This window comes from Passer domesticus, chromosome 7 (assembly GCF_036417665.1).
Source record: "Passer domesticus isolate bPasDom1 chromosome 7, bPasDom1.hap1, whole genome shotgun sequence".
NCBI lineage: Eukaryota > Metazoa > Chordata > Aves > Passeriformes > Passeridae > Passer > Passer domesticus.
The window spans coordinates 5472233-5541254 of NC_087480.1; the positions used below are offsets into that span (position 1 = coordinate 5472233).

The 69022-nt window shown below is 56.4% G+C and overlaps 1 protein-coding gene across 1 annotated transcript; it reads left to right on the forward strand.

Annotated features, from left to right (window-relative positions):
• The first annotated feature begins 4517 nt into the window (after positions 1 to 4517).
• EFNB1 (ephrin B1) lies at positions 4518 to 52825 on the forward strand. The gene is made up of 5 exons (XM_064426573.1): positions 4518 to 4742; positions 32727 to 33004; positions 46291 to 46383; positions 47327 to 47455; positions 48414 to 52825. Exons 1-5 carry the CDS (start codon positions 4627 to 4629, stop codon positions 48800 to 48802), a joined length of 1005 nt encoding a protein of 334 aa, XP_064282643.1. The 5' UTR covers positions 4518 to 4626; the 3' UTR covers positions 48803 to 52825.
• The last annotated feature ends 16197 nt before the right edge of the window (positions 52826 to 69022 follow it).

Here is a 69022-nt window from a genome sequence, read left to right on the forward strand (position 1 = left end):
GAGAGACTCTGCCAGCAGGGAGGGAGGTGGGAGAGCCGGGATTTTGGGAATGATGCCGGGTGTCACCCGTCCAGTCCTTCTGGAATAGAGCAGGTAGGGGAAAATCACCCAGATTGTACCCAAAAATGCTTTATTGGTGTTTCAAAGTGAAGAGAGAGGAGAGGGAAGCCAAGAGTCCAGAATCCACACGGTGCGGGAAGGGCACAGCAGGAATTGAGGGAAGGGGGCATGGATTGGGGACAAGGCAGCTCCTGGGCCCCCAAAAGGTGAGGAATTTGGGAATTCAACAATTCCTTTCTTGCCCCTCACCATTTGCAGCTGAGGACTCCGGGGAGCACCAGGTCTGTGGGTGGCTCTCGGATCCCTGATGGAATGGGAGCCTGGAGCAGCACCCCAGGATGGAGCTGTGGGAGCTGAGTCCCCCAAAACTCGTGACATCCACGTGGGAATGTCCATGCCAGCCCCAGGAAAGGGGAAGGGAGGTGGAAATCCCGGTAACTCCATGTGGAATCACAAGGATCATCCACCATGCCTGGGGTTTTGGGTTTGTGGTGCCCTGGACCTGCTCAGGCCGCCCAGGATATGGATCCCTTCCTTTTCCCACCTGGAGCCCAGATCCCGGTGTCATCGGTGCACATGGGGCAGGGAACCATTTCCCATTTAATTTATTGGGTTTTTTATTCCTGAACCATCCAAGGAATTGCCCTGGTTGGTCACCATGGATTCCTTCCTGTGGCTGGGTGGGAAAACCAGGTGCTGCAGTTCCCTGGGCAGGTGTTTCCTGCTGGGACAACACCAGGAGGGCTGGGCAGGAGCTTTGCCATGCTCCCAGCCCTCCGAGGTGTCCCACTGCCCCGGGTGAGCCCCGCTCCCGTTCCACGGGGCCTCTCCCACCTTGTGAGTGTCTGTGCTGCCACAATCCGGGATTTTCCAGGTGTGGCCGGGCCCTGGAGCTCTCCGTACAGAGGTGACCTTTGGAAGCTCGTGCCTGGCTCTGCTGTGCCTGCCTCACCTGCTCCTTGCCCTCATCCCAAGGATCCGCATCCCCCACGGCACAAAACTGGGGCGATCCCAAAGTGTTCCCAAGGGGATCCTGCAGGATCCTGTGCCCTCCTGGCTGGGGCTGGGGGCGCTGGGCACAGGGGAGCTGTGGGGGCAGCCTCCTCCTCCTCCTTTCCAAAGGATTCCCGGGCTCCCGAGCCCCACCGAGCCGGAGCCGGGAGAGCGGCATCGCCATGGCAACGGGGATGGGGGAGGCGGCGGGGATGGAGGGGCAGGAGAGCGGGAACGGGCACGGAACGGGCAGGGAATGGGCAGGGAACGGGCAGGGAATGGGCAGGGAGAGAGGGAATGGGCAGGGAGAGAGGGAACGGGCAGGGAACGGGCACGGAACGGGCAGGGAATGGGCAGGGAGAGAGGGAATGGGCAGGGAATGGGCATGGAATGGGCAGGGAATGGGAATGGGCAGGGAGAGAGGGAATGGGCAGGGAATGGGCAGGAGAGCGGGAACGGGCACGGAACGGGCACGGAACGGGCAGGGAATGGGCAGGGAATGGGCAGGGAATGGGCAGGGAACGGGAATGGGCAGGGAATGGGCAGGGAATGGGCAGGGAGAGAGGGAATGGGCAGGGAATGGGCAGGGAACGGGCAGGGAACGGGCAGGGAACGGGCAGGGAATGGGCAGGGAGAGAGGGAATGGGCAGGGAATGGGCAGGGAACGGGCAGGGAATGGGCAGGGAACGGGCAGGGAATGGGCAGGGAGAGAGGGAATGGGCAGGGAATGGGCAGGGAACGGGCAGGAGAGCGGGAACGGGCACGGAACGGGCAGGGAATGGGCAGGGAATGGGCAGAGAATGGGAATGGGCAGGGAATGGGCAGGGAATGGGAATGGGCAGGGAGAGAGGGAATGGGCAGGGAACGGGCAGGGAACGGGCAGGGAATGGGCAGAGGGAGAGGGAATGGGCAGGGAATGGGAATGGGCAGGGAACGGGCATGGAATGGGCAGGGAATGGGAATGGGCAGGGAGAGAGGGAATGGGCAGGGAATGGGCAGAGAACAGGCAGGGAAAGAGGGAATAAGCAGGGAGAGAGGGAATGGGGAGGGAACGGGAATGGGCAGGGAATGGGCATGGAATGGGCAGGGAGAGACGGAACGGGCAAGGAATGGGAACGGGCAGGGAACAGGAAGGGAACGGTCAGGGAATGGGCACGGAACGGGCAGAAGAGTGGGAATAGGCAGGGAATGGGCAGGAGAGCGGGAATGGGCAGGGAGAGAATGGACCGGGAATGGGCAGGGAGACCCAGGAGCAGGCAGGGAATGAGCCCAGACTGGGCAGGAACGGGCAGAGCCAGCACAGGAATCCAAGGCCCCTCTCCCAGGACACAACCAGGCTCTCAAATATATAAAAATTCACATTTTTGGATGTTTTCCTCCCTGTGCCTCAGGAGTTTCCCTCTCCTTTGGATCGGGATGGCTCCAAGAGCCCAAATCCTGCTGCTCCCTGTGCCCAGGGAGCCCCACGCCCCACCCCCAAACTGGGGTTTTCATGGAAAATTTGGAAAAATCACACTTAAAACCTCCAATTAGAATAAATTGTATTAATGTGGAGCCAAGCTGACCCTGATTGTATAATTTTTTTATAAATTTCTCAATAGAAACGGAACTGACTCCACCATTTTTTTGAATTTTCGAGCTTTAATTTGAATTATTTTAATAAAAACTGAAGGGGCTCGGGGGGGGTTTGGTTTATTTTTGTACTCCAGAGTGACTTTTTTGTTTGTTTTTCAATTTTCTCAACATAAATGAAAGCGACACCAAAATTTGTTGGTTTATTTTTGTAACAGAAAGGAACTGACTTGAGGGTTTTTATAAAAAATTCCTTAATAAAAAGTGAACAGACTCAGGAGGGGGTTTTATTTTATTTTGTTTTTGTTTTATTAATAGAAATTAAACCAACTCCAAAGGGATTTATTATTGTTGTTGTAATAGAGAGTGAAGTGACTCCAAAGATTTTCTTAATAGGAGGTAAATTAATTCTGGATTTTGGCTCCTCCCTCCTCATGGGCCAAATAAAAAAAAATCAAAAATTACAAAAACTCCAAAAAGTTTAGAACATATTAAAAATTGCAACAGAAATTAAAATAAACACTTTAAATAAAATTGAAAAAAAAAACAAACCTCAAAACCCCTCAAAAATAAAATAAATTTTTTAAAAGTTAAAAAAAATTAAGAAAGAAAAGCTCCAAACAATTCTGAAAATGAAAAACAATTTAAAAAAGCTTAAAAAAAGTTCAGAAGACTTAAAAAATCAAGAAAACTTGGGAAGAAAATGATGATCTAAAAAAACCCCAAAAACCCATCCCAAATCTCCCAAAACTAAAAAAACCCCTAAAGCACCAAAGAAAAAAAAATGAAAAATCAAGAAGGTTTAAGAGATTTTAAAAAATGCAAAAACCTTGGGGAAAAAAACTTTCAAAGAATTAAAAAGAAAATAAAAATGGCAAAAACTTCAAAATACTAAAAAAAAAAAAATCAGAAAACTGAAAAACTGCATAAAAAAAGTTTAAAGTATCAAAAATTGGGGAAAAAATTAAAAGTAAAAAAGCAACCTCCAAATCTTTAAAAAAAACTAGTAAAAAGAAAAATACTTTTAAATGCTCAAAAAAAGTCCAGAAGTATAAAAAAATCTTTAAACGAAGTCAAAAAGTTTAGAAATTACTTTTAAAAACCTCAAAAAAAGTAAAAATAATTGAGAATTTTTTAAAGACCAGAAAAAAAGTTTAAAAAACTGAAAAACCATCAAAAAGTCCCCAAAAAAGTAAATTTTTTAAAAAACCCTCGAAAAAAGCCCTAAAATAGTTAAAGATTTTTGAAAAAAGCCAAAACATTTTTAAATCTTTCAGTGGCCCTCCAAAACATCAAAGAAGTGGAAAATATTCTTTAAAAAATGGGAAAAAATGAACAAAACCTTTGAAAAACGCTGGAAAAAATAAAATAAAATAAATATATAAAAACTTAATTAATTTTTTTTTAAATTAAGGAATTAAATGCCCTCCCATCCTCTGGAAATGAAGGCCCAGCGCGGTCGCTGCCGAGCCCCCAGCCCCGCTAATTCCCAATATTTTTGGGAATATTTCGGTTCGGGCGGCGGCCGCTAGGGGGCGCTATAGGACCGCGGCTGAAGGGAGGGCGAGGCCAAGCGCGGCGCGCGGCGGGGGGGCCGACGGCTCGACGGCGGTGGGGACGGGCCGGTGCTTCGCCCATACCGGCGCTCTGCCAGCTCGTCCCCAACGCTGTCGCCTCTTCGCCCTCCCCTCGGTCACCCGCTGACAACGGCCGGCAAGTTGGGGGGGGCATTAAAAAAGCAAAAATCCACCGCGCTCCCCTTAAGAACCCACAATGGGCGTGCCCTCCCGCAAGGCCCCCCCCGCTCCGCTCAGCCATTGGCCGCTCGTCCGGGCTGCCCGCGCCGCTGCCTGCGCGGAGGGGTAGAGCGGCTGCCGCGGCGGGCGGCGCCTCAGTCGGTGCGGGGCGGGCGGAGGCGGCGGGTGGGGAGCGGAGCGGGAGGAGGCGGCGGCGGAGCGTGATGGGCGCCTGACGCCCGGCCCGTCCCGCCGCCGAGGGACGATGGCGCGGCCCCGCGGCGGGCGGTGGCTGCTGGGTGTCCTGCTGGCCCTGTGCCGCCTCGCCGCGCCGCTCGCCAAGAGCCTGGAGCCGGTGTCGTGGAGCTCCGCGAACCCCAAGTACGTGCGGCGAGAGAAGGGGGGGGGGTCGGGAGGGACGCGCCTCGCACCCCCCGCGGGGAAAAAGGCACCGAAACCGCGGTCTGAATGCGGGTTTGATGGAAACAGCGAGGTTTTTAAGGTAAAATCGCGCCTGGAGGCTGCGGGCGGCGGACGGAGCGACCCCCGGCTGATGGACGGACCCGCGGCGCCGCGCTGCTTTTCGTACCAAAAAAACCCAAAAAACCTTCTTCCCTTTTTTCCCCCCCGATTTTAACTATGCTTTCACTTCTCGCAGCTTTTCTTCTCTTGGAATCCGTTTTTATTTTTGAAAACCACGTTTTGTTTCTTGATTTTTAATTTTTTTTTTCACGCCTCTTTTTTTTTTTTTTTTTCTCCCCCGGATCGCTGCTCGCCTCCAGCGCTTGGATTTATTACCTTATTTTTATTTTTATTTTTTTCCCTGGGTTTTGCCATCCGAAATCAGCCGCGGAGGAAGGCGAGGGGATTCGTTCCGCCCCCACCTCGGGCTGGGTCCGAACAAAGCGGGCGGTGGGGCTGCTCCGCCTGTAGAGCCACCTAAATTCTATAAATTTATACATTTTTGTCTAAATCCGTGGATGTGGACGCGGCTGCCGTGCAGGAACAGTGTGAAGGGCGAGGAGGAGGAGGAGTGGGGGGTGTTTGGTCGCCCCTACGCCGGGGCTGGTGGTCAGGATGGGTCGGCGGCCCTTGCTCAGCTTTATCTTGTAGATCATAGAATGTTTATTTATCTTACTCCTTTCTCCCTTCGAAAAATTCCTGCTTTTAGCCTGCTGCCTTTTTTTTTTTCCTCCCCGCCACACTTCTCAAGGTAAAAAATAACCCAAAAATAATCCAAAGAGTTTTTGAGGGTTGGAAAGAATCGAAGCAATTTGGACAACATTCCTGCCTGGACATGTATTCCAACCAAATGTTTATTTCCTTGGTTTCTTGGTGGGGAAAAAGGAACTTTGCAGGCACACTTTGCGTGTCCCCAGCTCTGGAAGCGCCGGGACGGCGGCTCCGTCACTTCGTTCTTCCTTTCCTTTCTTTGGGAGTTGTGGCTGGGAGCAGAGAGAGCCTTTTCCCTCAGGAATTGCCCCGCTGGATTCGTGAGCTTGGTGAGGGGCAGGCAAATTGTTTCCAGAAAATAGAGATTTCATTTGGGAAAAGGCGGCTGGAGGTGGAGGCGGCTCCGGCTCGGTGGTGGAGGATGCCATGTCACCCTTCTTGCCTTCCTTTTCTTGGGTTTTCCTGAGGACTGGGAGGAGGCCGTGGCCACTGGCTGGCACAGGGGTGACACTCCAGGACTTCCCTCTGAACCCTGGCGTGGTGGCCTTGGAGATGTCCCTCCCTGGTGAGGTGCCCACGGAGAGCTTGAGGGGTTCTTTGGTTTTCCCGAACTGGGAGCTTGGTGGTTTTCTGCTCCCAGTTTTTGGGGCTCAGCAGTTTCTGCCTTTGGTTCAGAGCTCAGAGGTTGTCTGGATTTGATTTTCCACCAGTTTGGATCTTGGTGTTTGCCCACTCTCCGTTCCCCCTGAATTCGGGGATTGAGGTTGTCCACCTTTGGTTTCCCCCGGATCAGAGATCCGAGTTTGTCTGCTTCCAGTTCTCTCCCAGTTTGGAGCTCATTGGTTGCCCACTCTCTGTTCTCCCCAAATTCAGATCTTAGTGTTTGTCTGCCCTCGGTTCTCCCCCGGTTTGGAGCTCGGTGCTTTGCCACCCTCAGTTCTACCCCGCTTTGGAGCTCGGTGCTTGCCCACTCTCCAGGAATTTGGAGTTCGGGGCTTGTCTGCTCTCGGATATCCGCAGATTTGGAGCTCAGAGGTTGTGTGCCCTGACCCAGCTTTCTGGGAATGTGCCATCCCATGTGGGGCTGCTCCTGTGGCTGCTTCCCCATCCCTGTATCCCCACAGGGACAGGAGAGAGCGAGAAGCGCCCCAAACGTTGGCGTTTCCACCCAGAAATGGCTCTGCTGGGACATGCACGGGCAAAACCCATGGAAGTGTTCTGCCTCAGTGGGGACTTTCAGGGCTGGGCTGTGATCCCACTCAGATCCTTCCAGTCCGTGCCCCAGCAGAGCAACCCCGGCTCCTCGTGTCCGGGATCCGTCTTTGGGATCCGTCGCTTTCTTTCCCAGCTCCGAGCTCTGCTGGCTGCGTGGCATCGGGCAGAGCCTCCCCATGGCTGCTCCCAGCAAACCCAGTTGAGGAAACCAGTCAGGGGATTGGTGTGCTGGGCAAAGTCCAGCTCCAGCTGGAGGAAAAAGGAAAACTCATGCTCTTGGTTGGATTTGGGTTATCTTCCAGATAGATCCATAAAAACTCCTTGCCACTGTACTTGGGCTTCCAAGCTCCTTCCTGGGGCAATGCCGGGGCTGTGCCAGCCCCCATCCCATTCTGCTGAGCTTTAACTCTTGTTTTTAGAGTAAAGAGAGCTAAAGCCTTTAAAAATAACACAGCTAAGTGGAATTTTCCAACGAATCCGAGGAGCAAGCGTGGCGCTCCGGGCCCGGCCAGCCTCAGCGCGATTGCTGTAAATAAGGAAAATATTTTCCTGCCCTTTCTGGGCAGCTGGGAGCTGTGGTCTCCAGCTCCACAAGCAAGTCTGGGGCTCCTGGTGTTATCAGAGGGATGCTGATAACACATCCGATAGATGGAACGATTTCCTAATCGAGTTAAGTAAGGCTTAAGCTGTGAGCTGGGTTGGGAAGCCCAGGTCGGCTCCTGGGTGTGTGTCCCAAAGCCAGCGGTGAAATCATCACCCACTTCCCACTGTGAGGATGCTGGGTCTTGAAAGGGAAAAAAAATAGGCCTAGGAACAGCTTTGTTGGAAAAAGTGATAATTGTCTCAAACCTGTGCTTGGGATGAGCTCACCCTCTGAGTGAGCTTTCCTTGGGATGCCTGCAGAGCCCTTTGGAAGGGGGCTTGGAGAGGCAATGTGGCTTTAATTTATTCCATCGTGTCCAAGGGGGGCTTTGGGGAAAGTGCTTCTGGGATTTACTCGTCCCCTTTGCTGCGCAGCCGGGGGGCAGCGGGAGCGTGCTCTCCTTGGGCAGCCGGGAATTGCCAGAGGAATTCTGGCTAAATCCTTTCTCAACTCCCTCGGCTGTAATTTGGGAGAAATATTGACCCTGGTGGGCTCCTGTACCGACCGTTAAAGGGAAACATTCCTAATAAAATATGGTTTGGAAAATTCATTTCAGGCTGGAATTCGCCTCCCCAGAAAGTATTTTAATAAGGAGGTGGGGGAAATGGGACACATCATCCACGCGGCTCCGGAGAACGCCTCCTTTCGCCTCTGCTTTCCCTCTTCCCCTTCCAGAAAGTTTTGCTCAGCTCCAAACTTGTTAAAAACCAAATAAATGCATTTATTTAAGAAAAAAAAAAAAAGGTGAGGGAAAAAGGAAAAAAAAAACCCAGACAAAAGTCTAATCCTTTGTGGTATTTTTATTCTGCCTTTAATGACATGATGGTGTCCCATGGAATTCTGTCAGCGCTGGGGTTGAAGCCTGGCAGATCTTTGCCTCTTTTAATGCCGTTTTACGAGGGACAAAGTGCTTGCGGGAAGGCTGTTTCCGAGGGGAAGGGCTGGCCTGGAGCTCTGGAGCAGGGGGCTCGCACTTGTCGGAGCAGATGGAATGGAATTACGGGAGCCGTGGGCGCGGGAGGCGCTTCGCGATGTCAGGATTTAGGCAATAGGGAAAACTCGCTGCTTATTTTTAATTAAAAGTCATTTCTGACTTGTGGACACTCCCCCTTCCTGAGGCTGAGAGGTGGAGAATGGGCTTAAATTAAAAAGATGGGAAGTTTAGGTTCGATATTGGGAAGAAATTCTTGGCTGGGAGGGTGGGGAGGCCCCGGCACAGGTTGCCCAGAGCAGCTGTGGCTGCCCCATCCCTGAATGTGTCCGAGGCCAGCTTGGACAGGGCTTGGAGCAACCTGGGCTGGTGGAAGGTGTCCCTGCCCATGGCAGGGCGTGGGGCTGGATGGGCTTTAAGGTCCCCTCCCAGCCCAAACCATTCCAGGATTTATGATTCTGTGCTCCCATCAAGAACCCCATGGCCCCCCCATGTGCACCTTGGCCTTTCCATCCCACATTTCACCCGAGGTGTTCTCCCTCTGCCTGTGCCAGGGGGAAAGGAGCACCCAGGGCTCCTTGTGGGTCGTTTGGGAATGACTTCATTAACTTAAATTAAAAAAAAAGGGAAGGCAGGGCTGCGGCTCTTGCAGTAGCAGGGTAAATACCGCTGGATTCCATAAAATGGATTTAACTGCTTCCTTTAAAAGAAAAAAAGAGCCGTGATGGGGTGGCTGATTGATTGTAAAAGGAGCCGGCGCTTTCTCCGGAGCAAAACAGCTGCTGCAGCTCCTTGGATCCGCCTGGCAGTGGGGCTGGACGGGGCTTCCATGCCAGTTCTGACCGGGAAGGGCTGGCAGGAGGCTGGCAGGGGCTGCTTTCCTCCACTGCACCTGAGCTCCTCTGTCGCTTTGGGGTCTGAGGTGTCCCTTGAATCCTTATCCCAAAGAGGCTGGATGTGCCAGGGCAGGACGTGCCTGTGCCCTTAGTGGTGTGGCCAGGTGGGCTGGGGGTCCCTCTGAGCATCTTCACGAGGTATTTAGGGGTTCCCCCAAACAGCTTCACTGGGGGCTCAGGGGTCCCCCCAAGCCCTGTCCATGTTTTTAGGGATCATGGGTGTCGCAAACAGCCGGAACGCACGAGTAGTCCCTTGCATGACGTCCTTCAGGGGCTTTTTGGATTGTCCCCTATAAAGCAGAGGCTTAGCAGTGAGGATGATCCCTTGTTTCCCTGTAGGATTTGTATGTCCCAGCTTCCCCCCAGCTTTCCCATGGCTTTGTGCTCGCTGCCCCTGTGGCAAGGCACCCTGTCCTTGGCACAGCAGTGGCCGTGCTGCTGAAGCCTGTCTGCCCAAGGAGCGCTGGACTCCAGTGGGAAAACATCTTGGAGCGATCAGTAGCACATGCTACTTGGAGTCTGGCAGCTGGAATAGGGTGGGGAGAAACAAAGCTGATTCCGTTCTGTCTCTAATTAATGATTGCTGGATCAGGGAGCAGGAGCAGGACTCACTCGGTGCTATCGCGGCGTCACATCTGGGCAGGAATGCGCGGCCGGGCTGTGGGGCTTTTGTTGTGCAGGGCTGACAGAGAGCCCAGCTCCATGCTGCTGTTTCCCAATGCTTTTCCCCTTCCCATCCCTTACTCTGGGTCGGGTGGTGTGGCAGAGAATCCTGCTCTGGAGAGCAGGAGGGATGGTGGTGCTGGTCCTGCTTGTGGAGAGGGTTGGTGCAGTCCCGGCATCCTTCGGGAGGGGTTTTCTTGCCCCTTGTGGGTTGGATCACCAGCTCGTGGCTGTGCCAGAGCTTTGGGGTCCCATCTGTGGTTGAACCCTGCTGGTCTGCTCAGGGCTGTGCTGGATCCTCTGGATTGCATCTGCAGTTGGAGCATCAGATCATGGCTGTGCTGGAGCCTTGGGATCCTGTCTGTGGTTGGAGCAGTGGTGCTGGGCTCATGGAGTCTCAGGATCCCATCCCTGCTTGGAGCCCCAATGCTCTGCTCACAGCTGAACTTTGGAGTCCTGGCACTCCTGGCTCCCCCAGCCTGTCCAGGCTTGGTCCCAGAGGAGTTGGACAAGCCAGGGCTAAACGTTCTGCTCGGTGAGGCTGGATTTGTGTACAGTGGGGTTTTCCTGGCCCCTGCCCTTCCGCGGAGCAGGTTCTGCTGGAGCTGGAGTGGGGCTGCGGGCGGTACCTGGAGCGCGGCTCGGGGGCCTCCAGTCCCTCCTCGCTGGGGGATGAGGGGACAGGTTTGGGGGGTTCCTCGTGGTGTTACAGTGAGCAGTGGCTTCTCTGTGAGCTCTCCCTGCCGGAGCCCCCGGGCGGGATCCGAGCCGGCTCAGGTGCCGGCGTGGCAGTGCTGCCCCGGCCGAGCTGAGCTGAGCCGAGCAGCTGCACTTCAAAAATGCCAGCTATTTATAACCCTGCTCGCCTGCTCGGGAATAACCTTTTCCTACCCGCAGCCGGCCCTTCCCAGGTGGGCTGCTTGCCCTTTCTGAGGCCACGGGACAGGGCTTTTCTAGGGGGGCTTTGTGAGGGCAGAGCCAGGGGTTTGGTTGGTGTCCAGCCGTGGGCTCCCCGTGCTGTTTTTCAAAGGCTCTGTCCCTCTGTGGTGCTGTGCCTGCACAGAGATCCACGTGTGTCATGTCTGCTGGGGCTGGGCTGTGGTGAGAAGCCTGGAGTCACCTGGTTTAACATGGATTGGCCCTTGCTGGTGCCAGGGTGGGATACTTGGGAGACACTGCACAAGCTGTCCCAGCTCCTTCTGTCCCAGCACCTTCAGGCTGGAGTTTGGGAAGTTCAAAGCCCTGGAGTGGGTGCCCTCCCTAGTTGGGGGTCCTGGCTGGTTTTGATGGCACCCAGGGTTGCGTCACTGCTGGTGATGGGACAGGGACATCCCGCTTCCCAGCAATCCCTTTGCTTGCCCCTGGCATCCTACCAGGATGAGCCCAGCCCTGTGTACCAGCTGCCCTGCCTGGCTTTTGCCATCCCACCTCTTCCAAGTAGACACTTTGAGAAAAGCAAAGTGCCTTTTCATGGCTGATGAGCTATAAACCCCCCGACAGCATTCCCATTGATCCCAGACTGTGTCCGTGTTTTCCTTCTCATTAGGCTGGGCAGCGTCTGCGGTTGCTCGCGCAGGGCTGAGGCTCGGCGCCGTCTCCTCTTTGCCACCGATTTTTCCCTTTTAATGGATTTCTGAAACGTGGGAGCACGGCCTGGTGTGCGGGTTGGCAGGCAGGGCTGGCAGCCTCGGGATGTGGAGGGATGCAGGGATGTGCTGGTGCTGGGCTCCGCGCTCTTTGTCTGGGCTTGCTGTAGTATCGCAGCCAAACGCGAGAGGGAGGGACGCAGCCCCCTACTCCCGCTGGCATTTCGGGGGGCAGATCCTCGGTGGGGATTGGAAGGGAATGGGCACAAAGGCACCCCCGGGAAGGCAGGGTGGCCGGGGTTCCTGTGCGGGGGGTCGGGCGGCAGAGCTGCCGTGTGCCCTGCCTGCGGCCGGCCGGGAGCATATGGAAAGGATCTGGGTGTAATATCCCGGGCTGCTCCGCGGCTTTGCTGAAGAGGCCACTTCAGCAGGGGACGCGGCGTGGTTAGTCCTCCCAGCTGACACATCCCAGGCCTTCCTCCGACTTGAAAGAGCTTGAGTTCGCCTTTGAATCTGAGGATTTATAGCCCTTTTAGGCCTCTCCAATAAAAGCACTGCTCCCTCCTCAGACAGAGCCCACCGTCTCCCTCCTCCGGGCTCATTATCCCGGGGATTTGTGTTGCTTGCTCTCGCTCTGTTGTTCGCTGCTGCCGCTTTCTTCAGATGTGTGGCCGAGAACTTCAGAGCAGAAAAGCCGAGCTGGAGTGGCCGCGGGGCCCGGCCTCGCTCCAGGTTGGAGCAAGTATGGATCCACATCCAGTGGTGTTCCCAGAGAGAACCCTTATCTGCTGATGATGCCCTGCAGTTGGGGAGCAGCAGTTCCTCTTTGTTCCATGTGTTCTTCAAGGATTGTGAGCAAACCACATGAGCTCCCATTTCATGGAGAGCTTCAAGCGAGTGTCTGTTCCATGTGTCCATCCCATTTTCCTCATCCCGGCACATGTAGATATTGGAGCACCCTCAGCCCCACAGATTTCTGCTTTCTAGAGGCCCCTCAAGCCTCAAACTGTTTAAAGGGAGGCTTAGGAAAGAGGCCAGAGAAACGACATAATAATTATTGTATTACAAATTGTTTCCTTTAATGGGCCCTGTCGGATCGCTCAGTCTGCTAAACACATTGTGCCCTCCCCCAGCCCCTTCTCACTGCTCCAGCCTCCCCTCGAAACCCTGGCCTGCCAGAAAATTCCTCCTGGTGAGGAGCTGGGATGGTGGGATGAGGGATGGGGCTGATGCTTCCACCTGCTCCCTTGGTTCTCCACTTGTGAGGGGAGATGGGGTGGCTCCCCTTCTGGGTGGGGATCCCCTCCCTGCAGGTCCCCATGCTCTGCAGTTTTGTACTGCCCTCATTGTTGCATATTCCAAGGGCTTTTGTCTGGTGGCACCCTCAGCTGGCTCTCAGGGCTCGTGGACCTTGACTCAAAAACCTCTTGCTGTGCAAGGGCTCCCTCCCTCCTGTTCTTTCCTGGCGTTCCGGTGCGTGCTGGCGGAGGCTCCCAGGCAGCTTTTTGGCAGCTCCCAGCCCCGAGGGCTGTGGGGTGTAAGCAGAGGAGCCACCAGCGGCTCCGTGAATTTTTTCGTTGCCCCCCAAAGAATGAACGTGTTGGAATTGGGCAGCAGGTTACGTTTCTTCAAGGCCAGGCAGCAAATATGTTTTAAATTTGGCAGCAGACAGCGGGGAACGGGTGGGAGAAATTTTCCAGGTATTGCATTACACTTTCCCCTGAAAGGGCTCTGCTTTGGGGCTGGGGATTAAAGGGAGGAGAGGAGGGGGACCCCCTCCCTTTCACGTACTCACAGCCCCGCTCTGAGGGTGCTGGGGCTGGGATGCCCTCCCTGGGTGCTGCCTGTCCTGGGTGATGCCCGCCCCGGGTGATGCCCATCCCGGCTGAGTCAGGCCCTGCTCAGGGCAGAGCTGTGCTGCGGGGGATGATCAGGATTAATTTTTGGGCTTCCTCCCTCTGGGTGCGATGGGAAATTTCCAGCGTGCTCTGGGCACCGCCCCGGCCTGCTGGGCTCTGCCTGGCCCCCCTCCTCTCCCCTCCTCTCCTCTCCTCTCCTGTCCTCCTGTGATGTCTTTAATAAACGCTTTATGCAAGAGCAGACCTGGGATCCACTCCCAGCACGGACCTGGGGCTCGGCCAATTAGTCAATTATTTCAAAAGAAGAAATTAAAAAAAAAAAAAAAAAAGATGAAATGTTATTTTTGTAAGGGAAAGTCTGGCCCATGGCTCAGCCAGCAGCCCCTCTCCTGTGGGAAGAGCTGGGCTGGGGGAAGATGGGGAAGCTCTGCACAGCCCCTCCCTCAGTGACCACAGCCTGCAGTTGCTGAATTCCCTGTGTCCCTCTCGTGGTCCCCCCATGTCACCAGGACAGGGAGCTGCCCCTCACACCAAGCAAGGGAGGGGGTCTTGGCAGCTGCCTGTGCCCGCTGCTCCAGGCTGTCCCTCCCAGGCTGTCCCTTGTCCATGGGCAGTCGGGTGGGTGGTCCATGAGTGTCCATCCCTGCTGGAGCTGGCACTGGTGCATCCCATTGTTCCCAGCTTCCTTCGCAGCATGTGAGGAGGAGGAAGAGGAGGAGATGCTTCCCCAGGAGGGGGGAAAGGCTGTCCCAGTGCCATTGGGGATGCACAGCCCCCTTCCCTCTCACTGGGCCAAGGAGGCCTGGCTGGATTGGGGTTTCAGGAAGGCGCTTGGAGGTGTGAAGGGATGGAGGCAGCTGGAATTTCCCCTTCAGCTGTGTTTGGGTTTAAGATTTGTATTATTCTTCTTTCATGGAAATTTTGTGAGGCCGAGATCTGGCTGTGCATCCCAGGCAGTTTGTGCCCCCTTTTTCCTGCAACACCCTTTCCCTGTGCCCCCCTTCCCCTGCCCCCCCATTAGTTGTGCCTAGGCTCAACTAATTGCTGAAATAATTGAGGCAGCAACATCCTGGCAAAGCAGTGGAAGGAGGGGAGAGGGGAGAGGAAAGTCCCTTGTGCTTCCTGGAATCCCAGCCTTCTCCCACTGCTCTGTCTTTTGGAGCTTCATGCCTGCTGCTCGTTTAATGGCAGTAAAGAGCTTTTACCTATTTTCCTTCTTTTTATTTCACTTCCCTGAGCTACAGGAAGACTTGCTGGGAGTAGGGGATGGAGGAAAGCCTGCTTGTATTGCCTTGGCTTGGCATTCCCTACCTGCAGTGAGTGGTTGTGAGATGCAGGGATTGGTGGGGGGTGTCCTACAGGAGTCCATTCCCAGGAGCAGCTCCTGATCCTGGTGAGGTTTAATGCTCAATTCTGCTTTTGATCTCTGCTCTGACTTGGTGAGTGCTGGGTGCTGTTCCCTAATTACCCCCTTCATGTGGGGCTGTGCTGGGTGTTTGTGCTCACCCAGTCTCTCCAGAAGAAAAACCCACCCTGCGAGGGTGTGTGCGGGGCGGGGGAGCCACGTGCTTTCCCAGACCACGGAGGAATCCTCTGGGCTCTCCATATAGCCCTGGGTGCTCCCACCCACGGCAGGCAGTTTCATGCTCCCTGCCTGCTTTCATAACATCCAAGAGAGGCATGAAAGTCTTCGTGAGCCACCTCCCTCTGCTGCGTGTGGAGTTTGTGGGCTCGGGGAGGTGGGTGGGGGTACCCCTGTTTGAGCTGCTGGGGATTTTCTGGATGTGCCAGCCAGCTGAAAAAGTCCCGGTGCCCATCGGCCAGCCTTTCTTGTCTGGGTTTTTCTTTTGGGATGCAAGCTACGTGTTGTCCCTGAGCATGGTGTGGGATGAGGACAATGCCAGGGAGAATGCAGGGACTACCTAGCCTGGGGAGGAGGGGGTGTTCAGGGTGGTGGAAAAGGGTTGTGGGATTCTCCTGGCTCCTACTCTCCTAGGCAAGGCCTGTTCCTCCTTGTTTTTCCTCTTTGAGGATGGAGGCATGTGGGTTGAGGATGGAAACACATGGTTTGAGGCTGGAGGCGTGTTCGCTTAGGATGGAGCACATGGTTTGAGGATGGAATTGCACGGGGTGCGTTGGAGGCATGGGGACCATCCCACAGAGCTCCCAGAAGATCATCCATGCCTGTAAAACAGTTGGAGGTTTTTGGGGCGTCAAACTCAGAAGTATAATGTTGAAAGTGCTGCAGAATCATACCAGGGCACCGGCAAAGGAGGCAAATTGTTGTATTCCTTATCTGAGTGGCCTTCTTCCTGAAGGTGCCTACAGGTGCCTGTCTCTGCTGTGCCCAGTTCTCTTGTGACCTGGCAGGAGGGATCTTGCCCACCCTGCTCTCCGTCGGGAAAGTCTCTGCTGCCTCATTGGGATGAGGGATAAAATCCCTTTCCTGGTTTATGACAGAGAGATTGCTGATACTGGGAATGGTTCATTACAAAAGGAGTGGGTGACAGATACAAGAGTGCTGGGATAATTGCTTCCAGATGCTGCCTTCTCTTGTCTCCGGGGCTGTGTGTGTTCCAGCGTCCTGCCAGCTCCAGTGAGTGAAACCAGGGAGTCATCCCAAAAAACAGGGCTGGCTGGAGCAGTGTCAGACAGCTCGGAATGCAACAGCTCCTGATGTCACCCGAGCTTCTGGTGGCCAGTGTGATCCTGTGTGGCTGTGGAAGCAGGTTGGCTCGCAGGGGCTCTCCCAGTTCTGCCAGCCCCTGAGCTGGGGCTTCAGGAGCAGTGCCGAGTGCTGAGGGACCGGGATGTGTGCTGGAATTGGCAGCGCCGGCTGCATTGTGCACGGCAGGCGGCTCTCCCGGATCCTGCCTCCCCTTGTGCCATAAACACGGCGTTTTTGGCATCTGGGCTTTCTTGCAGAGAGCCTGGTTGCTGCAGCAGCATTAATGATTATTTATTGGCTCTTAATGCCAAATAATGTCAACATCTGGCTGACGCAGCACGCGCATCCCTCATTCCATGAGGCATCTCCGAGCGCTCGGCGTTGGGTTGGCGTTGGATTGGCGTTGGGCTTGTGCGCTTTAGGAATTAGAAGGTAGCAAATGGTGGGGTTGTTTGGATGCTCCCCTGAAGGGACAGATTCTTGAAGGGCTTCGCTGCTGACCTTCTCCTTAATTACTGCTCTGCGGCGCCGGCAAGACCAGCTCAAAGGGAGCAATGAAGCGTCGGCAGCGGCGCTCGGCCCAGGGCCCCGCGAGGGGAATGCTGCTCCCTCCCTCCTGCCTCTCTCCATGAGATTCCCTGTGCCTGGCAGCTCAGAGCTCCACTCAGAACACCTGTGTTAAGGTTACCATTCTAACCTTTGTATACACCAGCAGTTGATGCAGGATTTTTCCCAAGATAAATCCAGATGATTATAAAGGTACCAGGGAGGCAAAGGGAGGAAAATGGCATTGCCGCATGTTCTCACTGATGGACACAGGCTTTACCTCCCTGCTGCTTTCCTTGCTTTCAGCCCCAGTCAGAGCTTGGAGGGAAGGAGAAAGGAAAATGTGAATGGAGGAAAATTTACTTCTCCTCTGATTCCTGTGTGGCTTCTGAAGGTGAGAGTTGAGTCACTTTGCCTGGAACCAGCTCAGCAATTCCACCTCGTCCCCAGAGAGTGTCTGAAGTCACGCAGGGAGAAATAATGCTGGGGGTTAAAAATAGATGCTGACAATAGGACAGGAGGACTGGAAAAGCTCCGTGTCAGGCAAGGTGGACAAAGCCTGGTGAACAGCATTGGGACTGTGCACTGCTAGTGCTGGGCTTTACTGGGTTAAACTGCACTTAAACCTCATTTGCACTTGGAACCTGGAGCAGATTTCAGTCTCGGGCTTGCGTGTCCATCCGGCAGGCTGGGGAAAAAGCACTTCTGCTTTTAAGGGGCTTGGAAAAGTGAGGGAAGGATGTGGCACTGCTGGGGCCAGGGTTGGGGGAGGAAACAGCTCGGTAAATGCAGATTGCTGGAGGAGGACAGGTGGGACAGGGCTGGGGCAGAGCAGAGTCTGGCACTGGCACCTATGGACGTGTTCCAGCTCCCCTGGCATTTTAAACACTCATCTGCAGAGTGAAGCATTTATGCTCGATCCACTTTGTTGCCATTTGGGCTGTGCAGTCATGACCAAGCCCAGAGTGCTGTGTCAGGGTTTCCCAGTGCCACCAGTGTCCTCGGTGCTGGGAGCAGGGTGTGCAGTGCTGCTTGGCCAGGGACAGTGGAGCAGGGTGGTGGCTCCTGCAGCCCTTGCTCGGGGCTTTTGCTGAAGCTCACTGACACCGTTTGTGGCCACCGGAGCCTGAGCAGAGTCCCGGGTGACAGCGGAGGCAGCGAGTCCCCGTTCCCTCGGAGGGGACACGGCCAGTGCTGTCCCCCGGGGCGGCCGCCAAGCAGCAGGCGGGAGGAGATGGGGTCACAGCTCCCGCTGGAGCGGGACCAGGAGCGATTCCGGCTTCTCTCTTAGTTTCCAGCTCTTTTCTTTCTCTCCTGTTCCTTCCCCGCTGGCAGCGCGCTCGGCCCGCTCCTGGTGCTGCGAGGACAATGGGGCTGCGAGGTGGGGCGGGAGGGGGACGGAGATGAAAGGGGAAAAGTAAAATCGAAGCATGTCTGGAAAGGCATTTTGATGTAAATGGGACTTTTTGATAGACTTTGAGAGACACCGGCAGAAAGGGCACCGGCCCCCTTCGGCGCGCTGAGCTCCGGGCTCAGCTCTTTCATTTCCTCAGGAAAAGGGCATTTTTTCACCTCCTGCTGAGTGCAGCCACGGTTCCTCCTGGTGCTCTCCGTCCCCATCGCTGCCGTGTCCTGGTGTGGAGCCCCGTGTGCTGTCTTAACTGAGCTCCAACAACCGGAGCTCCTGTTCAGATGGTGAAAGCAGTGGCTGGAGCTCAGGAAAGGGAGATGGCTGCTTGCAGCCCATGGGTGGCTGGGAGGGCCTGGCTCCATCCCACCTTCCTCCCCCCGGGCAGCTCCCTGAAACCTTCCCCCTGCTTGGGGAGGGCGCGTGTTTGATCCTCTCCCGTGCTTTTGATCCCAGCCTTTGTCCTTGGCACCGTCTTGCAGCTCTCGCGTGTTGGTGGAGATGTGGCCTCAGTGTGAGTCATCCTCCTTCCTTTCTACTGCTGTTTTATTTTTCCCTTTTCCTTCTCCTAAGAGAGCACTTAGTAAAAGGAAGCAGCGCATTCATCCAGGAAACGGGAGCACAACAAACGCTTGCCGTTTATCCTTTCAAAGGCGTCTCCCTTGAGCTGTTGCTGCTGCTGAGACAGGCTGAGGAGAGAGGCAGCTGCTGGTGGGGGGCCTGGAGATGCTCCCCTGTGCATCATCCCCGGGGTCCCTGGTCCTGCCTGGCCACGGGGAGCCCTTGAGGGGGTCACCCCCCTGTGCTGGCAGTGGGGAGCCCTCGGGGGGGTCACCTTCCTATGTGCTGCCAGCTCCTGACCCTGCCAAGGTGGGAGGAGGAGAAACGAGGACAGAGCTGCTCCCTGGAGAGAAGTCTGACAGGTCGGGGGGCTGGGAGGGGGGCCAGGAAGGTCGGTGGGAGCCAGCATCCGTGTTCCCATGCTGGCTGGGGAGCCCAGGAGGAGCCCTGTCACTTCTCATCTCCGCGTTGTCGCCTGAGCCCAGGGCTGGGCTCGTGTCCTCCCCGCACCTCCCTGCTGCTGCCTTCACTTGTCTCACACACCGAGCTGTCAGCAGCCCAAAATTTACTGCTGGCATAAACCCATCAAAAAGCCAAACTGTTGGTCGGTAAAAATGGCAAAGCAATTGCAGGGGAACTTGTTTCTTCCTCTGACAACTTCTGAGTCAGTCCTTTAATCTCTAATCTAGGTTTATGGTCATTTTATTGAAATGCTGGGCTCTGTGGAAAACTGACATGTATGACCATCATAAACCAGGAGTTATGGGAGCCCAGAATTGCCTTGATGGTCTAAGTGTCTGCAGGAAGCATTTTTAAAATCCGTAATTGGGATTTATTGGCCATTGTGGCTCAAACTGTCAGGAGAAAATAAAATAATCAGCCTGGGATTTTTTTCCTCTTCGTCTTTTGACTCTTTCCACATATTCTTAAATCCTTTGGTGCTTTGCTTCCGTGCTTACTTCCCTTGTAATGGGGGGATGTGGGTGAGAGGAAGGAGCCCAGCCCTGTGGGTGCTGCGGCTCCCATCCTGGCCATGCAGGCTCCCCATGCCCTCCTGCCTCCGTGTCCTGCACCTTGGGATGGCTGAGATCTCATCAGTGTCCCACGGCTGGGACCTCATCAGTGTCCCACGGCTGGGATCTCATCAGTGTCCCGTGGACTGTGGTGGTCATGGACACGTGGGGGATGTGCATGTGGGGACGTGGAGCGACAGGTGAGCTTGGAGGAGGCCTCTTGGCTGGTTCCTCATCTTGTGGGTCAGTGAGGTGTTGCTGCAGATGGACGTAGCAGAAAGTGTGTGGTGGGCTGGCGCAGGGAGAACAGACACTCCTGTGCCCTGCCAGAACCTGTGTCAATCAAAGCATCCATTGCCGTGGAATTAAATCATGCCAGCACCAGAGCTTGAGGCCGGGGCACATTTTGTACCAGCAGCCCATCTGAGGCAGTGCCATCAGCGGGGCTGGGCCATGCTGGAACAGGCCCAGCCCCACTTGGTGTTCAGCAAACCTTGGGAAGGACCTTGGTGTTCTTTCTTTTTTGGATATGTTGAACTGACTCACCTGTCAGGGTTTTTTCCCCAGTCTGTGAGTGACTCCTGTGCTTTGCCTTATGCCTGTCCATGTCCAATGGGGCAGGGACTCATCCAGGCTATGGACTCATCTCAGTGCTGCCATTCCCTGGTGCTGCTGCAGGAGGCACCCTCCAAGACTCCTGCCCCTTCCCCGTTATCTGCCATTCCCAATTTTCTCTCCATTAACTTGCGACCGCAAGCAACATCCAGCAGTGCCGGGTCCAGAGTTACCCTGGAATAATCTGCTGGGCTTGATAAATATCTCTGCTTCTGTTTTGTTTAACAAATATCTCCTTTAATGGCACAGCTTTTTGTTAAGCTTCCTCGCATTATCATCCCGCTTAATCATGCAGGGTGACTTCTAAAAGTACTTTTTTAAAAAATGCCACTTTTTATCCAGGTTTTAAAATTGAAACTCATTTTTTATCCAGAGGCAGGATATAAATGAGTCTACTAAAATTAGATTAATCCTAATAAGAATGTCAGTTATCATTTCTGAATACATTAATTTTTTTTTTTAAAATTTTACATGCCTCTTTAGCTATAATTGCTGGTGTAATTTCTTACACAGACATGGTGTGTCCTCATGGTTGACAGAAATACTTAATGCAATGTCGACACTGCACTAAGTTCCAAATTAGTGCGTCGCAGACACTGCCAACGGTTTGAACTTTCTCCTTAATAAGTTAAAAAAAGAGAAAGGCAAAGAGAAAAACACCTTACATGCAAAGAAAGACTTAAATGGATTGAGGGAGTGGAGCACCGTGTTGGGCTTTTCTGGGAGAGGGAAGCAGGAAAGGGATGGAGGAACTGGAGGTCAGGAAGGAGATTTGGGGTCCACCGAGGGGTTGTGGGTTGAATCCTGCCAGGGGCTGGCAGCTGCAGGGTGGGATGGAAGAGCTGAGGGTCAGGGAGGAGATTTGGAGTCTGGTGAGGGATTTGTGTGCGTGAGTCCTGCCAGGGGCTGCAGGGCAGGACGGGGAGGACCCACAACAGCACTGGTGCCCCTCACTTGGTGTTTTCACAAACCAGGATGAAGGACCCCCTCTTCTAGGGGGCACCCCAAAATCATTGCTCCAAGGTGGAGGTTGGTCTCTGCTCTCACAGCTCCAGTAGGTTTGAGGATTGCTCTTTGTTGGGGACTGGGGGCCGGCTCTGCCTCAGCAGGACAGACAGACACCAGCCTTGGAATGAGCTCTGGTTGTGTGGATTGGTGGCATCAGCCTCTGAGGCTCCCAGCGTGGTGGCATGGCTGGGACGTGGCCCCAGCCCGGTGGCACACACTGAGTGGGGTGAGGAGCACTGCTGGGAACGCTGCAGCTCGCGGGAGCTCGGGACAAGGCTCTGGGGATCGCATCTGGCAGCAAAGCAGGGGGGCAGGATGTGGCTGGGGGAGACTTTGGTCTCTCCTGTGGCTCTCGCCAGTTTTCTTCCATGAGTGTGGGTGGCAAGGCGGAGAATTTCGTCTGGAGGGAGGATTGGGAACACTCCCCATCCGCAGGCAATTGGAAACTGCTGGCGCTGGAGCGGGACAGGCTGGGTGCTCTGCCCTCCTCCTTCTCCTCCCCAGGCCCAAGGGCTGGGTTATTTTTAGGTTTAAACATGAGCTTTGCTTAGTGCCTTGTGAAAGCTCCCTCTGGGAGTGGGAGCCGTGTGTCCCGGCAGTCTGGTGACATCCTTGGAGATGGAAAGGAGCACCAGTCCCGAGATCTCCGGCTGGGTTCTGGTTCCTCTCCTCTCCCATTCCCAGCTGGAAGTTGTACGTTGGATTGAAGTTCAGCTGTACATGTAAATCTGGCCTAAAAATAAAAGCAAGTACAACCCAGATCTCTTTGTACTGGAGGAGGGATTAAAACCTGACACTCCTGTGCTGTGCTGGCCTCTCTCCTGGCCCCTCCCTCAGCTGCTGCTCTTCCCAGCAGCCTTCAGCTGGGTAAACTGGGAGCAGTGGAATGGCTGCTGAGGAGGAGCACAAGTGTCCCAACTCCTTCCAGTGGTGAAACCTTTAGGAGGGTCTTTTTGGTGTAGATGTGGAGAAAATTTGGGCTTTTGTTCCACTTGCAGTAAAGAGGGGTGTGGGCAGCACTGGGAGCAGGTTCTGGGGAGAAAGGGGCAATTTCTGCCCTGCTGAGTGACATCCAGAGCAGGACTGGAGGAGGAGACTGGATCCAGGTTCCCTGTAGAGCTGGCTCTCCAGGCTTTGGTGATCACTCAGTTATGTGCAGGAGGACAAGAGAGGAGAGAACAAATGAACTTTTGAGGTCCTGTGACTCATCTTCAGCTTTTTCTCCCAGACCTAACCCAGCCCCATCCACCCCCGTGGAGCCGGGCCAAAGGTCTGGGGCAGCTGAGTGCAGCGAGCCGGTGGTGGGATTGGTGTGGGAGGGAGGAACATGGGGTGACCTGGTTCAGCCTGGAGAAGGGAAGGCTCCAGGGAGACCTTGGAACCCCTTCCAGTGCTTAAAGGAACTGTAGGACAGCTGGAGAGGGATTTTAGATGAGAGACAGGACAAGGGCGAATGGCTTCCCACTTGCCATAAGGCAGGATTAGATGGAATATTGGGAAGAAATTCTTCCCTCTGAGGGTGGGGAGGCCCTGGCACAGGGTGCCCAGAGAAGCTGTGGCTGCTCCTGGGTCCCTGGAAGTGTCCAAGGCCAGCTTGGACAGGGCTTGGAGCAACCTGGACTAGTGGAAGGTGTCCCTGCCCATGACAGGATGGTCATCAGGGTCCCTTCTTGCTGGGCAGCTGTGGACAGATGTGCACACGGCCTGTGTTGGGCTGGGGGTTGGGAAGCTCTTAATAGCCCCAGTGCCGGTGGCAGCAGAACGAGTTCTCAGTAATGACGCCGGGGCTGAGGGCTGGTGATTTGCAGCTGCCTGGGAAGATGGCGCTTCCAGACGGGAGCCGGAGCTGGAATGGCAGAACTCGTTTGGCCGCTCCGGGAGCCGGGGGATCAAAGGGGCCCGCTGTGAGTCAGGGCGGCGCGGTGGGGGTGACGCTGCTCCCCTGGGACCAGCGGCTGGCAGGGCTGGCGAAACCCGGGAGACCTGTCAGGGCAGGGCAGGGCATCCCACAGCTGGGATGGGGAACCCTCCGCAGGGTTTGCTCCTCCCTGCCCAGTTCCTAACATTGGGATTAATCCTTCAAACCGCAGCATTGCATCCCCGGGCTGAGCCAGAGCCCCAGGGACCTGGGTGGGTGCTCTGGAGCTGCCTCCCAGCCCTCAGAGGGATGGAAACCCGAGCCCTGGGACACAGTGAGGGGCTTCTAGGAGGCAGGAGAAATCCTGGAGACCTTGTGGTTTCTACTGTTCCTCAGGACATGTGTGGGCTTTGTTTTTCTGGCATTTCTCAGAAAAATGGGGAGGCTGGTGGCTCCTCTCCCTTGCTTTGGAGGTGGCCAGTGAAGTGGGAAGCTGAGGGATTTGGGGAGCCCTCTTGTACCCCTTGGAATGCAGGAGCACCCAGTTACTGTCCCATGGGGAGTTTTGAGGCTCCTGCCTGCAAACTGTGTGTGTGGGGTGCAGGGTTATGTGGGGTGTCAGGAAGGAAGGGGCTCCTTCCCTCCTAAGGCCCAACTACCAGCTGTAACTTCAGCTCTTGGCTCTTAGCTTTCTGTTCTTTTTTTCCCAACTGAGCTTGAAAAATGAGAGCTGGGAAGAGGGGGGGATCTTGGAGAACACGGGGGTTTCTGTCAGGTCTGACGTGCTGAGCCCCCCACCCGCCCTTCCCTGTGCCCCCAGCCCTGCTCTGGGGAGGGGGGCCTGCAGTTTGCCTCAGTTCTGTCCCGACTGGGGTTGATCTGCATGAGAATGAGCGGGGCTTGGCGGGGAGGGCTTGTCTTGGGTTCCTTGGGCATATTCCTGCTGCTTTCCCTTCCAAGTGGGCGCCCGGCCGCCGCCGCAGCCCCTGCCAAAGTAATTCTTTGCTTTGGACCGGGAGACGAAATCTCCTCCGTTTTATTTCGGAGGGGTCAGGGAAGGAGTGGGAACCCCGCTGATCCAACCGTGTTCCCTTTTAACCTGCCTCTCCCTCTCTCCCCCTCCTGGCCCCCCGTCCTCCGGATGAGCGGGGCTGTAGCCAGGGCACGAGTGGCCAAACCGAAGCCGGAAAACACACCGAGCCGAGCGGGAACATGAGCTGCTTCCGATGGATCCTTTAATATCTGCAGCATCCCGGGGCTGGGACTGTGCCGCTCCTGGTGCCGTCGGGGTTTTGTGATGCCTGACGTGTGCTGGGCTCTGTCGTTCTGCCTCCGTGTTCTCCCTGTGGGTTTTAGGTGGTGTTTTTTTGGCACGGGGGTCAAGGTGCAGCCTCCAGGTGCCAACCTCTGTTGGGGTAGGGATTGGGGTGCGGGTGGGAGAAGGTGAGTGCCCGCTGCTGCCGCCGCCCAGCCTCATTGTCTCACTTCTCTCTCCATTCCTACGCCAATTAAAGCGCCGTGTTGCCATTCATGGCCCTTATGGTTTTGTTCAGTTGTCTGTCAGCTCTTGTCAAGCCCTGTCCCCTTCCCCTCCCCCGTTTCCAAAAACAAAACCCCTGACAAACCCCCCTTTGAATCCCCTCTTACCTCACTCCCAGCGTGGGGCCCCATTGCCGGGGGATGCCGGCGGCGGCGGCGGGGAGACCGCTCCCCACGCCGCCTTTGTGGGCCGCCGCCATCCCCCAGCCCTCGGCCTCCCGCTTCTGCCAGCATTAATTAGATAACTCGGCCCCTCTTGATTCCTCCGAGGGGAGATTGGGACGATCCGACTCCAGGGAGAAAATATGGCTTTTCTTCCTCTTTATTTTTTGGCCGAGCCCTTGGTTCCGTCGCTGCTGGAGGTGCTTATTGTGCTGGGAAATAACGGGTTTGGGGGGTGGGTGTGTGATGGGGGTGAGCCTGCAGGACTCCTGGTGTTCCTCATTCCCTGTCTGGACCCCAGGCAGGCGTGGGCGGGAGCCTGGGGTCCCCCGAGCCCACGCCAGCGGCTGTGGAGAGTGCTGCAGGTGGCAGCAGCAGCCTGCGCCAGTGCTCTGGCCCTAATTAAATCGACTCCAAAATCCCTCAATTAGCAGCAGGTTTTGTTTCCCCCCCTCGCTAGGTTTGCATTGAGATCTTTCGGGTGCAGTGTCCGGGTGCACGGAATGTGCGCGGACTTGGGAGGATGGAGCAGCACATGGCTGCTCACAGCAGGCCTGGCTGCTGTGAGGGCTGGGAGCCTCTTCCCCCCCCTTCTCTTCTTCCTCTTCCTTGGGGCCTGAGAGTGGTCAGCAGCTGTTCCTGGAAGTGATGGACTGGCATCAGGATACGTCCTGGCTGAGCCCACAATGGGACAAAGCAGAACATTCTCCTTTTGTGGGTGCTGCCTTTGGTGGTGTGATCTGTCATCCTCCTTGGGGCTGGTGGGGAGTCTGGCACTTGGATGCTCTCCCTGGCCATGCTGTAATTATGGGGATAGCTCAGGGAGAAAGCCCTTCCTGCAGCCCTGCTGTGCCACAGGAGGGCTGAGTCACTGGGGCCAGGGATGTCACCAGCTGTGGTGACAGCTGCTCGCTGTGGGTGCTGAGGTGTGGCTGGCATCCCACAGCACCCATGCTAGCCTTCCTGAAGCCTGCTGACCTGTTCTCCCAGCATCCTGGTGGCTGGAACCCTCCTCTGCACTTGGCTGGTGGTAGGAGAAGGGGTCTGGACTGCAGGAGGGGGAAGCAGACCTGTCCACAAGCTGCAGGTTTGCAGGATCCTGCTCCTGACTTCTGCTTGAGAAACCCAGCAGTGGTGGGTATTTTCCTGAAAAAGTGGGCTCTCTGGCGTGTTCCCCAGATGCTGGGTAGTGGCTTGGTCTTCAGAGCTATGGCAGTGACTGCAACATGTGAACAAAGCTCAGGGAGCTACAGTGAGACATTCCCTGCATCCCACATTCCCTGAATCTCACCTTCCCTGCTTCCAGGGCTGCTCAGTGTATGTAAGGTGCTCTCTCAGCCTTCAATGTTTGAGGCTGCCTGGGGAGAGTTAGGGTGCAGTGTTTGCCAAATCTCTTTGTGAAGCACTGGAGGGGCCTCTTGGCCATTGCCAATGCCATGGGAATCCCGAGGGGCAGCGGTTTCCCTGTGGAGAGGTCTGGGAGCTGTGCTGTGACTGGGGCTGGTGTTGAGCATGGACAGACCACACTGCCTTGGGCATCACCCCCCTTTCTGGGCAGAGAGGGGCGGTTTGGGTTTGTTTTCCCCTGCACTTGGTCCATCCCTTCCTCTCAGTCCCAGCCCTGGCTTGACCATGACCTGGAGTCGGTCACAGTGCGGAGCTTTCCGGGGCGTCTGTGCCAGGGGACACTGGCTTGGGCATCTTGTAACTTCACCTCAAAAAATGTCACCCCTGGTACCCAGGCGTGTGAGGTGGGGGGTTACCAGCTCACAAGGAGCCTCCCAGCTGGCAGTGAAGCAACAAAAGGGTTTTGGGGAGCAGTAGAGTTGGAAAATGGCATCCCAGAGCTGGGGGGGTCGGTGAGCGTTGCCATGGAGACCCGTTTATGCCTCACTGATGCGTCGTGTAAATCCGTTTGGAAACGAGAAGGGCCTTTTGTCTTTGGGAGGGTTGAATGGGCCTCATTAAACCCGAGATGAGGAAAAAAAAAGGGCCTTAGAGTGTATCTGGGAGGGGGACTGGATGGGACGGCCCTGGAGGGGCTCAGCTGAGGCTGTTCCCTCTCCCAGGGATGGTGAGGAGCTAGGGGGGGCTGGAAGGTGAAAAATATCTCCTTGAACAGCAGAGACCAAAGGAGTGGAGGAGATATGAGCTGCTTTCAGATACCTGGAATTGCTGGCTCTGTGTGGCCACCTCGGCTCCAAAAGGATAGAGCAGAAATAGAAGAGGGCTGCTGAAGGGCAAGGAAAATAATTATCCATAGATTAGCAGGGGGAAAAAAGATGGCAGGCTCTTCTAAAGGAGACTAATAATAGAGGAGCACATGAAAGGAGTGGGATCTGAGAGCGTGGGGGTTCGTGTGCTCCTATTTACCCTCTTGTGGTGACGAGCAGTGCGATGGACGAGCGAGAAGGCGACAGATACAGAGGGAGGAACCTTTTCATTCCACTTGTAATTAACTTCCTTCCACGGAGTATCTTTGTTCCCAAGAGCTGAATGGGAGTCAAAGAGGAGAAAGGGGCTGTGCCTCTGTGTGCTGGCACCGCTTTGGGGAAGGGCTGTGCATGTTGGTGGTGTGCTGGGATCAGTCAGGTGGGCCTTTGGGATTAGGTGAATTCCTCTGGTTTGATTGTCCTCTGCTCTGGAGATGTGAAGTGAGGTGGGTGCTCTGTCTCACTGATACCTCCTGGTGTCAGCAGGAGAACCTCTCCCTGTCACAGGGGGTGGCTGATGTTCTCAGCTCAAGCTCCCTGAGGACTGTGTGGTTGTCCCTGTCTATTAATGTTGTTTGACTTGTGATGTTCCACTTCACTTAAATTAGGTTCCAGTTTTTACTACTGACCTCTTATTGTCTTTCTTGATGAAAATACAGATTTAGGCAAGGGCAGAGGTGGCTGGGTGACACCAAGGGAGCTTTGGACAGGCTGTGCAGGGACCTCCAATGGCAGGAATGTGATGTGGCTCTGTGACATTGGGGTCTGGAAAACAGCTCTGGGGACAGGACTGATTCTTCTGGCCAGTGGCAGAGAGTCCCCAGCGCCTGGGCATGGCTGCTGTGTCCCAGGGAAGCTTGGATGAGTGAGGCAGAGAGGGCAGGATTGGATTTGTGTGTGGCTGGGCACCAGCAAATCGCAGGGTTCAGGAGTGTTTTTCAGGATCCCACACCCAGTTTGAACTCAGAGCTTTGGCTTTTTTACTGGATCTGGCCCTTTCCCATCCCTTCCCTGAGGAGATTCCTGGGTGGATTGGAGCTGTGATCCGTCTGGAAGGACTCACATGCTCTGCTGGTGTGGAGAGCTGGGTCCATGGGGGCTCCAGCTGCCCAGACACCAGGAAAACCTCCCAGCTCCTGCAGGTCTTGCTCTGCCAGGCACTGTCAGCCTTCCCTGCCAGACATACACGTCCTCCATGTAAGATCCAGTTATTTTTGGATTTCTTTGAAGCAAACAGCATTTAGCATATGTCATCTTATATGTATGTCAGCATCGGCTTTAGAACATCTTCTCCAAGGAGAAGGTTCTTGGGAAATGTTGTTCTGTTTCTGCCAAGCCTGAAATCAGGTGAGGGGCATCGTAGGCTGTGGATGTGGGGAAAGGTGATGCTGCCCCAGAGATTTTGTGGTTGATGTGGTGCAAGAAGTGCCTGGATCCAGGGGGAGAGCAGCTGGAAAATATGTCAACCCATTCTTTAAAAAAATTGTATTTTTAAGCCATTTTTTTGGTCTTCCCTAAAGAAGAGGTGAGGGACTGTTGGATTTTAAGGTTCCAGATGACTTATCTGCAGGACACTTGCATCTGAGGGATTGCTGGGAATGTGGTGGCTCATCCACGTCTATCCATGTGTGCCCACGTGGAGGAGAGGTGCCTGCATGGGAGGGGGATGTGGAGCAGTGGGGTATCATTCCCAGTATAACTCCTGATCTTGCTCTGGCCAAAGTTGCTTGGTTTTCCTCCTTAGCTTGTATTCTTCCTCCTGTCCCAGCAAACCCTCTCTGGGGTGTCTGTGACACTGGGCTCTGGCTGGATCCATGGCTCTTCCAGCAGGTCCCACCTGTAGCCCCCAGCTGCTCGATCAGGTCCTGTATTTTGGACCCCAAGAGGAGGTGAGGGGGGCTCTGTAAGGGATTGGGGGCCCCACCAGCAGCCCCCCAACTCAGGGCACAGGAGAGGCTGCACTTTAATCCCATCTCCCTGCTCCGGCATCCCGGCATCCTGCTGCCAACAGAGCTCCCGTTGTTTACCCAACTCAGAGGAATCGGTTTACAAGGCTCACAAATCCCCTTTTCACCTTTCCCATCAGAAAACACCTCCCGAAACAATGAGGAAATTGGACGCTGCCACCTGATCGCTCCCAAGGAGCCTGCGGGGCCGGGAGCTGGGGGCCTGCAGTGGTGCTGGGGATGGGGATGGGGATGGGGATGGGGATGGGGATGGGGATGCCTGCCTGGCATGGCCGGGATGGTCCCCAGGCTCTGCAGGTGGGCAGCCACGGATGCCACCCAAAAATCACCTCAGGGCTTTAAGGGATGAAGCTGCCAGCCCTCTCCACCTGCTCAGCTGGCAAAAAAATACTTGTTTTAAGCTTTAGTGGCTGTAGTTAGTCATTTCCATCCCCTTGGACACCAGGAAGGATGATGCTGGGATGTTACCTGTGAACTGGTGATGGTGCCAATCACAGGATCCCAGACCAGTTTGGGTTTGAAGGGACCTTAAAGCTCATCCAGTTCCACACTCTGCCATGGACAGGGACATCTTCCACTATGCCAGGTTGCTCCAAGCCCTATCCAGCTTGGTCTTGGACGTTTCAGGGATTGGGCAGGAATAAAGCTGGAGCCATTATCCTCTTCCTCCTGCATGGTGGGCAAGGTAGAGCAGAGTGATTCTCAATGCTGAGAGTTGTTTCAGCCTTAAGGTTGAGCTAAGTTTTAGTTTTCCTCTTTTTTTTTTCCTTCCCACCTTAAAACAGGGAAATCAAGCTGTATTTTCCAGAGGAACAGCAGATTCCCCCTTCCCTCCCTGAAATTACAGTGGGTGCTCTGAGGGCACAACGAATTTCCCTATTAATTTAAGAGTTGCTCTGTTCATTCCTCCGGGTTAAGATAAATCTGAAGACATGTCCTTGTGAAGACAAGTCAAGAGTGTAATTCCTTTTTGTCTTCAACCATCCCTTGGAACTAAAATACCTCGTCTCCAGTACAGGCTGAAATCCTGTGTTCAGGCAGCATGTGACAATTTTTGGACGTTTTTTTCCTCTCCTTTTCTTGTGATAAATGTTGCTTTTCTCTGTGTATTTTAAAGGAGAATTTCCCAGAGAACCGGCCTCTGGCATAGTGGGAGCTATTGTTGGTCTTCCCTAGGACGATCATCACAAGCTGTTCTTGTGACAAAGCAGAATTTTTGGGGGAAATAAAGGTCTCTGTGTGTGGTGAAAAGCTGGAAGAGCTGTTTGAGGGGTTCGAGATACATGCCTCAGGTTTATCTCCTCTCCTGTGCTGCCCAGGCTGTCATCTGGAAACGGCCCTGCTGTTAGAGAAGAGGGGAAATGGAGGAGAAAAAAATCAGGAAAACTGGAGGACAAAGGGAAAACAGTCTGTGTGCAGGTGGGACTGTGGCTGGTGGGGGACAGAGGTTGGAGGGAGCAGCAAAAGCTCCATGCTCAGGGAGGTGGATCTGTCTTGCACCATGTTTGCATGGATCTGGAAGATTCCCAGGCAGCAGCTGTGTGCTTGTGGAGCTGAGACTGAGCACTCGTGGAAAGGATTTGCCTCCTTGTTTTATTCTAAACCTAAGGTAGGCCTTGGTCCTGAAGTTCCTGAGATGAAGAGGTGCCAGCAGGATGTGGTACTGGGAGGTTCTCAGCTCCCTCGGTTGCTTCTGGCCCCTCCCCTGCTTACAAATCCGTTTGGCCTGATCCCAACAGGCTGGTGGCCCAGGGACCGGTTGGTTTGCAGGTGCTGGCCAAGGTTTTGGCCACAGAGGTGTGATAGGTCCTCCTGGTATGGAGATGAGGGTGGATAGGAGCCTTCTCCTCCTGCTCCGGCGGTGCAAGACATCTGCTTGACTTGTTTGTGGCTTCCTGTTTGGCATCTTCTGGGCAGGAGGGAGCTGGCAGGAGCTGGAGGAGGGAGCTTGAGTCACTCCAGAGTCCTGTGCCAGGAAGCCTCTGACTCAGCCCAACCGTGGAGAAAGGAGTGTGGGATCCAGCTGCCTCTCGGGGTGGGAACCCGTGCAAGTGTTCACTTGCGCTGCGTGTCTGCGGCCGGGCGGGAGGGAGGGACAGGGGCTGCTCCCGCCTCCTGCTCCCGCTCCGGCCTTGCGTCAGGGCTCTGGCCGTGGGTGGGGGAGCCTTTATCGCTCCCAAGCCTTGGAAGTGCGTGCTGGCCACTGGCCAGGTGACCTACTTGGTAGTGTGAAGCAAAGCATGGCTCACCTGCCGGCGGTGCTGGGATGGAGGCGGGCTCTGCATCCCACCTGAGTTCCTAAAGATCCTTCAGGGGCCAAGTTTCCCACTGTCTCCTGGTCACCTTCTGCCTGAATTATGACTTGTACAAAACTCCCTGCAACCTCACATGGCCAAGGTGCTGCTGTGCCACTGGTGCTGGGGTTGGGATGATCCCTACTGCCCCGTTGTGCTGCTTTGGGTACTGCTGGAGCTGATGTGGTGGAGCTGCAGCCAGGCAGGGAGGATGGACCCATAACTCCTCTAAATCCAGCTCCTTAATAGGGCTGTGCCCGCCATCCCTGTGCCGTGCTCTGGCTGCTTGGGATGCTCCTCTGACCTGGCAAGCTGCAAGTGAGGTGCAGATGATGTCTGCGTGTCTGCCCTGCTGCTACAGCTGGCACTGAGCGCCAGAGCCCGTGCCAAGGGCACTTGGGGGTGCGTGGGCTTTGGCTCCGCCTGCCAGCTCCAGCCCAGCCTGTGGATCTGCTAGGCTCCTGCAGCCAAAGGCCTGGTGCTGGTTCCAGCTCTGTGGCTTCTTGCTAAGACTTGCATGGAGCCACAGAGCAGGTTGGTCTTGTGTGTTTGATCTTCCTTCCACGGAGCCTGCAGCTCCAGCCGGAGCAGCTGGCTGGGGGAGAAGGTATCCCGGCCCCATCCAGTCTCCGGGGTGGGCTGGGGCAGGGATGGGCTGAGTCCGACAGCGGAAGGGGAAGCACGGCCATGCAGCCTTGGCAAAGTGCTCACTTTGCGTTTGCCGTGCCCAGATTACGTGAGGGAGTTGCAGCAGAGATAACTCTGCAGGAAAATCCATTCCCACCTTATCTCCCATCAGGAACGCTTTTAGTTGCCTACATCAAAGTAGATGATCTGCTTCTTCCCTCCTTGCTGCCCTAATCCTCTCCTTCACGCTGAAAAAAAACGTAATCATTGCCTTGCCCCACTGTAACAAGATCCGAATGTTAATTATCAGCATCTTGCCTTCCTACCCTTCCCAATGCCCTGCCTTCCAGCCCCGAATAGCTTTCCTCCCTCCTTGCTCCTCTCCATCCGGTCCTCCCACGCTCCTGGGCACGCTGTTGAGCCTGGCTCAGTAGAAGTTGTCCTGCAGGATGCTTCCTTCCCTTCCATTTAAGGACAGGAATTCCTCAGGGAGCCGGGGCGTGGACGGGATCCCTCCCTTCACCCCATTGTCAGGACTTCTCCCTGTGCCTAATTATTGCTTGTCCCTGCAGGAAGCTCCTTGCCTGGCCGTCGGGCAGAGCCGTGGCGTCTCCCAGCCCTTTGTGGGAAGACTCATTCCCGGTTGGATGCCAGGCTTGGGAAGGGTGCCCACCCTTATCATGGCTGGCGAGCAGGACTGACCCAAGCCAGCCCTGATATTGTCAGCAGGAGCATGTGCTGGCTCCGTGCATAGGCTGGGATTGTGAGGGAAGAGGAGAATTTGTTTTCAGTGTCAAAACCCATCTTACAGAGGGGGAGCAGCAGAGCTGAAGCACAAAAATGGTGTCAGAGTGGGGTGGGCTGGGCTGGTGTGGCCTCTGCTCCAGCACGTGGTAACCTCTTACCCTCCTCTCTTCCAGGTTCATGACTGGGAAGGGGCTGGTCATCTACCCAGAGATTGGGGATAAACTGGACATTATCTGCCCCAAGGCGGAGCCGTCCAAGCCTTACGAGTACTACAAGCTGTACCTGGTGAGGAAGGAGCAGGCGGATGCCTGCAGCACCGTCATGGACCCCAACGTGCTGGTGACGTGCAACCGGCCCGAGCAGGAGATCCGCTTCACCATCAAGTTCCAGGAGTTCAGCCCCAACTACATGGGCCTGGAATTCAAGCGGCAGCAGGATTACTTCATCACATGTGAGTCGCCCTCCTCTTCCTCGCTGCCAGCCCTGGCTCGGGAGGGCTCGGGCGCCTGGAGAGTGTCACCAGGCGCTTGTGTGTGACTTGGCTGGTGCAGAGAGCTGACACGGACGGAAAATATGTCCTGCTGGATGGGAGCAGGGGGAGGAATGTGTCACTGGCCGAGTGGGTCACCAGTCCCTATCTGGCTGCTCTGCTGTGTCCCCTGCCCTGCTCACGGCTGGGAGCAGGAGCACATCCCCATCTGGGGTCAGCCCTGGAGCACTGTCATGCCTGGAGACTATTTTTTGCTGCCATCTTTGCTGGAAATGTTTCAGGGTTTTGCTTTGGGGCTGGGGAGAAAGAGGAATGGTGATGTTTGTCCTTATTCCTGGGTGTTGCTCCCAAGAGCAGCCCCAGTACGGAGAAGTGCTGGTGGTGTCCAGTGTGTGATATGATCGAAGTGGCTGAAAAATTCTGTACACTGGCTTGTTGTGTTTGTGTCTTGGTGCACCATGGCATTTTATGGAGGGGAGAGAGAGGAGGCTGGAATTTTCTTGGAGCCTCTGGTCTGTGCATGCAGGGGATTGCTGCACAGAAATGTATCTCCTTGTGCAGATGGAGGGGGAGCTCAGCTGTGTCTGGGCAGTGCTGCCAGCTCTCTCTTTGTCCCCTCCCCTCCTCCTCAGTCTGGCTGGGTGCACTGCAAAGGGCACGGCGGCCACGGCTCAGCTCCCCTCGCTGTGTGCCGTGGCTCTGCAGTGAGTGGCTGGCACAGGGGTCACTGCCTGTGTGGGAGCGAGCTGCCGGCCGTGGGAGCGGTGTGTTCCCGCCTGGAAGCAGGGTATTTTTAGCCTGGAATCTTTGGGAGGGGGCAGCAAGGCCACGGCGGGCAGTGGAGACGGGGAGGCTGTGCTGTAGCATGATGCTGTGGTGAGACTGCTGGTCTGGATGTCCCCAGCAAGCCTGGCTGGGGCTGTTGGAATCTTGCTGCAGAATAATTTGGACTAAACCTGATGCAGAGGAAGCAGCCGGGCCTGGCTCTGGCAGGTCAGCCTTGAGCCCTCATCACTTCTGTCATGGCAAATTTTGCCGGGTGGAGACAGGGGCTCGTGGGGGGCTCTGTTCCCTATGTGGCCGTGGAGATGCCAAAGTGGCTCCTGCATGGTCAGCCAGGGAAGTTCCCCTAACAGGAGGGGTGACAGCAGTGATGACCTGGCACCACAACCTGCAGAGCCAGCTCGGCTCGGTGCTGGCAGTGACTGTGGGCTCTGCAGGGCTGAGTCACTGTGACAGGGCCAGGCTCTTCCAGAGCAATGGTCACTGTCACTGTCCAGACATGGGGATGTCTGTTCTATGTCACTTGAGAGGCACCAGCTTTGAAGCCATTGTGGGCAGGATACCCTGGTTCCAGCCCAGATGGGCTGGGGATGCCAAAACCCCTGGCACAGCTCCCATGTAGGCTCCCATCTCCCTTTCCACAGCTGCACCAGCCTCGTGGCTCTGGGATGGCAAAGTTCAGCCTTTCTGCCATCCTTCAGCTGATGGAAAGCTTGATTAAATACAAGCTTTGCCTGCAGTGGGCAAAAACTTGGAAGAGAAGCCAAAGTGCCAGGCTTGGGTCAGCCAAGCATCTTGAAGCACTTGGCCGGTGGCTCCTCTCTGTTTGGGGGTCAAGTTCAAGCACTGACATAGTCATCAAGCTAATGAGGGCTGAAATTGGGGTCCTCTGAGCTACAGCCTGTGGGACTCTCAGGCTGCAAAGAGCCCTCAAAGAGAACTAGGTTCCCCAAAATGAACCCAGGAGGTGAACAAAGCACCAAGAAGAAGAAATATGAGATCCTTCTTACGGTAACCATCAGGAAGGTGGAGGCAGAAGGATTTACCAGCCTCTGAATTTACCCAAATTTTAAGGAGCTGTTTTGCATTTCACACGAAAACTGAAGTGAAAATCAACCTCCCGGAGCTTTGGGAGGTGCTTTCAGAAGCGGCCGCCGGTGCGCTGCCGACTCCAAAGGCGGCTCCCGCGGGGCCCCGCAGCTTTGAGCCGATGCCAGCTCCCCTCCGAGGCTGCCAGCACACCTGGGTCACTGCAGGTGACCCCGAGGCTGCCAGCACACCTGGGTCACTGCAGGTGACCCCGAGGCTGCCAGCACACCTGGGTCACTGCAGGTGACCCCGAGGCTGCCAGCACACCTGGGTCACTGCAGGTGACCCCGAGGCTGCCAGCACACCTGGGTCACTGCAGGTGACCCCGAGGCTGCCAGCACACCTGGGTCACTGCAGGTGACCGGCTCCGGCTCGCTGCGGATCCGACAGGACACGCAGCCGGGATTTTGCAATCGGCATAGCCCAGGTTGGGAAATCCCGGCTGTGTGTCCCGTTGGATGCTGGGCTGAGCCTTTTAAACTTATTTTTTAATATAAAATCCTGTTTATCCTCTTGTTCCCAGTTTCAGGCTGTGTAGGGATGCAGCGAGCGGGGTGCTTGGAGCATCCCTGTGGGATGCCCCTGCTCTCCTCAGGGGGCCGGCAGTGCCCTCTGCCCCTGCCTTGGACCGTTTCTGACTTTAATTTCTCTTGACTCCTCCAAGCTTTGATGCGAAACCCCTCGGAGCTGGGAGCTGCCAGCTGAACTTTGGCCCCTGGGTGGGCTGAGGATGCTCCTGTGATCTGGCCATACCCTCTGCTGAGCAGCCCCAGGAGTTCTTTCTGCCAAGAAATAAAATAGCCAAAAAAACAAAGTCAAAAGTCTCCTGAGCAGACCACCCACATGTTGTCTTTTTTTTTTCCCCCCTAATTTTTCTCCCCTCCCTTTCCCCAAGCTTTGCCTGGACATACAAAAGGGTTTTTTTCTCCCTTTTCATTTCTAAGCCGGGGAAGCAATGCTGGAGCCGAGGGGAGCAGGGCGTGTGCCACTCATCCCCCACCTTCCCCAGCAGCTGGAAAACCTCCTCACCGGAGCTGAGGGGCTTCCCAGGGTCCCTTCTATTCAGGACTACTCCTTGCCATCGCTTTGGATATGCCAAGCCTTGTTTAGGGACACTTTTATCATGGAGGGACATGGCCCCAGCCCTCGGCTTAGCAATGAAAAGGCTTTTGAAAGCTGCTGCTCCCTGTCCCCGTCCTCTCTGGAGCCTCACACTGACCCCCTCCACACCAGCTCCAGGCTTTCCTTAAAAGCATCTCTGCTCCTGGGGATGGATAAGGAAAGGTGATGTTTATTCCTAAGGGTTTCCATGCAGCAGCATCTGCCTGCAGGTCTACACTGGAGACAGAGTCTTGGGGGGGCACGTGGGACTCCAGCAGGACATGGGCACCATCCCCAGGATGAAGTGCTGAGAGGGTGAAGGAGCTGGGAATTTAGTAATTGCGTGCTTTATATCGTGATGTGCTGTGGTTTCTTCCATCCCTGGTCTCCTGCATGTTTCCCTGCTGCTTTTGGTGTCTTGGTGTGATTCCCTGTCCCCAGTGTCCTGTCCTCTCCTTTCAAAGTACTTCCCACCAGAATAGCCTCCCCCCTGCCTGGTGCCTGCACTCCCGGGATGTCGTGGGCAGCTCCAGCCCCACCATGGCTTATCCAGCCCTGCAGGTTCAGCTCCCTCCACCTCCCCTCCTAATTCACTCCAGCTCCTAATTGCGTTTGCTGCTCCTCTTTGAACTTGCTCCAGTTTTACTATCTCTGGTAATGAGGTGCCTGGATAGAGATCCATTAATCCCCGTGTCCTGGCAGCAGGGTGACGTGAGGAGGAGCTCCCGGAGTGGCTCCCTGCTATCCCAGAGCTCTGGATGAGAGAATCAAAGAATAATTTGGGTTAGAAGGAACTGTTAAATGTCACCTAGTCCATCCCTGGAAGTGTTCAAGGCCAAATTGGATAGGTCTTGGAGCAACCTTTTATAGTAGAAGGTGTCTCTGCTCATGGCAGGGGATGAACTGGATGGACTCCCGTAGTTCCCAGCTTCTTCTCTGGATTTTGGAGCTGGTGGTAGTCCTGAAAGCCCCTTCTATGTTCAGTGGGGTGTGGAGACTCCAGCCAAACCTCGCTCAGCCTCGGGGTGCACTCCCAGCAGCTGTTCAGATGTGGTGGTGGTGCTGAGGTGTTCTTCCAGGTGTTCTGCCTCAGTGTCCAACCTGTCCCATGAGCCTCTTTAAAGCACAGAGTGCTTGTTTGATGACAATGCTGAAGGAAAAGCAAGGTCCTAGTAGATGTTTCCTCATAAATCCGACGCATTTGCTGTTTATTGTGAGTCCTTAAGCCCTTCAATCCATTTTTGATGTAATAACGTCCGTAATCCAATCCAACGCTTCTTGGCAGCGGGATGCAGTGAGAGCGGATCTATTACCCTGAGTGTTGTGTTAAAGCCCTTGTCTTGCATTTCTGTTTTTAGATGCAATTAGTCTTAACCTGGCAAGAGTTATTTGTTGTAAACCATCGCTGCTGCTGCGATGTGGCTTCGTCCCCGGGCCACGCTCTGTCAGCGTTTTCCTGCAGCTCAGCATGAGGAAGGGGGTCACCTATACCCTGCCAGCTGCCAGGATCATCCTTCCTCCTCGGGAGCTTTTCTGGGACACGTTGGCATACTCGCTTTTCTGGCTGTGCTCCTCCAGCTTCCGTTGGTTTGGGAAGCCTTCAGCCTGTGCCAGTGCATGTGTGCAGAGCTGCTCGCACTCCTTCCTGCATTCCTTGGGATTTGATAATTCCCTCCCTGGTTCCTTGGGCTGGGGGCTGTGCCAGGGGGGGCTTTGTCAGCCTGCCAGCTCTTTGCTGATGCCATTTGAATGTGGCCACTTTCATGTGCTCCTCATGCTCCTTCCCACAGCTTGTTTGGTGGAGGGGAGTTGAAAGCCCAAAGGCCGTTTGATGCCATGATGGGAGCTGTGAACTTCTGCTGATAAAACTCCAATTAAGCGGCTTCCTCATTCTTCACCCAAAGGGGCCTGGCTTGCGACACACCCAGGCCAAGCAGAGCCAGCCTGGTGGCATCCATCTGGTTTTGGGGCTTTGCTGCTCCCTTGCCATCCCCACCCCGCTGGGAGCCGCTGGCAGGGATGGTGATGCCGCGTGGGAGCCGCTGGCCGGACACAAACGGCTCTAACGGTGTCCTGCTCCCGACTTCAAAGCCCGGGCCCTGGCCATGTCAAACCCAAATAATGGCCCTTAGACAACACGCGGTTCCTTGTCTTGCAGGCTTGTCTGAAGAGCGTGACCACAGTAAATGTGATTTTGTTGAGCCCTGTCCCTTAAGCCTCTGCCTCTTTTCTCTTCTCCTCCTCTCTCCTGACCTTTTCGGCTCAGCGCTGTCCCCGGACAGCCCCTGGCAGCTGATCTCATGGCTCAGCCTTTCATGGCCCTAATAGGGATGAAAAGCCCCCTCAGAAAGGGCCGGTGTCCCGGGCCCGGCCGGGAGGTAAATACCCCGTGCTTTGATCTGCTCTGGGGCCAGGGGGGCCCTGCCTGCCACAAACCCCCGCCCAGGGGTCCCTGCCTGCCTTAACCACCCACCCAGGGGTCCCCATGCCCGCTCATCTCCCTGGCTGCTGGGCAGCCCAGCTCTGCCTACAGCCCTGGCACAGCACAGGGCTCTGGAGCTGGGCACTGGGTGCTGTCTGCCTGGGAAATTGGGATGGCTGCATCCCAGGATGCTCTTCCCCAGGAGAAATGATTTGCAAGAGCATCTCTAGCATTGTCACGACCCCTTTAACATTGTCACGACCCATTAGGAGAAAACAAAACATGTTTAACTCCTCAGTGCTCCTGAACACTGAGGTGACAGTAGAGATGGCAGAGGTGATGGCAGTGAAGAGATGACATCTCCCCCTGCATCACCTGCCTGATCCTGCTCTCCTGCTCTGCCCCCCTGTTCCTGGGACACTGGGAATCTGCTTGTCCCCCCCAAAAGGGGTCTCTTGGCAGCTGTGGTGGGAAGCTCACACCAGAGCAGGCTTTTTGGTGCATCCCATCTTCCCTTTTCTCATCCTGGCTCTTCCAGCCCCTGCTCCTCCTGCCATGTCTGCAGCAAATCCCAGGACATCTCCTGGAGCTGCAGCTGCATGGATTGTGGTGGTCTTGGCTCTTCAGTGGTGGTCAGCACTGGTCAGTGTTCCTCTGGGACACTGAAAGTGATTAAACCTGGCTGCTTTTGGATTAAATGTTGAGTAGGGGACTCTTAGGGCAGAGTATTCATCTTGATGAGGAATTGAAACAAATCCTGGCATACTGGTGTGGCTGGCAAGCTGTGCATGGATAAGTGCAGGCAGCTACTTCCTTGGCATATTTTTTTAAATAACCATAACATCAAGACCCTCTCCCTGGGCTTTTCTCCTGGGGTCTCTATTGCAATCCACTGCCCCTGTAGTGCTGGGAAGAGGCTTGTTGGCATCACTGCAGCTCCAGACTGTGTGGAGAGGTCTGTAATGGTGGTGCTGGGTGTGTGGGGTAGCTGCTGGGATGTGGTGGTGGGTGATGGTGGGTGCTGTCTGTGAGACCAAGAGCTCCCTGGGGGCTCCAGGAAGCACCATCACACTTGGAGCCTGAGACGTGCAGGGTGCAGAGAGTCTGACATTAGTGAACTGTGACATGCCACCCTTTTCCATCCCTAATTTCTAGGGATCTGTGTCTATCCACCCTTCAGCCAGGCCAGCCTGGGTGGTGTGTGGCACCTTCAGCAGGTCACATTTGTGGGGAGGATTGGAGTCATCCTCCACTCTTTGCCCTGGAATTGATGTTTTTGCTGCTGCTGTGTAATTCCTGAGCTCTTTGATCTCACCTGGCTGTGTGGAGTGGGAGCTACACACCTCATGGAGAGGGGGCTGCAGGAGCAGTGGAATCTGGGGGTGGCTGCAGTGGGATCAGCTCTGATTTGGGGGTAGAGAGTCCCCTCCTCCATCCATTACTCAGCGAGGAGGCAAATCCTTGTCTGAAGAGTCAGGGGTTTATTGGAAATTTCCAAACCCTGTAACTCAGCGTGTTGCTGGATACTGTTTGGTCCATGCACTGGTGTCTGCATGGAGCAGACGAGCTCCTGAGGTCCTGCCATGCATTCCCCAGGAGCAATGGATCATCTCCTGCTCCAGTTGTTGTGGGGTGCAGCACTGGAAGCCACAGGTGATCCTGCTGTGAGCCAGCCTCTGGTGGGTGCATGGCCATGGGTGGGAGCAGTGCCTGGACTGGCTCCTCTTGCAGACAGGGGATTATTTGCAATTCTGGGCCAGCAGTTTCACCGATGTCACCTCCCCAGTCCCAGAAGTTCCTGGTGGTTATGCAAAGTTTGCCTGTAATTGCAGTGGGGTTTCCTCCTGGCTGTCCCATAGCACCAGAGCTGCTGTCCCTCCCCACTGCCTGGCACCTCCTTGGCTCCCTGAGCTCTCCCAGGTATCTGGGGCTTCCAGAAGGTCTGCACATGAATCTGTCCCTCTGTCAGCCTCTCTGTCCCTGGTCACCTGAAGTTTTCTCTGAGTCCCTGGGAGTGTGGATGGAACTTGAGCTCAGGTGGGCACTGGCCTCACAGCTGGGGGATGGCACTGTCTGTCTCCATCCCCTTCCCAAAGGATTTCTCAGTCAGCTCCCAGAGGTTTTGCTACCTAACAGGAGAGATTTACACCCTGTTAAAAGGCAGTAAGTGGTTTCCTCCCCTCCTGCTCCCAGCAGGGCTTACAAATGACTCTGGCAGAGCATCAGGTGGGGAATTATGTGGCACTTTCATCCTGACCTGTCTCCAGTTGCTTGGGGCAACCACAGAGACTGCACAAATCACTTTCCTCTCCCAGTGATGTGCTCCTTCTTTGGAAGGGATGGACAGAACTGAAGACAAAGGGTTTATTTAGGTACTCCTGTGCTGGGCAGGATGGACACTGGGAGTTTCCACAGCTCATCCACAGACAGTGTTGATAAAGGACTCGAGTGAGTCACCAAGCTGTGGTCCTGCAGCCAAGATGTGCTTTCCAGCCTGGATGAGGTTCCCTGCAATCCAGCAGTGACTCTTAATTATGACACTAATTAGGGCTGGTTATAATTTTCCACTAGAAAGCTGTTTTAATGGGAAATTAGCTTTTCACTTAAGCATTACTTGGGTTAAAGTGTCTTTTTCCAGTGGATACTTCAGTGTTTGCCTGTTCTTTTGCCCCAGGAAAGAATGGGAGAGAGTGGAACTGTAGGTGGTGAGGATGAGTGTGGTGAGTGGTGTCCTCCCTTCTTCCAGCTCTAACTGTGTTCATCCCTCTGCTCTCTGTAAGGAATGGGGCTCATTTAACCCTTTAATTTGATTTTTTGGGTGCTGACCCTGGCCAGGGAAAGCCAAACACCATCCCACACAAACCCCATGTGATGGTTTTCATTCCCATTTCCAGCAGTGCATTGGAACTGGGGATTTTCCCGCTGTGTTTGCTGGAGCAGGGAGTGTGGGGTGGGATGGTCACATTCCCAGCTGCTGCAGCCACAGGCTCCTCACCTGCCCTGTACAGCTGGGGGGAGGGACACAGCAATCCCAGCTGGCTTCATGGCAGGGACCTGGGCCTGGCAGTGCCCTGATGCCAGGGAGGAGAGCTCCATGACTGCCCGTGGAGCAGCCCCATGGCCCTTCTGTTTCCATGCTGGACCGTGACTGCAGCAGCTCTGGAGCTGGCAGGAGTGGCTGTGAAACCCAAGCCCTGCACCTCCTGCACCGTGCAGGGACGGGACAGGGTCGGGCTGGCTCACGCAGGCATTTCAGGGGCTGCAGGGCCCCTTCCCGGCGCAGCTGCCTCGGCAGGGCTGGGAGAAGGCTGGGAGAAGGCTGGGAGAAGGCTGGGAGAAGGCTGGAAGGCGCTGCCGGCCCCGCTGGCAGTGTGACAGTGGGGTGGGCTCCCTCCACACAGCCCCTGCCCCAGCGCTGGCAGCAGCCCCAGCCAATGCGCTGGAGCTCAGGAGAGGGGCTGGGGGATGTGTGCGGGGTGGGGGGCTCGTGTCCCCACAGTGGGGCTGGCTAGGAAGTGACACCAATATTAATATTAATAGTACCAATAACGGGATGCTCTGAGCCGGAGCTGTGTGGCCCTGATGCCTGAGAGGAGCAGGAGGAGGAGGAGGAGAAGCAGGGGCTGTAACCAAGCCGTGCTCCCCCGAGGCCCCAGGGAGCTGGTGTGCAGTGGAGCAGGCAGGTGCCTCTGCTCTGTGACCTGGAAGTGGCTCCGTGTCCCCTGGGGTGCCAGCCCTGGTTGGGATGGGGGGAAGGAGCTCAGTGCCCGTGGTAGGTTGGGCTCCAGTGCAGCTCCTCTGTGTCGGTACCACGGGGGTGTAAAACTGCTTGAAAGATCTGGAGAGGGGAGGTGCCAGGAGCTGGGATTTTATTTGAATTGCAGTCTGTGGATTCCTGCAGGGATCTCTGGCAGTGTCCGAGCACATCAGAGATGTTGGAGGCACATCTCCAGGGTGACCTGTAGGGGCTTCACCTGTGCCAGGAGGGGCTTCCAGCCCAGGGGTGCCCATGCTGGGCCGAGGCTGCTCTGCAAGCTGCCCCTTGCCCCGTGGTTCTGGCAGGATCGGGGTCAGGCTGTGGGGCACTGGTGGGATGCTGCTGCCTCTCCTGAAGTGATGGAAACACGAACCTTGTGCAGGTCTGGGGGCGAGGGGGGTGCTGGGGATGGCGGCCGGACTGCGGCCACGCCGTGCCTGGCTGGGGCTGGAGCAGGGCTGAGCTGCACAGATGGAAGAGTGATTAAGAGCAATAAAAGGAAAGAGACTTGGATTCGCTACAGTCTCAGCGCATTAATTGTGCTTTGGGGCCCAAATCATAACGCAGCCCTGCTAGAGGGAATCCAGCAGAGAAACCAAACATCTCACTCTGGCCAAGGCTGACCATTTAAGAGACCCTTGCCTTCATCTCTTGCCAGGTATTACTTCCAGCATCTCCCATCTGCCAAAACCCGAGTTCTCCTTTGAAATAGTTTTAAGGGAGGGAGAAAAGCTCTGGTGACACCGAGTGCTGGCGCTGGGGAGGCAGCAGGGACAGCACATGGCATTGCTGGCTTGGAGACGGAACCAAGGGGTTGTTGGGGATCTCAGCCATCTGTCCCAGCTCCGTGGTGTGTGTCACTGGGCTGGATGGGCGTGTGGGGTTCCAGGAGTGGAGGTCCTGCCTAGCTTCCATGGTGGCTGAGCATCTCTTCTAAATTGACAAGCAATTACATGGTTAATGGTATCACTGTTAAATCCTCATCACTCAGCAGCCCGGGGCTTAATGCTCCATTAGGGCAGAGGCATCTGATGGCTCTCTGGGCTGGGAGCAGCCTTTGGAAGTCAGCCTTTGGAAGTCACTGGCCAGAGGTTATTTTTGCTCTCCCAGTCCTACAGCCAACCTGCGAATCCCTCCAAAATGGAATAAGGCAGGAAAATGCTCCTGTGTGCTCAGTGTTGCTGGGTCTGGCTGGATTGAGCCTTGCTGGTGTGGCATGGGGAGGTGACAGTGTTGTTTGAGACCTGCCATTTCCTATTCCATGAGTATTCCCAGCTCCCTGCCTGGCTTCCTTCGTTGTGTCACAGCCCTGCCTCCTGCTGCTGCCTCTCTGCAGCTCGGGGCTCTCCCAGCTCTCCTGCGGCCATGCCTGTGGATTTAACATTTTCCTCTGTGGGTTGCTGCCTCTGGATTCCATCGGCAGCTGAGCATTGGTGGTGTCACCACAGTTCACCCTAACCGGGGCAGTGAGTGGCACAGGCACCTGGAGAATCCGTCATGTGCCACCAGGATCCCAGACTGGATCCATTGGAGCTGGGCTGAGCTGAGCCTGGAGCCTTCTGCTGGAGCTTCTTCCACTGGGAAAGCAGGAAACAGCAGCTCTTCATCGCCGAGCTTCACAGGGAATTGCACTGGAGGAGCCTTTCCCGGTGGATCAGGGACCTGCTGCTCTCACATCACCTTGCCCTACGTGTTCACATCAAATTCTCTGGACTCTGCACCATTTGGATGGATTTGGGGATTTAGGATTTTGACTTTTGGAAGCCCAACCAGCTGCGTGGAGCATCCAACTTCTCTCCGGCCTGTTGTGGATTTACCCGGAATGTGGAAGCTCATGTCCTTGTTTCCAGAGGCCATTCCAAGACCATCACTATGGGTTTTACAAATGTTTTTCCTTTTTTTTTTGTTCCCTCAAGTAACTGCTGCATTTTTCCACATGGTTCCCTCTCAAAGCTGCTTTCTCCCTCATCATTTCCGTGGCTATAACAAGAAGAAACTTTTTGTCCAAGTTGGGGTGGGAAGAAGGATGCTCGGCTGTGTCTCTTTGTCCATCCCTGTGGCTCCAGCTGCACCCTCTGTCCTCTCTGGACCTGTATTATTTTTTGTTGTATGTGGATGGAATGTCTTCATAATTATTTGGAAGAACTGCTGCCTTTGTGAGGTCTTCTGGTTTGCCCCACATGAACCACGCTTGCTTGTTACCACATTTTGTTATAATTACTTAATTATTTATAAATCAGGCCTCATGAGGCCTCACAGGGACTGGTTTTCACAGACTGCCGCCTTCTCCCTCGATGCATGAGTCTCTTCAAGATGCAACAACCCATGGCATGGAGCTGGGAAGCTGGGAAACTGTTCAAGGAGCTGCTTCAGGGCTGTGAGCTGGGATGTACCTGCTGATTTCACCCCCAGACCGGCGCCTCCGGCCTGGGAGAACTGGGCTGCCGAGCTTTCTGCTGGAGCTCCCTCCCAATGTGTTTTATGGGGAGGCCGAGCTCAGGTCCATCCTGTTTGGATTCCAGAGAACTCGTGCAGGCTGTCGGGGGCGTTTCTCCACATTCCCAGGCATTTGCGTGGGGCTTGGTGCTGACAGTGCTGCTGTTGGAAGGGCTGCCAGCAGATCCCAGCTGGATGCTCCATCCCAGCTGGATGCTCCATCCCAGCTGGATGCACGGCTCCATCCCGGGAGCTGCAGGAGAGGTGATAACTCCACAAATGGCCCCAAGGACTTTCTGATTAGGAAAACATTTGTTGAGGTTTCAGGCAAGAGCCTTGATTGCACAGAGGTGTTTGGAAGGAGCTGATGGACTCGGAGCCTGCTTCCTGGAGGGATCTGGGTGTGCTTTCCAGTTTATCCCAGCGTGGAAGCTCAGGAGGCACCCAGCCTCCTGCTGTGGGAAGGGGAATGTGGAAACACATTGCTCTGTACTCAAGCCTCTTCCTGTCTCCTCACCAACACTCTGCAGGGTCCAATGGATTCATCCCAAATTTCTGTCAGTCACCTGCCCTCCCAGACCTGCTTTTTGGATGGAGGCAGGAATTGGGCTGCACTGGGAATGTGAAACGCCAGGGCTGAGCTTTGGCCTTGAGGCTCTGGGAGGTGTTGGCTGTGCTGTGCTGGCCAAGTTCTGCCTTGTGTCTGGAAAATTATCCCTGGACTCCATGATTCTCCATCACATTGCCTTCCTCAAGCTGTTGCTGAGCTCCTCCCGGGTTTCCTTGCTTCCCTGGGTGAATTGATCCCTGTGGTTAGATTTGGTGGAGCACTGGGATGATTTGTGTTTGCCATGAGAGAGGGAGGTGATGGGGTGGGAACCATCCTGGTCCCTGGGCAGATCCATCTCCATGCCAGGGACAGTGGCCAAATCCAGGGCCTGGTGGGGTCAGAAACCAGTTTTTTTAGTCTGTTTAGCAGAATCTGCCATTTAGGTGCTTAATCCTGAAATCTTTGTGATTGGGTTTATTTCTCTTGTGTCCCCCCTGCCCTGAGCCCTGCAGAGGGCTGGAGGAGGGGGGAATCTTCCCTGTGCTTCCATGGGATCCAAGGGCTGAAAACTCTGTGCCAGCTCCAGCGAAAACTTAATGTGAATTTAAGTGACTTCTGCCCTGCAATTAGAGCCCCCGGAGTCCACTGGGGCTCTGAGTTTACATTCTTCACCGAGGCACAGGGTGTAATTAGAGATGTATAATTTAAACTGTGCATATGCAAGTGTTCCCATTCTGCACCAGGAGCAAAGGAAATTATCCAGGAATTAAAGGGGGAGGAGGGTGCAGGCGTGGAGAATGGCTCACTTGTGTGGATGTGGCAGTGAGAGGAAGCTGCAGGGATCATGTCCTCACTGCTGCAGGCAGATTTGGAAGGGGCAGGAGTTGGGAATTCAGAGGGCTCTGGACTGGAGTGTGAGGATGTGGCTGTAATGGGGGTCAGGAGTGAATCCCTGGAGTAGGAGCTGCCAGGGGACAGCTGAGACCTCCTTGGCAGTGCCAGGTGACAGTGAGGACCTGCACAGTAATGCCAGGGAACAGCAGGGAGCTGCCCAGCAGTGCCCTTCCAACTCGAGGAACCTGTCTAACATTCCCTCTCTTTTCTTGCAGCCACTTCCAACGGCACGCTGGATGGCCTGGAGAACCGGGAAGGAGGGGTCTGCCAGACACGCTCCATGAAGATTGTCATGAAAGTGGGGCAGGGTGAGTCCTCCTGTTCCTGGGGTCTCCTGCTGCCCCCTTAATCAGGGTCCCTGCTCCTCTGGGGGATGCGGGAGTTCAAGATTCCAGGGAAACTGAGGCCGGGCCAGCTGCTCCTGGGAGCATTCCTGGGTTAGTTCAACAGAATTGCATTTTTGGGATCTTTCTTCCTGCCTTTTTTCTCCTGCCAACATGGTGCATGTGCAGAGCACTGGGATTGAAAGGGAGTGGTTGTTCCCAGTTACCTCGTGGGCCGTATCCCAGTGGGAAGTGAGCTCGGCACAGGACCCATGAGCCCTCCAAGTGTCTTGGGGTGCTGGCACAGGCAGTGTCCATGTGACTTCCTGGGCATCCAGTAGGGGATTGTAGCTGGCCAGGCATCAGGCATTTGGCTTGGTGGCTCTCTGCTCTGGAGGCCGCCAGGCGCTGGGGACTCTGGTGGCAGTGAGACATCAGGGATGTCACTAACAGACTCTTCTCCTGGAGTTCCTGCTCCCCACCACCTCCATCCCAAGCTGCTTCCCAGCCCCAGCGATGCCCTGGCCTCATTTCGGCCCCGTCTCGGATGTGCAGCTCTCGATTCTGCTTCTCATTATTGTGTTTGCACGTTGGGGCCAATATTTATAATAAACAGGCGAAGCTCTGCTGCAGCCTTGGCCTCCTGCCTGCCCTTCCCCTCCTTTCCTCCTGCTGCCCGAGCAAGAAACCTGTCCCAGCCCACGCACGGGAGCTCTGGAAACAGCAAACCAGGGAATTAGGGTGGGGACCTGCTTCCCACAAGCCCTGGAGCAGCTCAGCCTTGCTCTGTTGCTCTCGGCATCTCCCAGTGCTCCTGTGCCCCATGGGAGTGGCTGACAACTGGGGGCACTTCTTCAGGGGGGAGCAAGCAGCTGCCTTCCAGGTTGGACCAAGGCTTCTCATCCATCCCTGCGCTCCCCTTTCCCAGATCCCAACGCGGTGATCCCAGAGCAGCTGACGACGAGTCGGCCGAGCAAGGAGTCGGATGACACCGTGAAGGTCGTCACGCAGAGCCCGCGCAGCAAGGTCCCGGCGGTGGAGGAGCCTGGCAAGCCAGGTGGGTATTCCAGGGATCCCCAGGAGAGAGATGGGGCTCTGCCTGTCCTGGGGCCAATGAAGGACCTCCAAGTTAAGCTTGTTGCATGGATCCCAGGGATATCAGACTCTCTGGATCTGGGATCTGGATGGGCTTGCCTTAAGTCCTGGGGCTGTGCTCATCTCTGCTGTCCTGCTGCTGTCCCAAGCCCAGGCTGCAGAGCAGCTCGGGTTTGTTTCCCCAGCTCCTGGCAGAGCTTGGCAGAGAAGTGCTGTTTCAGCACTCTTCCTCCTCCTCCTCCTCCCATGTGTTCCTCACAGCACATCTGAGAGGGCTTGGAGGAGGTGAGGTCCTTGGGTGTGAGAGCCCTTTGAAGGTGGTTTCCTGAGTTCCTGACCCCTCTGAGAGCAAAGTGGAATCAGATGAAGCTGGGAAGTTTTTCTTTTCTTCCTGCCTGGATCAGCCTCTGAGCACTGCCCCTGCAGGGGCTGCGGCTGCCGTGGCCCAGGGGTCAGTAATTGGAGATGGGAGGGCTCTGGGTGCCAGAGCCCACATTCACCAGGGCATCCTGGTCTGCTGTGGGGAGCGAAGGCTCCCCAGGTCTGGAATAGTGTCACCTGGGCATGATCAACACTCTGCTCCTTAGGCTGGGAGATGGGAAGGGGAGCAGTGGTGCAGGATGGGGAACAGGGCAGGTGGTGCCCCCGCTGTGAATGCTTGGGGCTCCTGCCTGCCCTGCCCAGTCCTTCCCAGGGATGTGTGGGTCTGACTGGGGTGGGAAGGTGGGCAGCAAGTGCCATCCCCTTGGAGGTGAGGAGCTCCCCTCCATGGGAGCACGGCAGGAGAATGTTGTGCTGAGTTTGGGGGGCAGAGAGGGGCTCCAATGAGCAACTCACCCCCCTGGTGCACAGGTGTGATCCATGCATGGACAGAGCACAGATGTGGCAGTTTCTCTGACCCATCTCCCCTTGCCTTGCAGGCTCCGTCAACCAGGACGGCCAGGAGACCCAAGGTCCCAGCGATGGCTTCCTGAGCTCCAAGGTGGCCGTGTTCGCGGCCATCGGCGCCGGCTGCGTCATCTTCATCCTCATCATCATCTTCCTCGTCGTGCTCCTGATCAAGATCCGCAAGCGGCACCGGAAGCACACGCAGCAGCGAGCCGCAGCCTTGTCCCTTAGCACCTTGGCCAGCCCCAAATGCAGCGGGAACGCGGGCTCGGAGCCCAGCGACATCATCATCCCCTTACGGACTACAGAGAACAACTACTGCCCGCACTACGAGAAGGTGAGCGGGGACTACGGGCACCCCGTCTACATCGTGCAGGAGATGCCCCCGCAGAGCCCAGCCAACATTTACTACAAGGTGTGAGGAGCAGCCTGGGAACGGCCGATGCAGCAGCGCGGGAGCGCCGGGCGCGGGGCTGGCGCCGCAGGGAGGAAGCGAAACGTCCCCCGGCCCCGGCACGGCGCGGGCAGCGCCGGGAGCGGCGCCGGGGAGCGGAGGGCTCAACGCTCACGTGCTGATTCTCCCCTTTGTATTTAGTTTTGTAGTTCTCAGCTTTTGTAATCCCGAGACTCTTGAGGGTGAGCCTTCAGCCTCCTCCTCTTCTTCTCCAGACTGTGGCCGGCCGTGGGGGGCGGGCGCCGTGCCTTTCTGTGCTCGGGACACCGCTGGCAAAGCCGGAGACTCCACCTCCCCTTTGTGGTTTGGGATTTCCCCGCGTCACCCCTCCAGCCCTGTGGGAAGTGGGTCCCGGAGCCTGGAGCGACGCCGGGACCTCGGTCCCAGGAGCAGCGAGTGCACAGGGGGATGAGGAGGAGGAGGAGGATGCTTTGCCATGGTGCCAAGATGCAGACAACTGTGCAGGGAGGAAGCTGGCAAACCCGATTTACTACTACTACTATTATTATTATTATAATTATTATTTTAATTTTTTTGTAACATTTTTATTTTTGTGAATTCCGGGTGGGACTCCGGCCCGCCACCTCTGGGCACACGCCATCACCTCCTTCCAGCACGTCATCCTGCCGGCCACGGGGCAGATCCCGCTCCCCCCACTGCCCCTGGAAACTTTTGTGTTCGTAGCTGTTGACTCTTGTTTTAGTCTCTTTATAAAAAGAAAGAAAGAAAAAAAAATTCTATCTCCACCCTGTCTCAAGCGTTCAGTGCGCGAGGGGCTGGACACTGCTCCTGCCCCACGCAGAGCAGCCGTGGCCTGGCAGCTCTTCCCAACCCCTCTGGAGCATCCCACTGTGGAGAAAAGCCTTTGGCTTTCCATCGGGCTGCGGCTGAGCCTGCTGGAAGCAAAGCAGGGGGTGGCAGGGGGAAGCTGCAGCCCCCTCCCAAGCTGGGCATACTGCAGGTGGTTGTCCTTGGAAAGGAAAACTGGAAAACAAAGGTTCCCAACTTGCAGCTTGCACCAGGAGTGTCAGGAGGAGGCTGGTGCTTGGGATTGGAAGCCCCCAAGAGGCTGGAGCACCAGGCTTGGCTTGGTTGGGAGCTGAGCCAAAGGCTTTTCCACCCTCCTGGTTTACCTGAAGAATCCAGTGCCCTCAGAGGGACCTGCTTTGGGGACCAGCCCCACTGTGCCTGTTCCCTGCCCTGCTCCTGGTGCAGGAGCATTCCCTGTCCTGCCACCTCCCGGGGCTCCCACAGCCCAGGCTCCCCTGCCCTTGCCTTGCCCATCTCCTGCCCAAAACTGGAAGGGGTTGAGCCTGTCTGGTGGGATCATTCCCAGCTTCCTCCTCCCGGTAGGAGTCAGTGATGCCAGTGAGCCCGGCAGGGCTGGCAGTGCCCTGTCACTGCCTGTCCTCGGGCTGTCCCCCCTTCCTCACTTTCTTTTCCTTCCAGCAGTAGCTGCTTTTGCTCAGGGAGCAGGAGTGGGGCCGGCGGGGCTGTCCCCGCCGGGGCTGTTCCCGCCTGCCCCAGGGCCCCAATCCCGCGTTAGGAAGTGCCCAAAGAGCGAGGGAGCTGCTCTGCTAAAGTGCCTTGACAAGGACAGGGACAGGGGCCCGTGGCCTGGGAGGATCTGGTGGCTTGGGGGGATCTGGTGGCCCGACGGCTGCGCTGGGGTTTGGCCCTGAGCGGGATGGGAGCGTCCTGTGGTGTCACGTTGTTGGGTTTAGGGCAGGAATTTGGGCTGGAGCCGAGCGGGGTGTCCCAGCTCCCCTCCTGCCCTTGGCATCCTGAGGTGGTTCTGCTTCCAGGGCCCCAAACCGGCTGCTTCCCTCGGGAGAGATGCACCCCAGTGGGTGCTCCCCCCTGTTCCCCATCCCAGCACTGCTTCCCCCGTGTAGCACCTTCCATCCCTCTCTCCTCTGTGGGATCCACTGCCCATCCTGGCCTGGGAGCCGCCCCCACCAGGACCCCCATTCCCCAGTGGGGAAATCCCAGAGAATTGTGTCTTAAAAAAAAAAAATCCCCTTTCCCTCTTCCCTCTGCCAAACCTTAGCCTGTGTTTCCTGGGTGGTGGTGGCAGTGGTGACAGTGACAGTGACAGTGGAATCCGTTAGGAATAGTGACCAGAGTGGAGGGGGAAGTGAGGGGACGATGTAGTTTTGGTTTGGTTTTGGTGGAGAAGGGACAGAGTCTGGCCACAGGTTGTACCAAAAGTGATCTGACAGTGCCGGTGGCTTCTCATGGTGGCTGTCCCCAGCTGAGGTCTCCATCAGTCCCACTCCTGCTGCTGGGAACAGCTGCAAAACATTGTAAATATGTGAAGAAAGGGTGAAATCAGAACTCTTGGTTTTTGCTGAGCACCTCGGGCTGCTGGGTCCTGGATCAGAGTGTGTCCCTCGGGTTCTTTTCTTGGAAAGCATTGAAATTTGGTTGATTTTTCCTTTTTAAATTTTTTTTTTATTTTTTTGTTTTCTCCCACCCCCCTTCCTTTTGTTTGTGTAAATACTAGTCTTTTTTGGAAGAAATAATGTAAAGATGTTTTGTATAAACTCCGAATTATTTTCTGGTTGCTTTTTCTTAGAAAAACAAATGAGAACTTAAAAAAAAAAGATGAAAAAAAAAAAGAAATTTTAACCACAAGAACGGGTGTAAAACATTGTCATAGAGCTCAGCCTGGAGCCTGTGGGCTGTGCTGGAGTGTGGGAACTGCCGGGATCGGGACTGGGGACCTGCCCTCGATATAATGCAGGATCAGATGGGCTCCACGCAGAGTGAGGCAGGAATCTGGGGTTCTATTCCATCCCAGAATCTGTGGCTCATTCCCAGTGAGTCCCAGAGCTCTGAGCCCTGTCCTGGCCATGGTCAGAGACATGGTGATCTAAAGGGACATCAAATTTATCTGCTTGCTTACCTTGAACCAAAAAATCACTGACTTGGGGATGCAGAACTCGATGCAACATCCTGAGATTCTGCTCTGCTCTTCCAGGCCTGTGGAGCTGCTCCTGGTGCAGATCCCTTTCCCAACTCTCCCATTTTGTCTTTGCCTATTTTGGTTGCCAGCTGCCAGCTCACCGTGGCCCCATCTCTTCTTGGTGCCAGGTCTGGGCTGGCTTCTCCTCAGCCATGCCCAGCTCAGTGCAGGGTCCCTGCCCAGGGGTGGTGGCCACGCCTGGAGCCACCTCTGGTGTCACCTGGCACTTGTCGTGGGCAGCTGGAAGGCATCAGGGAGCCCCCAGCTCTCCCAGTTGCTCCCAGGAGCTGGGCTGTGAACCTGCATTATATTGACAGAGGGTTTCTGGGAGGTTCCAGAGGTGCTGGAGCAGGGATGGACATCCCTCTCTCCATCCCGGCAGCGCCGCGCCCCGGCACGTCCTTACCGCGCTCCCACATTTCAGAGCTGTGCCACCTCCGCATCCCACAGCGTCACATCCGCACCGTCCCTGTCCCGAGGGGCCTGGCCCTGCCGTCAACCAGCCGGGGCTGCCGCTGCCCCACCCCTGTGCCTCTGCCAGAGCATCCAAGCTGCCGGATTTTCCCTGTGCACCCTGCACTGCCCTGAGCCGAGGGCGGATGCGGAGCTGGAGCCCGGATGCGCTCCCGGTGCGGGGCACGCGGGATGGGGCTGGGGCGAGCGGGAGTGGTTGGGCACCGTGCGGGGAACCGGGCACGGAGGGAGCCAGGCCCCTCTGTGCTGGCACCTCCTCGGCTGCAGGGCACGTCCTGGCTCCAGCCTTGGCACCCCCATGCTGGTTGATCCTCCTCGGCTCCCGGTGGGGCTCCGGCGGTGCCGGGATCCCCTCGGCCGCGCTCCCGGCGCCGCAGATTTTCTTTCTTCGTGTCATGTTCCTGGTTTTGATTCCTTTCGCCTTCTCCCAGCTCTCCCGCCCAGTAGCATATCATCGGCATCGGTAACAGCTCTGTGGCAGCTGAACTCCATGGAGCCGTGATGGAACCTGATATATTGTTAAATAAAAGGGTTTTTTTCCTATGGAATCCTGGCTGTCTCCCGTGTGCTTTATTCCTGCCCTAGGTTTGAAACTGCAGCCTGAGCTGAAGAGATCTGGAAAGAGTTGGCTGGGACAGATCCTCACTGGCCGGTCCTGGAAGGACCTGGTGGGTTTGGTTTAGTCAGGAAAAATTGGGAGATTTTTGTCCAATATTTACAGCATGAACTCAGTGTTGGACGTGGATGGATATGGTTGGGCACTTCATAGATACAGTGGGACCTGGTGATTTTAAAGGTCTTTTCCACTCCAAATGATTTTGTTTCCATGGCTGTCCCTGCAGCTGGAGGCTCCTGGGGGCCACGGGGTTCCCCTCAGGTTTGAGGGGCTGCTCCTGTGCTCTGGAGCAGCCTGGAAGCTGCTGGTGGCACAGGACAGGGATGTCCCATTCCTGACAGGAATGATCTCAGACAGGCACAGGGAAACGCAGGAGGGGAGTGAGGCTGGCTCCTCCTCACCCTGGAGTTGCTTTAGGAGAGGATGGAGTCATGGAAGTTCCTGCCTGGTGCAAAGCACACCTGCTCCAGTGCAGGTTGTCCTGTCAGGATTTGGGGGTGCTGGATTCTGGGGTGTGGGAGGAATGGGTCTGGTTTATGGGATCTCAGAGTTAAAGTGAATCTGGGGCACCGACCAAGAGAGGCTGGAGAAAACTCATCCAACCTGGAGGGGTGAGGTGAGCCTTGGAGATGGAACACAGTGGGATAGTTGGGAGCTGTTTGGGTTCAAGCAGAACCTGCAGGACCGTGCCAAGAGCCTGCTGGAGTGAGCAGGGAATGCCGGGATGGGGGTCGGGATGGGGGGGCCCCGGGGTGCACCAGCTGGGCTCAAATGTGGTTTGCTGGTTTGAAAATCCTCCCTCTCTGCGTGCTTTGATCCCAGTGGGAATGGAATAAGGCTTTTAATTCCAAACAGCTTCGCTGGGCCCTGATGCCTGCAGGGAGAACTGGAAGTGCCAAACATGCTGGGACCTGCCAGCAGAGGGAAAAGTGCTTTAACAGGTTCCTGGAACCCACCCCCGGCTGGGAGCGGGAGGGTCCCCCCGGCGCTGGGGCTGCTCTGGGTGGGAGCAGCACGGGCTGGGGGTGCAGAGCCTGCGAGCCCCGCGGGGTCACTCCTGGTGCTCCGTGTGTGTCCCCAGGCAGCTGCAGAGGGGCTCCATAGGACAGGGATGTGCTGGAGCTGCTTCTCCTCCTGTGTGAGACCCTGCAGATGTCCCCGTGATGGGAAAGGTTTGGTTGGGAGCACCCTTGTCCCTGTCTGTGGTGGGAGGGGACACCAAACCCTGCTGCCAGTGCCCACGGGGACATGGGAGCCGAGGCTGTGCAGTGGCTCCGCTCTGCTCCCAGGGGCCGGCTGGCAGTGAGGGATCAGCAGGATCCTGCCCGGCAGCCTCTGGATCTGGAAAGTTCATTAAAGCTGCAGAGCTGCCGATGGTTTTGGATGTCCATCAGGACTGGAGGAGTTATTTTAATTATTTCACATAAAGGAGCTTTTTGTCGAGTTTATTAACTCGCCCTTGGCCGGATCCCACTCGGGAGTGGGGCGGCTGCCAGGCCGGCAGAGCCGGAGCGTTTGGGGGGATTGGGAGGCTGGGGGGGCATCATGTCCCTGGTGTGGGAGCATTTTGGGAATCAGGATACTGGGGGTAACCATGTCCCTGGTGCAGGAGCATTTGGGGGGATTGGGATACTGGGGGTAACCATGTCCCTGGTGTGGGAGCATTTTGGGAATCAGGATGCCAGGGTCACCCCATGTGCAGGAGCAGTGCCACTGTGTGCCATGGCCAGGGTGGAACCCCCATGGAAGGAGAGCCCATATGGGAGGCACCTGTGTGACCTGGATGAGGAATGGGAAACTCAAAGCCCCTTGGAGGAAGGTGAGCAGGGAATGATGGATCTGCAACACTTCCAGCTCCAGTCTGAGATCAGGCTCAGCTGGAGATGGGACATCGGGGCTGCTGTGGGGCTCAGGGTGAGCTCTGGAGAGGGGGAGCACAGGGCAGGGACACCCCCAGGATTCCCGGCTCCATGTGCTGGGGCTGTGCTGGTGGCACTGGTGCTCTCCCTGTTCCACTCATCCTCCCCTCCTAATCCAGCCCTGCCAAGGCATTGCCATCCCTGGAGCTTCCCACTCCCCTCAATTCCCTGAGCTGCAGTTGCTGCTGCCCATCCATGGCCGAGCTGGCCCTGGGAGCAGGGATGGAGCTGGAGCACCAGTGCCCCCAGCCTCTGCTCCTCCCAGCCTTGCCTGTATTCCCTGGATCTCAGTGGGGCTGAGGGTGAGCAGGACAACGTATCCCAGGTTTCCTTTCCAATATCACACCCCATTCTCCCATTGCTGCAGCCCATTCCTGGCCTCATCCACCCTTCCCAGCACACTCAGCCTCCCTCCTCCTCTGGCATTTCCACTCCAAGGGGAGCATCTGAACCCCCCAGCCTGGACGGGGCTGGATAACAGCAATTCCTGCTCATAAACCTTGGCTGGACCAGCTGCGGCCGCCAGGATTGGGAAGTTTATCCTTGTTTTCCCTACAGTGTATCCAAAATAACTAACAGGTTTTCCTGGTTGAGGCGCTGGGCTTTTCCCACAGCCAGGCGTTCTGCCGCATCCACTGGCTCGCCTGCACCTGGTTTCCAGGGAGAGGAGCCTGGAAGATCCATCAGGCTGTCGTGGAATGCAACGAGTCCCGCGGGCTCCGTAATGGGAGCAATAACGGGAATGCACTGGGGGGCTGTTTGTCACGGGGATGGGATGGGATGGGGACATGCAGGGGATGGGATGGAGGTGGGAATGTGGACAGTAGTGTCTATGTCAGACACTGAATGAGATGGGAGGAGGAGAAGGGTGAGGAAGAGGAGGAAAAGAGCACAGCTGGTGCTGGCAAGGCAGCGGGTTGGGCTCCAGCGCTCTCCCTGTGTTCCTGTGCCACTGCCAGCCCCGTCCCTGTGCCAGGGCAGCCATCTGTGCCCGAGGAGGAGCAGATCCGGGTGGAGCGGGCCCGGCGCCGCTCGCACAAAGGCCCCGCAGTTGGACCCAGCGGAGCTCAAGTGCTCGGAGAAAAGCGTCACGCGCTGCCAAGGTTTTTCCTCCGCAGGCAGGCCCCGAGCCAGCAGGGATGGTTGCAGCCTTTTTCCCCTGGCAGCGCTTCCAGCATCCTGAAAAGGCTCTTCCCTGGTCATATCCCAGCCAGCCGGGATGTGCAGGGGCTCCCGTGGATGACCTCCCTGCTTTGCCAGCAACCCGCTGGGATAACCATGAGGAAAGGGCTGGGCTGGAGGGGTCACAGGGCTGGAAAAGGCAAAGGAGAGCGCTAGGAAGCCGTGGGGGGATGAGGAGGAAAGTTTGTCCCAATGAAACAGGGAGCTTCAGGATAAATCCTGTAGGTTTTGGTTCGTTAAGAAGGAATGAACACGGCTCTACAGCAAACATCAGTTAATTATGTGCAAGGTTTTAATGTTCCTGAAACACAACCCTTGGAGAGAGTCCCCCAGCTGCTGGAAGGGGGTCTGAAGGAAACACAGAGCTTTTCCTTTTGTTTTGGATGGAGGACGAGAGAAAAATGGGAAATATCAGTGCTGTGGCCACCCTGAGAGCTGCTGCTGAGCCAACCCAGGATCCCACTCGTGTTGGGGTGTTCTGCCTCTCTGCAATCCCGGGAGTCTGACAGGGGCTTGTTCTGCCTCTCACTAATCCCGGGACCCTGTGAGGGGTTCTCCCTCCTCTGAGCCAGCCCAGGATGTGGCTGGGAGGTTGCCCCATTTCGTTGGTCACTCTGTTCCCCAGGGCACAGGGAATAAGGACACCGTGGCTGCAGGGTGGATGTGTCCAGGGGGAGGTGTGATCCAGACCCCCATCGCTTCACCCCTCCCCATGGTGGGATGTGGCTGAGCCTTTGTCACCTCCCGTGTCCCAGGGCCAGCACCCAGAGCTCAGGGATGGGATTTGGGCAGAGCCAGGACTGGGCTGCTGCTCCCATCCTGCAGCCCCTGTTCCCATCCCAGGATTGCCTCCAGCCTTGGACCTGCCCTGGCTGGGAAGGGCCGAGCGAGGCTTCGGTTTCAGCCGAGCTCCCCCCTAATTCCTGCAGCCTGGTGTAATCCTCCCCAGCGAGCCCAGCGCCAGGTTCCTGCTGGAAATTGGCTCTGGCTGTGGCTCTGGGGTCTCTGCAGGGAAGCTGAGCCAGAAGGAAAAGCGAGCTGGAGACTCCAAAGGGCTGGGAGGGGGCTCTGCTCTCCACCTGGGGGCTGGGGGAGCTCAGGTGGGGACGTGGCCCAGCTGGTGTCTGGAGAGGGGTGGAAAAAGCTCTGAATCCTGCTGAGAGCTGGGTGGGATCATCCCTGCAGCAGGGGATGGGGTGCTGTGGGGTGCCAGCCCTGCCCAGCAGCAGGCAAAGGGCATTCCCGGGTGCCCCAGCTGGAGATGGGCCTCTCCTGGTGCAGATGGAGCTGGGGAGGGACACAGGGAATATCTGGGGAGATGAGCCAGTGGGTGAACCTGCAGCCAGCAGCACAGAGGAGCCTGTGGGGTTATTTCCCTTTGCATCAACAAAGGAGCTTTCCTGCTGCCCCAGCCCCAGCAGGGAAAGCTGCCCTTGGAAAAATGGGGTGGAGGGCTCCAGTGGCTGCTGTTCCCATGGGACCCCTGGTGTCCCCCAAACTGCAGCTGTGCCAATGCCCAGCTCGCTCCAGTGCCAGGGCTGCAGGAACCTGGAAGGATGGCAGCTCCCACCCTGCATCCATCACTCTGTCCTGGCTGGAAACGAGAGAGCAGCTCGTGAGGAGGATGCAGGATGAGCTGTGGCTTCCCACTGCTTGATGGAAAATGGGATTGGCCATTAATTATGGACTTTTCAGGGCCAGGCTGGGGGGACCTGCAGGGGCTGGATCACAGCGGGGGTCGAGGGGACCTTGTGACCCGAGAAAAGGATTCCCAGGGGATGGATGAGAAGGGCTGAGCCTCATCCCAGCGGGAGAAGGCAGCTCTGAGCAGGCAGAGGTGGGTCCTGCTGGGGTGTGCATCCCTGTGCCAGAGCCTGACACCTCTCCTCGCCCTCCTGGGCTTCCAACAATAATCCCAGTGCCGGCCGAGCTTTGCTGCTCTTGGACGCGGGAGTGGGGCCGGAGCGCTCGGCTCGTAAGGCGATATCCCGATATCCCGGCAGCCGGAGCAGCCGAACAAAGGAGCAGTGTCTGCGCCCCCCGGGTCACCCGGAAAGCCGTCCCGGCCCGGGGGGAAAGGGTTAAGGAAGGCTGAGCCTCCAAACATCCCCCGATCCTTCTCAAAACCAACAGAGGGGTAATTAGCTCCTAATAAACGGGAAAGATGAGCCTGGGTGTCCTTGGGGGGGCGTGGGTGGGCGGTGCAGGGGCAGCGGGCCGAGGGGCTCATCCCGAATCCCAGGAAATCCCAGGCTGTGAACGGCTCTCTCACAGCTCAGGCAGAGGCAGCGAAGCCTGGGGGTGGGGATTTTATTCCATGTCTTATCATAGGATCACAGAATCATTAAGATGGGAAAATCCCGCTGGGATCGTGGAACTGTTCTCCCAGCACTGCTGCATCCCCAGGTGACATTTCCACATGTTTTTGAATATTCCCAGGGATGGTGATTCCATCACTTCCCTGGGCAACCTGTTCCAGGGCCTGACCACACTTTCAGTGAAGAAAATCCTGCAGCATTTCTCAGAGTCAGTTTTGCACCTTCCCGGTGATTCCAGCTGCTGGAGGTGGATTTCCAGGCACAGAACCCCTGTGCATGTGAGGGGAATGCAGGAATTCCCACCAGGAATGCCATTTGGACGTTGGAACCCCCTCATTCAGCTGGGGATGGGCAGGGGGCTTGACAGGAGCCAAAAAAAGCTCTCCAGGAGCAGCAGTGGGTCTTGGGTGTGCTCGGCCTGGAGATGCTCCATGGGGTAATCCATGGGATGATCATGAGATGATCCATGGGGTGATCCATGTGATGGTCCATGGGATGCTCCATGGGATGATCCATGAGATGATCCATGGGGTGATCCTTGGGATGATCCATGAGATGATCCAAGGGATGATCCATGGGATGCTCCATGGGGTTATCCATGGGATCCTCCATGGGATGATCCATGGGATGATCCATGAGATGATCCAAGGGATGATCCATGAATGATCCATGGGATGATCCATGAGATGATCCGAGGGATGATCCATGAATGATCCATGGGATGATCCATGAGATGATCCGAGGGATGATCCATGAATGATCCATGAATGATCCATGGGATGATCCATGAGATGATCCGAGGGATGATCCATGGGATGATCCATGGGATGCTCCGTGGGATGCTCTGTGGGATGCTCTATGGGATGCCCCATGGGATGCTCCATGTGATGCCCCATGGGATGATCCATGTGATGCTCCATAGGACGATCTATGAGATGCTCCAGCCCTGCCACATCCCCTGCTCTTTCTGCTCTTCCCCGCGGCACCGCTGGCTGTGGGAGAGCGGCGGGATGGATGGGCAGTCACATCCTGCCCTGCATGGGAGAGAAAAGCCCTTTCAGGGAGTGCAGCCAAGCACGGAGCGCGGCCGCAGCCGGGGGAGGCCCTGCGGCCCCGGAGGGGAGGACAGAGCTGGAGCACGGCGGGATCTGCTGAGCCCCCCTGGATCATCCTGACCCGGCACCGGGGCTGCTCCCGCTCCCAGTGGGGTTTTCCAACTGGGATGGGCACCTCGGCTGTGGAGCCCCTCCCGTCTCCAGCGTCAGGGGATGCTGGCACAGCAAAAGGCTCCCCAGCCATGTGGGATTCACCCCGCCAGGAGCAGGAGCAGGCAGCTGGGAATGCTCCCAGCTCACCCCGGAGCTGGGGGTGCTGCGGGAGCTTGGCTCTCACCCTCCATCTGCAAAATGGGGAAACCATTCCTTCCCCTCCAGCAGGCTTTTAAAGGAATGGTTTTGCCCTAGAAGTCCCATAATAATAATAATAATATTAATATTTCCCACTTCACGGGGTCCTCTGGGCATGCTGGTCCTGCCCAGGGTCCCATGCCCTGCTCCCCAATTCCAGCACCAAACCTGGAATTGGCTCTGCCGTGGTGGCTTTGTTTCTACCAGAGCGGGGTGAAACGTGTCCGATTAATGCTGCGCTCAACAAAAATATGCAGTTTTGGACTGGCCTGGACTATTCATTCATTCTGGGTTCGTGGCCAAAAGAATGGATTTTTAAAAATATAAAAATGTCTCACTTCAACATTTTTTAAATCAAATATTTTGGCTTTGCCTTTGGAGTCAGAACTGGGAGATCAGGTGAAGCCATAGGGAGCACTTCTAAAAACATTTTTTCCAACCTAACTCTGCCTTCCCAAACAAACTTGGCCTTTTCTCTGGGTGTATTTAACGTGGGATTGTTTGTTTATCCTCGTGCAGACCACGGCGTTTGCTTTTGTGGTGTTTCTTGTTTGTTCTGGGATCCTTGAAATGATTTGGGTTTTGTTATTATTTGCTTGCTGAAGGAAACCCCAAATCCGTTATTTTCACACCTCTTGTTGCAGTGGGTTTTTCTCCAGAACTTTCCCATTACCCACCAGCAGCAAGAGGGATTTGGGGCGGCACTTCCCTTGGATGGACCCTTGTGGGGTGGTGGGTTGTTTTTGGGGTGTGTGCTTTAGGGTTTTTTAGGTTTTTTAGGGTGTGTGTGCCCGGGCTGGGAGGATTTTGTAGCAGCAAAGCCAAGGCGATGGGAAGGGAATCCCTAGGGATGTGTCCTGCATCACCACCCGCTCACCCTCTCCTCACGGCGCTCTGGAAGATCTCCGAGGTCTTTTCCAAGCTCAGTAATTCCAGGGTTCTGCGTGGATACCCGGCTGGGCGGTGGGTGATCCTCCATGGGGAGCAAAGGGGGGGTTCCCGTGTGAGCTGAGGCTCATTCCCTGCTCCCCTTCCCCCCGTGTGTCCCTGCCCACGCCGTGCCCCACCGCCAGCGCTCCTGATGAATCCTGGCAGCCGCCCCTGCGGCTCCGCGGCCGCGCGGGTGACGAGATGTGTCCTGACGGCCCTGCCACGGCACACAACGGGCTGTGCTGGGGGCTGCGGGCACCGGGACCCCCCCACGGACACCCCCGTGCCTCCGCTTCCCGCTCCGCTCCGTGGGGTTTTCCAGGGGGATGCTGTGCCGGTCACTGCGGATGCGCTGCCGGTCACTGGCCTTATGGGCTGGGAGCAGCGAGCCGTGCCTGAGGGAGAGGATGGTGGGGGAGGAAGTTTTGCTTGTGCAAGGCCTCCTTTTCCCTGCTTCTCTCCAATTCCCAAATCCTGGCCCTGCTGGAGCAGCAGCTCCCCGGCCTCCCTGCGCCGGCTGCGTCCCCCGGGACCGGCTGGGCTGGTGTGACAGGCGTGAACGGAGCGGTGGTGACACAGCTACGTGTCCTCATTCTTCACTCTGGCCTCTGTGTGCAACTTTTAATTGCTTTTGTGCCGTGGGTGGCGAGTCCTGCAGCCCAGGATCCGCGGCGCCAGCAGAGCCGGCTCTTCCTCGCTATTGTCCCTGCTCCTGGAATGTTGGAGCCCTGGCACAGCTCCGGCCCGGAGAGACCCCCGAGCCAGGCAGGGACCACCCCCCAGACTGGGATAGAGACACCTCCAAGCCCTTCCAGGTCCAGGGAAGTGTTTGCAGCCATTTCCATCCTCCCTGTCCCCACATCCTCCCGCCCCAGGCTGGCGGCAGGCAGGGAGCAGGGGCAGGGAGCTGGAGTGGTGAGGGGGGTGCTCATGGCCAGCTGAAGATCCTCAGTGCCTGGTTGGACTTGGCACGAAACATTCATTGGAGGCAGCCCCATCCCGCTGGCCACGGGACAAGCCATCAGCTGGCAGGGGACGGGAAGGGGCTGGCTGTGTCCCCCACGGTGGGGACAGGGGGATGGCACCAGGCATGGAGAGCCCCCACAGCCCTCCTCCTCCTCCACGGCCTCCAAATGCTCGGGCCTGGTGGGAGGCTGCGGGTTCCTTCCGGGAAGAGCAGAAGGGTCCTGCAGGTCTCAGCATCCTCCTTGGCTGGTGGCTCAGCCACCTGGAAGACGGCGGGAATCAGCCTGGTTTGGAGCGGGCTGGATCCTGCCTGCCCACCTGGGGTGTCCTGCACGTGCACAGGGCTTGGGGAGTGGGCTGGGTCCTCTTGGCACTGACAAGGGGCATTTGGGGAGTAATCATGACCCAGGATAGGGGCACCCCACCTCTGCTGACTTTCCTGGGCGAGGTGAGGAGCAGGATGCTCCCACAGGGACCCCTTGTGCCGTGCTCCCCATCTGTGCTGTGGGGTCTCATCCATCTGTCAGTGGGTCCAGCTCCCAGCTGGAGCATCCAGGACCCGCCACTCCCGTGGGTTCTGAGCCCTGGGAAGATCCAGCCAGGAGCTTTCATGGCAAATCTCAGATCTACCAGGGCTGCAGCGTGTGCTGAGGAGGGTGAGAGACCTGGAGCAGCCCCGGGAAATGCGGCAGCTCCTGCACCTCCCGCAGCTCTGTGCTCACTGTGCTCGGTGTTATTGGGAATCTCAGCCTCTCCTCTGATCCCTGCAGCTCCACGGAGCAAATCTGGAAGCCACAGCTAGTGGCATCCAACAGGCACTGCCTTCTGTGCCTGAGGCAAAGAGTTGTTCATTACTATTATTATTATTATTATTATTATTATTATTATTATTACTATTGATCTGGGGCTGAGCCCCCCCACTGTCCTCTTCCTCCCCTGACTCTCCTCTCCCTTTGGGGCTCCCTGGGATTCTGCTCATCCCGGGAGAAGAGGAGCTGTGACATTCTCAGTGCACCCATCGAGCCCCAGAAGCCCCCTGTGGGTGCAGGTGCCAATCCCATCACAGGGACCACAGGGAACATGTTCCTCCTCAGCTTTTGCAGGCTGCAAAGGTGTCACAGTCCTTCCCAGGGCACAGCAATGGACGTGGGAGAGCTACGTGCTGCTCTGCTGTCACCCTCTGAGCCTGCCCTCCTGCTGGGGTCCTGCTCCCAGGATGGATGGTGCCGGAGCAGGATCCTCCATGGATCCCTCCTGGTACCCTCAGGGCAGGATGGGCACAGGGGAAACTCAGGAGGGGCTGCCAGAGCGGGGAGAGAGGGAGCTCAGTCCTCAAAACCAGGTCACAGCACCCCTGTCCTGCTTCCAGCACTCAGTCCCAGCTGATCCCTGCACCTCCTCCTGATCCTCTCAGGCCGTGGATGGTGGAAGGGGGCCGTGGCTGTGCCTTGTCCCCGGGCTGGGGGCTGCAGCAGTGCCTCGCATCCCGCTGGGATTTGGGCTCCTGGCCAGGCACAGCAGCCTCGGCGGGGCTGTGATTTACCACCATCATCTCAGTGCCATGGGCAGGGCTGCCCCCAGCCCTTCCCACAGCTCTTTAATGGCCTGCTTTTAATCCAGGGGCTGCAGGGAGTTAGGGGCAGCAAAGCCGGGGCGAGGTTTTGTTTGGCTGTTCTGGGGTGGGTTTTTTCCCTGTTTGGGCAGTGCAAGTGGGAGCCCCCCTTGCTCTCAGGGACTCTTTCAACTCTGCTCCTTGAAAGACTCCCCCAGAACTGCTTCTCTCTTTAGTGCTGTGATTAAGCTCCTCTCCCCACCCCTGTATCAAATCCAGCTGCAGAGCTGAAGAGATTCTTGGCAGGAGACTCGAGACAGAAACAATACTTCAAGTGGAGAAGGGGGGCCGGGGGCCAGAGCTCTTCCCAAAGCCCTGGAGAGCTCTGGGGCTTCATTAAGGGGATTTTTGCAGCCTGTGGTCAGAAAATCCTTCAACTTTGTAGCTATAAAAAGTAAATTTCCATCATCTGTTTTGCCCAAGCAAATGAAGGTGAGCATTCCGTGCTGGCGCCTTGGCTGGATCCAGCTGGGGGTCACCTGAGGGAAAAGCTCCCTGAGATCCTCAAGTCCAACCATTCCCTGGTGCCAAGGCCACCACTGGTTGTGTCCCCAAGTGCCACATCCCCAGGTCTCTTACACCCCCATTGCCCTGTCCAGCCTGTGGCAGGCCTTGACAACACTTTCCATGAGAGAATTTTCCCAATATCCAGCTAAATCTCCCCTGGCACAGCTTAAGGCTGTTTCCCCTCATCCCATGGCTTGTTCCTCAGGAAGCAGTGCCTTGGGTGGCCCTGGGTGCCCATGGATGGGTGACACTCTCTGCACATCCCAGCATGGAAAAACCTTGGGTAGCTTGGGAAGATGGTGCCCACAGGAGCCTTCCAGACTTTGGGAAGCCAATAATAATTGGGTGGGGGGCAGGAAGGGGTTATTAAAGGTTGTTTGTAGACTTGGCAAGGAGGGAATGGGGTTGCCCATCACAGAATCCCAGAATGGTTTTGGTTTGAAGGGATTTTAACACTCATCTCATTGCACCCCTGCCATGGGACAGCTGCCACTGGACCAAGCCCTGTCCAGCCTGGCCTTGACCCCGGGGAGGAGCAAGGTCTCCATGGAGCTCAGCGGGATGTGCCACCCCAAAGAGCCCGGGATCAAAAGGCAGCAGGGCATCATCCTGCAGGAAAAAAGCCAGGGAGGTTCAAAACTGCAGTGCCAGGAATATCGGCCGACCCAGGGGGGCACAACCCTCCTGGGGGGCTCCTGCCCTCATGCCAAGCCTCTGCCTGCCTCTGGAAGGGCTTCCCGTGGCACTGGAGGGACAGGGAGACAGAGAGGGAATATCCAGGGCATCAGCAGCCGGTTTGGGAGGTGAGGCCGCCCCGGGCAAGAGGCGAGAGCAGACCCAGAGCAGGAATGAATGTGAGAAAAGCAGACTTTGCTCTGGGTGGGGAATCACCGAGGGATTAAAGGTTTAATAAGATCAGAGGGACAAAGCAATAATTAGCCTAAATTATGCTGTAATTTAGGAAATTAAAAACAAAGCCTCTCATGTCAGAGGAATAACTCTGCCAGCAAAGTGGGGGGAAGAGCTGAAGAGCAAAGGGGGACGTGACAGCTCGGGACAAGGGAATCGGAGGAGCGGCCACAGCCTGGCCCAGGAGGGCGACAGAACAAGGGAGGGATGGAAGGAGGGATGGAAGGAGGGAGGGAAGGAGGGAGCCTGGAAGGTGGGGGGCTCAGCCCCGGCCCCCCAGGCTGTGCTGGGTGTGCAGGCTGGGACAGGCACCCAGCTGCAGCTCTGCTTTCCCTGCCCTGCCCTCCCTGCCTGCAGGAGGGGAGTGGGGCTGGAGCCCAGCCCCGGGCGCTGCTGGGGGGTCCCCACTTCCACCAGCCAGGCCTGGAGTGTCCCCACTGTGTCCCCTGCGCTGCTGGCTGGCAAAGCCCCTCCTGGCCTGGAAAAACCCCACCATCCCTGGGATGGGAGCTGGGAAGTGGCTCCAGGCTGGCAGCAGCGTTTTCACTGGTGCTCAGGAATTCGCCTGGAGAGACAATCAGCTCAGCCCCCAAGCCTTAGCTCATTACAATAACATCAAGATTAAATGGGATATAGGAACAGCTGTCCTAAAGCTCCTTAAAGGATCTGAACAGATGTAACAAAAATAGATTTACATTTAATATATTAAGTTTTTCCTCCCTTAACATTTAGATCATTTGGTTTTTTTAATAGCGTTTTATCTCTGCCTGGGCCTTCCCCAGCCCTCTGTTAGCTCCAATCCCTTGCTCTGCAGCACAGGCATGAGGAAAAGCCCCATTGCAGGGAGCAGGGATGCTGAACTGGCCGTTTTGGGCACATTCACATTTGGATCAGCTGCCCAGCTGCAAATGAGATAAATGTGCAGAGCAGAACTAGGGCAGTGAATGCTCAGAGCAACTTTGGACCTGACCCTGCTGAGCCTGGGCTGCTGCAGGCGCCTGCCTGTGGCTCAGGGAGCTGATTCCTGATTCCAGGCTCTGTGTCACCGGATCTGCCTGGTGACAGGGGATGCAGGGACACAGGCTTGCTCAGCTCCACAAAATGGAAGAGATGCAATGACTGCCCGGAAATCTGGGGAGAAAAAGACAAATAGGGAAGGAAGGCATTTAACTCCAGTGGTTATATCAGGGCAAGATCAAATGGTTCTAAATTGGTGAAGAATTAATTTAGGGCGGGAATTGGGGAAAGGTTGTGGGCAGGTGATGGGTGGAGATTCAGAGCAGCCACTGGGGAAAGGAGCCTGGCAGGGTCTGGAAAGGAGCTCAGTGGGTTTCAAAGAAATCATGGAATGGTTTGGGTTGAAAAAAGACTTTAAAGGTAATTTCATTCCTCCCCCTGTCATGGGCAGGGACACCTTCCACTGTCCCAAGTTGCTCCAAGCCCTGTTCAACCTGGCCTTGGACATTTCCAGGGATGGGGCAGCCACAGCTTCTCTGGGCAGCCTGTGTTCTCACCACCCTCATAAGAAAAAAATCTTTCCTTATATCCAATGAAAATCTTCCCTTTTTATTTTTAAACCACCTCCCCTTGGCCTGTCAACAGTCCCTGCCCAAATCACTATCCCCTCCTTTCCCACAGGTCTCCTTTAAGGACTGGAATTTTATGTTTTGCTGGACATGAAAACACCAAACCCAAGGAAATGTACCAGGAATTTGAGTCAGCCTGAAGGACCTGGAGGGAGGTGATTCATTTTGGTGTGGATGGGGGTTTTTATTCCTTCACCCCTTGAGATCTGTGAACAGAACTCGGACCTTCCAGGGCTGGGAGCCAGGGTTTGCTGTCTGCTTGGGACAGCAGGGAATGTCACACGCAGGGGATGTCACACGCAGGGGATGTCACACACAGGGGATGTCACACACAGGGGATGTCACAAACAGGGAATGTCACACACAGGGAATGTCAGTGCATCCCTCAGTCACAGAGCGTGGAGCACCCTTGTGCCAGCTGCGGATCCTGGTTCTCCTTTCCCTCTCCCAGAGATGCTCCCTGTCCCTCCCTACTCCTTCACCACCACCTGCCCCCTTCTCTGCTCCTTTCCTTCCTTTGTCTCTGCCTTCCCCTCGCTCCCAGCCCCTTTTCCTCGCCCTCTGTTCCCCTTCCCCCCGAGCAGGTGATTTTCTCCCGTGTCCTGCGCATCCATCACCGGCGCAGCCGCGCTCCCGGCCCCTTCCCTGGGATCCGCCGGTAAATTGCTTGGATGGCAAACGAGCACCTGCGCTCATTAGAGCCGAGTCGGGGACATGGTAATTACCTGCCTGCGAGGGACAGCGGCCCCGGGAGTGCTCGGCAGGATGGATACAGGCTCAGGGGCTGGGCAAGGGGAGAACTGACCCCCGAGGCAGAGCCTGCCCCACACCCTGACCCCCGCAGTCCCTCATGGGGCGGTGTCGGGATTTTTGGGCGGCTCCAGAGCAGGGAGGGGTTTCCCAGCTGGGGTGGGGTACCAAGACCCTCTCCTGGCTCTTCCCTTGTGCCTCCTGAGCAGCTTTGCTCAGGCCCTGGAGAGGAGGACGCTCGGGACACGCTGCCTGTCCAAGGGCACTGCCGGACACGGGAGGAGGTTGTGGGCTCCTTCTCAAATGACAGCTTTTCTGCTGAGCACTGTGTTCTCTCCTTGAGGGCGGCTGCTGAAGGGCTGCCAGGCTGGGTGGTGGCCACTCTCCTGCTCCTCTCTGAAGGATTTCAGGAGCATCCTCCGTGCTGCAGCCAGCGCTCGCTGGGGAAAGCAGCAGCCCGGGGCTCCGCCAGGCCGGCGCGGGGCCAGCTCCCCCCAGGACCGGTTTTAGCCCAATTTCCAGCCCCTGTGCCACAGACACCATCTGCCAGGGCCAGCCCGGCGTGTCTCACAGTCCCCCCCAGCCCCAGGCCCCCGGCCCCTCCCAGCCCTGTCTCTCGGCCGTGGCTGGGGCTCGGTTTTCCAGCGCTGCTGGGCACACGCCGCACCCCCAGAGTGTCCATCTGTCCTCCAGTAATAACTCGGAGTCTGCTGCCTAATTTTAACCGAATCTGACAGCTCTTTCGAGCACGTCATTCCAGAAAGTCTCCAGCGAGACAGATGCATGGTAGCGAGGCAGCTTCCGATGGGAAGCTCCGATGCTCAGGGAAACGTCAGGAGGGATTTGAGGCTGAAACTGCTTTTTCCAGGCAGGGGAAGGAGCTGTGCGGGGTTGGACCCCTTGTGCTCCACGGCCGGGCTGAGTCAGGGCCCCCCACGGGGCAGGATCTCAGACGGGGTTTTTGGGCAAGGATGAAGTGTCTCAGCTTTCCCGCAGCCCCCTCCCCGCTGCCCCAGCCCCCCGCCCGTCTGTCAGCTCCTTTCCCCGGCCCGGGCGTTCTTCAGCACCAGCCTATTCCTCGGTGATGAAACGGCCACTCAGCCGCTGCCGGCGAGAGACAGTGACCTTGTGTGTCCCCTCTCGCTCTCCTGGAACAGCAGCTGAAAGATGGGGACGAGGTCAGTGACTCCTGCCGGCAGGTTTATTGCCGAGGAGGGGCGGCAGCTCGGCTCCACGTTCAGCTGCCGGAGACGCTCCCGAGCTTCCAGGGGCACACACAGGACCAGTCCCGCACCTCCTGCTTTGGGGTGCTCCAGGGCGAGGGAGAGCAATGTTCCACTGCAAGGGCACGGGGTGATTCGGGATGGAAGGCTGGATACGTCCTTGTTGCCTCCATCCCTCCGTGTTTGTTGTTCTCCACCCTCGCGGCCGCTGCCCCGTGGTGGTGCGGGGAGCATCGCTGCGGGAGCAAAGCCGGGGACCACCCCGCGGCTCCGTCCCCTTCCCTCTCCCTCATCCTTCGCCTCCCCGGGTGAGCTCAGCCCTCCCTCGCCCGCGGGCAGCGGCGGCCGGGGTGGAAAATCTCCCGAGCTCCTGGGGTGGGAACTGGGTCAGGAGGAGCGATGGGAGCGGTGGGAGCCGGGCCGGCACTCGCGGCACCGGGCCGGTGATTCAGAGGCTGCCGGCTGCTCCCTCTGAGCCAGGGCTGATTCAGCAGGGCCGGGGAGCTCTGCTGCTGCAGGCCCGGCCTTTGGGCCACCCCCTTTTCGCTGGAAATGTAAAGGATGGGGTATTTTTATAGTTTAAAGGATTACTTTTATGTTGGAGAGGGAGTGAGAATCCCAGAGCAGCAGCCACGCATCCAGCACAGCCCTGGGAGCGCTGGGCAACTCCCAGTGCTGCATCTGCTGAGCCCGGAGCATCACCCACCTCCCTGGGAAAACTGGAATTCCAGGAGGCCTTGGGCAGAGCAAAGCTCTGCTCCTGGCAGGGATGGTCTCTGGTGTGTACCCCGAGGTGCCACCACACACTCTGAGGTGTCACC

What these genes read in the sequence shown, in the direction of transcription:
- EFNB1 (XM_064426573.1), top strand. Translation starts at nt 4,627, where the DNA reads ATGGCGCGGCCCCGCGGCGGGCGGTGGCTGCTGGGTGTCCTGCTGGCC. An exon ending in TGTCATGAAAGTGGGGCAGG is followed by an intron (nt 46,384 to 47,326) that starts GTGAGTCCTCCT and finishes CCCCTTTCCCAG; the next exon opens with ATCCCAACGCGGTGATCCCA. An exon ending in GGAGGAGCCTGGCAAGCCAG is followed by an intron (nt 47,456 to 48,413) that starts GTGGGTATTCCA and finishes CTTGCCTTGCAG; the next exon opens with GCTCCGTCAACCAGGACGGC.